This window comes from Oncorhynchus masou, chromosome 3, assembly GCF_036934945.1.
Source record: "Oncorhynchus masou masou isolate Uvic2021 chromosome 3, UVic_Omas_1.1, whole genome shotgun sequence".
Classification (NCBI taxonomy): Eukaryota; Metazoa; Chordata; class Actinopteri; order Salmoniformes; family Salmonidae; genus Oncorhynchus; species Oncorhynchus masou.
Window position 1 is genome coordinate 24,373,137 of NC_088214.1, and position 69,618 is coordinate 24,442,754.

General features: G+C 42.9%; 1 pseudogene; it reads left to right on the forward strand.

Moving 5' to 3' along the window:
* The first annotated feature begins 18,847 nt into the window (after positions 1-18,847).
* On the forward strand, positions 18,848-59,448 carry LOC135513177 (oxysterol-binding protein-related protein 1-like; annotated as a pseudogene).
* Positions 59,449-69,618: the final 10,170 nt, after the last annotated feature.

Below are 69,618 nucleotides of genomic sequence, written 5' to 3' on the forward strand. Positions count from 1 at the left end.
TAGCCATAGTGGAGTTTGGAGTCTGACTGTTTGAAGTTGTGGACAGGTGTCTTTTATACTGATAACAAGTTCAAACAGGTGCCATTAATACAGGTAATGAGTGGAGGACAGAGGAGCATCTTAAAGAAGAAGTTACAGGTCTGTGAGAGCCAGAAATCTTGCTTGTTTGTAGGTGACCAAATACTTATTTTCCACCATAATTTGCAAATAAATTCATAAAAAATCCTACAATGTGATTTTCTGGATTTTCTTTCTCATTTTGTCTGTCATAGTTGAAATGTACCTATGATGAACATTACAGGCCTCTCTCATCTTTTTAAGTGAGAGAACTTGCACAATTGGTGGCTGACTAAATACTTTTTGGCCCCACTGTACTTATAAAGTATGGTTACATTTAATTTGCTCTGTTAAACCTACCCTTTTGAATGACTGATAGAAACAGTGAATATTCTCAGAATTGCACAGTTGTAGTAGTCAGTGACAAATATAAAAGCTAGGCTTAGTTAAACCCCTGAATGGCAAACCTAATGAAATGTTGTAGATCAACTCTCCACTAAGAGGTACTGCCCAGACTATAGATTTTTTCTCCTGATAGTGGATATAACATTGAATGTCTGATGTTATTACAAAGATACTAATTCAACATATTTTTTATACAAAGGTTTATCTATGTTGAAATGGGTTACAATAATGACACAATCCAGTGGTTGAATTTACACCCTCAAAACAAATGTAAGGGTTTTCCTCTGGTGAAGGAGAAGCGGACCAAAATGCAGCGTGGTGGTTATTCATGTTCTTTAATGAAGGAACTCGACATGAAATAACTAACAAAACAATAAATGTGCGAAAACCTAAACAGTCCTATCTGGTGCAAACACAGAGACAGGAACAATCACCCACAAACACACAGTGAAACCCAGGCGACCTAAGTATGGTTCCCAATCAGAGACAATGACTAACACCTGCCTCTGATTGAGAACCATATCAGGCCAGACATAGAAATAGACCAACAAGACATCCAACATAGAATGCCCACTCAGATCACACCCTGACCAACCAAAACATAGAAACATACAAAGCAAACTATGGTCAGGGTGTGACAACAAAACAGTTTATTACTTTTATCAAATCCAATGTATTTTCCACAAAGATTCCATGTCACAATATGTTGACACATTACATTTGAACAATGATGATTCAACCAATTTGTGCCCAAATAGTCACTTCCACAATCAGGAAATTATACAGATGATCCTTCTGTTCCAGAACACAAAATCAATCAATCATTTCCAGCCATTCACGATTTGGACCCTTTTTGCTCAGACAAGGATACATAAATGGCGACAGTCTTCCACACATGATAATGTGTAATTGTCAGATTTAGAGCAGACAGATAATGTAGTTCCACATTATTTCTGTAGTGTAAGCCTATTAGACTCTGTTATACAGCACACACAATGAATCATGACAATTCACACATGCAGGCAATGTATTTCTGATGAGGACCATGGCCTTGAATCGCCTTGAATTCATCAGTCCATGTTTACTGATTATACAGCTTTTGCTTCCTTTGAGCATAAACCCTTGCAAAACCCATTAGACATAGGCTACAGCACATTAATTAAATATACATGCATTTGGCCTCTCTACATTTCCATCAATTGGTAAATAACTTACCCAGTGTGTAGCTGCAATCACCACGACCCTCCAGCCAGCCCAGGATCCAGGACCGCCTGGTGAGGGCACAGTGTTGGTATTTCCCTGCAGGTAGGTTAGAGCTAATTTAGATGCCAAAGGGCATGCCACATGACTACACTTTGAGCAGTTAAATGTTTTATTTAGTTAGGGCTGAATACCAGTATTGCCTGCTGGCTAATCCCATAGCAGTGTAGCAGCACACCCTTAAAGACTGACAACACTCTTTGAGACAAAAATAAAAATCACAAACCAAAAGTAACTGATCAAGAGTTAGTTGAGGATATGATTTCTCTAGCCTATTGTTTGGGCGGTGCTGAATAAAAACATTTGTCCAAGCTACAGAGGGCTATATTGGTCCACTAATACAAGACTAGTAAAGGCCCAGTGCGCTACTTTTGTGAGAATTTGTATTTCATTTTTAATACAGTATATATATATATATATATATATATTTATTTGCTGATTCATCAGGGGGTGCTGCAGCACCCTGAGCACCTCTACTTCCCGCGGCTATGCAGAAGAAGTTAGAAGGATCACGAGGAACTTGTTATCAACTGGCCTACCTGGTTAAATAAAGGTGAAATACAAAAAAAATAACAAATAAAACATTTAGTTTGCCATGAGTACCCCAGTCGGCCTTGAGCTACTCAATGAGAGGGGGCAGAACAGAACTAGCTTGCAACGTCACTTCAAGGAGTACTCACTTGGCAGATGATGTTGCACTTCACAACTACTCACTCAATGAACTTAATTGCTTAGATTGAATCAAGCCAAGTGAAACATACTGTACTGCCAAACACACCCAACCATACATAAAAAATAACATTCCATCTTAACCGAATGAATTTGGCTTCAAAGCGCTATTGAGTCTTCACATAGGAATGAATGGTGTCATGTGATCAATAAACAAAACTAAATGGCCTCTGGCAGGTCATCTGAAGGTTACCTGCATGCATTGGGATTTTCTATGGTAACACTTGACTCCATGTACATAAGGGCATTGTTACTTTTCTTGGAGAGCTCATGGTCACCTTACTGCTTACATTGAATGTTTGTCAACCTCTCCACATACAGCAGTCTACAGAAAAACAAACTCCCTGACTTAACTTCCTGCAAAGAAAATATGTATCCCAGACAACCATGTGACCTTCAAAACCTCTGGTACAACAGCAAAAGTGTAACTTTGTTATTCCAATTCAGACCTGATGTTTTGCACATCCAGCAGTAAGGAGAAACACGTGTCTATCCACTGGGCAAAAACTGGTTGAATCAACTTTTTTTCCACATAATTTCAACTTTAAAAAATTGAATGAGATGTCGAGTCAATGTGGAAAACTGATTGAATTTAAAAAAGGAATCAACGTAATGGAATTTTGTCTTTTTTCATCCAGCTTTTAACCTAATTCCAATGACATGGTGTAATGTTTTGATGACTTTGAATTCACGTAGTTGACAACTCAACCAAAGGAACATCCAAACTAGACATTGAACTGACGTCTGTGCCCAGTGGGTAAGCAGCACGCTGTGATCAAGCCAGGTCCCAGTGATGTGTTCACACAGAGTCAGGTGTGTGTGTGTGTGTGTGTGTGTGTGTGTGTGTGTGTGTGTGTGTGTGTGTGTGTGTGTGTGTGTGTGTGTGTGTGTGTGTGTGTGTGTGTGTGTGTGTGTGTGTGTGTGTGTGTGTGTGTGTGTGTGTGTGTGTGTGTCTTTCCATTACTCTCTGTATGGGTCTGTCACCCCACCCCACCCCATCCTATCCATCTGGTCTGTTTGTCTGCTATATGAGGTTTCACAGGTCTTGTCGATCACATCAGGAAGTAAACAATAGAGGAAGGTGCATTTTTTGAATAATCAAAATACATTAAGCAACTGTATAGAAGATTTGTTCTACTTTATAACAGTTTAGCAGTAACAGTAGTTTGGCAAAATGGTATACAGTAGTTGTTTGCACATCTTGCCCATGGCTGTATCTTTCCTTAGATGTTTGAGTGTCCTGCTTATTAGTACAGACATTTCACAACCCTAGGCTTTGAACTAGTTGCCTTGGGAACACAAAGATTGTTTTAAAGTGACAAAGTCGGGGACTTATTCCCATTGTGGTCCCTATTTTGTACATAAATATACAATTACATAGATAGACATATTACAGAGATAAAGACAAAAAAATGCCCAACCTCCAGATGAGTATGACCTCCAGATGAGTATGACCTCCAGATGAGTGTGATCTCCAGATGAGTATGACCTCCAGATGGGTATGACCTCCAGATGAGTATGACCTCCAGATGAGTGTGACCTCCAGATGAGTATGATCTCCAGATGAGTATGAGAGGGGAGTTTAAGTCCAATTCTTACAAGCTTGTTTGGCAGGTAGCTTATTCTTTAGATGTTTGGGGCTGCTAGTGAACCATGATGTGCAGACATAATCAAAGTGACACTGGACCAGCGCACTTGCCAGTGTCTTTAGTGTGCCTATAGCTAGGTTTACATCCAGTTGGCGACAGATTTTCCTGCAAATATTATAAATCTTCATAAAAACAATATGCCATTTCAGAGTTTCCTTTATGAAAATGTTGTGCCGTATAACATGACAGGGAACATTTTTATTTAGCCAGCGCCATCACTTAACGAGGGATGCTGGCCAAATGAACTACATTTAGTCTTTAAAAATAGCTATAGAAAATTACAAAAATGTTTATTCCGTGTGTTTCGATATGTAGCATATGCATAACTATATAGCCTATTTTTTGGGGGGGCTACTTTCCTAAAATAACGATTGTCCACATCATGGTTCAGCTGTCAGACTTAAGCACTAAATGTATCATGGCATTGCATAGGCCTAGGTGTCCACTATGTGACACACACACACAAACACACACACACACACGCACACACACACGCACACGCACACACACACGCACACACACAGAGTACCTGTCAAGGCATAGGAGAAGACCTAGATGCAGACAGTTTTGAAGTAACAAAAGTGTATTACAAACGACAGGTCAAGGGAATGCAGAGGTCAGTAACCCAGAGCAGTGTCCGAAAGGTACAGAACAGCAGGCAGGCTCAGGGTCAGGGTAGGCAGAGATCAGTAATCCAGGGTGGTGTGCCAAGGTACAGAACGGCAGGCAGGCTCAGGGTCAGGGTAGGCAGAGATCAGTAATCCAGGGTGGTGTGCCAAGGTACAGAACGGCAGGCAGGCTCAGGGTCAGGGTAGGCAGAGATCAGTAATCCAGGGTGGTGTGCCAAGGTACAGAACGGCAGGCAGGCTCAGGGTCAGGGTAGGCAGAGATCAGTAATCCAGTGTGGTGTGCCAAGGTACAGAACGGCAGGCAGGCTCAGGGTCAGGGTAGGCAGAGATCAGTAATCCAGGGTGGTGTGCCAAGGTACAGAACGGCAGGCAGGCTCATGCTCAGGGTAGGCAGGATAGTCAAAACTGGGAAAACTATTAAACATTATCTAGAGAAAGACAGAAGCACGGGGAAAACGCTGGTAGGCTTGACGAAACAAAACAAACTGGCAACAGACAAATAGAGAACACAGGTATAAATACACTCGGGACAAAGGGAAAGATGGGCAACACATGGAGGGGGGTGGAGACAAGCACAGAGAATTGTGAAACAGATCAGGGATAGACAGTACTAGTCAAAGGTTTGAGCACACCAACTCATTCAAGCGTTTTTCTTTATTGTTACTATTTTCTACATTAAACAATACATATGTAATCATGCAGTAAACAAAAACATTAAATTGAAAAATACTTTATATTTGAGATTCTTCAAAGTAACCACCCTTTACCTTGATGACAGTTTTGTACACTGGAATTCTCTCAACCAGCTTCATGAGGAATGCTTTTCCAACAGTTTTGAAGGAGTTCCCACATACAGTTGAAGTTGGAAGTTTACATACACCTTTGCCAAATACATTTAAACTCAGTTTTTCACAATTCCTGACATTTAATCCAAGTAAAAATGCCCTGTTTTAGGTCATTTAGGATCACCACTTTATTTCAAGAATGTGAAATGTCAGAATAATAGTAGAGAGAATGATTTATTTCAGCTTTTATTTCTTTCATCACATTCCCAGTGGGTCAGAAGTTTACATTACACTCAATTAATATGGATGGTGTTCTTCGGCTTGCAAGCCTCCCCCTTTTCCTCTAAACATAACAATGGTCATTATGGCCAAACAGTTCCACTTTTGTTTCATCAGACAAGAAGACATTTCTCCAAAAAGTACGATCCCCATGTGCAGTTGCAAACCGTAGTCTGGCTTTTCTATGGCGGTTTTGGAGCAATGACTTCTTCCTTGCTGAGCGGCCTTTCAGGGTATGTCGGAATAGGACGTGTTTTACTGTGGATATAGATACTTTTGTACCGGTTTCCTCCAGCATCTTCACAAGGTCCTTTGCTGTTGTTCTGGGATTGATTTGCACTTTTCGCATCAAAGTACGTTCATCTCTAGGAGAGAACGCGTCTCCTTCCTGAGCGGTATGACGGCTGCGTGGTCCCATGGTGTTTATTCTTGAATACTATTGTTTGTACAGATGAACGTGGTACCTTCAGGCATTTGGAAATTGCTCCCAAGGATGAACCAGACTTGTGAAGGTCTATCATTTTTCTTCTGCGGTCTTGGCTGATTTCTTTTGACTTTCCCATGATGTCAAGAAAAGAGGCACTGAGTTTGAAGGTAGGTAGCCTATCAGAAGCTTCTAAAGCCATGACAATAATTTTCTGGAATTTTCCAAGGTGTTTAAAGGCACAGTCAACTTAGTGTATGTACACTTCTGATCCACTGGAATTGTGATACAGTGAATTATAAGTGAAATAATCTGTCCGTAAACAATTGTTGGAGAAATTACTAAGTAGATGTCCTAAACGACTTGTCAAAACTATAGTTTGTTAACAAGAAATTTGTGGAGTGGTTGAAAAATGACTTTTAATGACTCCAACCTAAGTGTATGTCAACTTCCGACTTCAACTGTATGCTGAGTGCTTTTCCTTCACTCTGCTGTCTGACTCATCTCAAGCCATCTCAATTGGGTTGAGGTTGGGTGATTGTGGAAGCCAGGTCATCTGATGCAGCACTACCATCACTCTTCTTCTTGGTCAAATAGCCCTTTACACAGTCTGGAGGTGTGTTTTGGGTCAATGTCCTGTTGAAAAACAAATGATAGTCCCACTAAGCCCAAACCAGATGGGATGTCGTATCGCTGCAGAATGCTGTGGTAGCCATGCTGGTTAAGTGTGCCTTGAATTCTAAATAAATCACTGACAGTGTCACCAGCAAAGCACCCCACACCATCACACCTCCATGCTTCACGGTGGGAAGCACACATGCGGAGATCATCTGTTCACCTACTCTGCGTCTCACAAAGAGATCTCAAATTTGGACAGATTTCCACCGGTGTAATGTCCATTGCTCGTGTTTCTTGTCCCAAGCAAGTCTCTTCTTATTAGTGTCCTTTTAGTAGTGGTTTCTTTGCAGCAATTTGACCATGAAGGCCTGATTCACGCAGTCTCCTCTAAATAGTTGATGTTGAGATGTGTCTGTTACTTGAACTCTGTGAAGCATTTATTTGGGCTGCAATCTGATGTGCAGTTAACTCTAATGTCTGCAGCAGAGATAACTCTGGGTCTTCCTTTCCTGTGATGGTCCTCATGAGAGCCAATTTCATCACAGCGCTTGATGGAAATTCATCAAAGGAACTTTTTAACAAGGCACACCTTTTAATTTAAATGCATGCCAGGTGACTACCTCATTAAGCTGGTTGAGAGAATGCCAAGAGAGTGCAAAGCTGTCAAGGCAAAGAGTGGCTACTTTGAGGAATCTCAAATATAATATATATTTTGATTTGTTGAACACTTTTTTGCTTACTACATGATTCCATGTGTTATTTCAGTTTGATGCCATCACTATTAATTCTACAATGTAGAAAATAGTAAAAATAAAGAAAACCCCTTGAATGAGTAGGTGTGTCCAAACATTTAACTGGTACTGTAGATTTATAAACTGGGTGGTTCAAGCCCTGAATGCTGATTGGCTCATAGGCATGGTATATCAGATTGTATACCACAGGTATGACAACACATGTATTTTTACTGCTCTAATTATGTTGGTAACCAGTTTATAATAGCAATAAGGCACCTCAGGGGTTTGTGATATGGCCAATATACCACAGCTATATGTAAACTCAGCAAAAAAAGAAACATCTTCTCACTGTCAACTGCGTTTATTTTCTTAACATGTGTAAATATTTGTATTAACATTACAAGATTCAACAACAGACATAAACTGAACATGTTACACAGACATGTGACTAACAGAAATGGAATAGTGTCCATGAACAAGGGGGGGGGGGGTCAAAATCACAAGTCAGTCAGTATCTGGTGTGGCCACCAGCTGCATTGAGTACTGCAGTGCATCTCCTCCTCATGGACTGCACCAGATTTGCCAGTTCTTGCTGTGAGATGTTACCCCACTCTTCCACCAAGGCCCCTGCAAGTTCCCGGACATTTCTGGGGGGAATGGCCCTCACCCTCACCCTCCGATCCAACAGGTCCCAGACGTGCTCAATGAGATTGGGATCCGGACTCTTCACAGGCCATGGCAGAACACTAACATTCCTGTCTTGCAGGAAATCACGCACAAAACAAGCAGTATGGCTGGTGGCATTGTCATGCTGGAGGGTCCTGTCAGGATGAGCCTGCAGGAAGGGTACCACATGAGGGAGGAGGATGTCTTCTCTGTAACGCACACTGTTGAGATTACCTGCAATGACAACAAGCTCAGTCCGATGATGCTGTGAAACACCACCCCAGACCATGACGGACCCTCCACCTCCAAATCGATCCCACTCCAGAGGACAGGCCTCGGTGTAACGCTCACTCCAACGATAAACACAAATCCGACCATCACCCCTGGTGAGACAAAACCACAACTTGTCAGTGAAGAGCACTTTTTGCCAGTCCTGTCTGGTCCAGCAACGGTGGGTTTGTGCCCATAGGCGACGTTGTTTCCGGTGATGTCTGGTGAGGACCTGCCTTACAAGAAGCCTACAAGCCCCCAGTCCAGCCTCTCAGCCTATTGTGAACAGTCTGAGCACTGATGGAGGGATTGTGTGTTTCTGGTGTAACTCAGGCAGTTGTTGTTGCCATCCTGTATTATCCCACAGGTGTGATGCCCGGATGTAGCAATCCCGTGCAGGTGTTGTTACACGTGGTCTGCCACTGCGAGGACGATCAGCTGTCCGTCCTGTTTCCCTGTAGCGCTGTCTTAGGCGTCTCACACTACGGACATTGCAATTTATTTCCCTGGCCACATCTGCAGTCCTCATGCCTCCTTGCAGCATGCCTAAGGCACGTTTACTCAGATGAGCAGAGATCCTGGGAATCTTTCTTTTGGTGTTTTTCAGAGTCAGTAGAAAGGTCTCGTTAGTGTCCTAAGTTTTCATAACTGTGACCTTAATTGCCTACCGTCTGTAAGCTGTTAGTGTCTTAACGACCATTCCACAGGTGCATGTTCATTAATTGTTTATGGTTCATTGAACAAGCATAGGAAACCCTTTAAAATGAATTATCTGTGAAGTTACTTGGCTATTTACAAATTATCTTTAAAAGACAGGGTCCTGAAAAAGGGACGTTTCTTTTTTTGCTGAGAAAGGTTTATATATATATATATTCACACACACATATACACACAAATAAAGGTAGAGAAATGTAGGCCTAACCCCAGAGAGATATGCCAGTGGCATGCTAGGGCACCAATATGTAGTTCTTTATGTTATATGGCTACTGCATCTGCTATACAGATATAGGATGTACAGAAGGAGGCTAATTCGTTAGCTTTCAATCAGAATATTCTTTATACAGACGAGCATTATTTTGTTAGATTATAGGAGTAACTGTGGTAGGCCTGAAACTCACTTCCTCACCTCATGTTCGCCTGTCAGAGTCAGTTGGAGCGCCGGGGCGCACTGCCTCCATATCATAGGCCGGCAGTAGCTGAAGCTCAAAAATAGCCACACCATACCAAACCTTCACAAACATTTCAAAACTTCATTAGGGTAATATCAAAACTAAGTCAAGCCATTGTTTATAGAGAAAATGTGAGCAGAAGTGTGAATGTAAACCAGGGGGGTGGGGGGCCTTCCCAAACAAATTTAAATCTGTCCCTAAATTAAATATATAATTTAACTTTACAAATATGTTCAAGAGCACACTCGGTCCAGACTGACGTTGAAGAACTATTACAGCTTACAATAATTACAAATCTAATTAGAGGGAACAAACTCAGCATCATTCTCCCTGACCAGGTCTGGTTTGATGAATATGGTTTAATTAATGCATGCGGTGGAGTGGTGTGTTTTTGATACCTTCTCTTTCTCTGAAACAAGTTCAAAGCCATCATCATGGTCTATTAATGACACTTCTAGAATACACTGAGTTTATTTGTCCGGAGTGATTCTAAATGGGGAAAACTGGCATAGAATTCAAATAAACTAAATAATGAACTAATGAAAAGGATTGCATAGGGAGAATGAGTATAAGCAAATGTCCACATAGGTCACCACTATTCAGTCAAAAGCAAAGAAGCTCTCTACCTTCCTCCCTCCCTGAATACTAAGTTACAACTACACTCATCTCTGCCTGTTACGTCATTTCCTAAGTGGCCTCTGGTCACCCCCTTGGAGCGGCCCTTAATGGTGTGCCATGCCCTGCAGTGTGCCCGACTTTCAAAGCCCCAGGAGAGAGTGTGTGGCCCCCTGCGCCAGACAAGAAAATGACCCTCATTAGTTTCAATGGCTGCAGACGGGCTTCCGGGACTCACAGCATCACTACTAACGAGACCGCTCTCTGTCTGTCTGCCTTCTAGGGTCCTCATTTATCAACCTTGCATACATTTCTTACTAAATTCTGGTATACATGTGGAGATTATAGTATTTTCTTGCCAAACAAATTTATCAAACTGTTTCACGCAACATATACACATTTTCATTGATAAAATCAGAGCCACACTATATTTATGCTCTCGTGGACGAGCGCTACAACCCCGGCTGGAAAACGCCCTCCATTCACCTTTTATCATAACAAAAACAACCTAATTTGTTGTATGATTGAGATGTTGGAACTGGATCGTGATAGACTCTAAAAGAAAGCTCAATGGCATTTTGACCACATTTATTTCAGATGTTTTCGGAATGTGGGTAGTGCTGTCCTAGCTTCAGGAGGAAGCAGGTAACAACATTGGCGTGCCAGGACGGAGAAGAGAATTTACTGGGCTGAGCGGAAGCTGTCCTTCCATAGGTGTGGGAGGGCAAAAAGACCAGAGGTGACAGAAGAGAGTGCTACGGTTGGAGTGTAGGGTTTGAGCATAGCCTGAAGGTAGGGAGGGGCAGTTCCTCTTGCTGCTCCATAGGCAATTACCATGGTCTTGTAGTGGATGCGAGCTTCGACTGCAAGCCAGTAAAGTGTGCGATCTTGGGAAGGTTGAACACTAGGCAGGCCGGGCTGCAGCATCGGGGTGAGGGAGGGGTGTGTTTTGGGATTATTCAAGATATTATTGAACAAGTTGGGTTTCAGATGTTTTCAGAAGATGGGGAGGGACTCTGCTGTCCTAGCTTCAGGAGGAAGCATAACCTGAAGGTATGGAGGGGCAGTTCCAATTGCTGCTTCAAGTACCATGGTCTTGTAGTGGATGCGAGCTTCAACTGGAAGCCAGTTTAGTGTGCGGAGGAGTGGGGTGACGTGTGAGAAGTTGGGAAGACTGAACACCAGGTGGGCTGTAGCATCCTTTATGAGTTGCAGGCGTTTGATGGCACAAGCGGCGAGCCCAACCAACAGCGAGTTACAGTAGTCCAGATGAGAGATGACAAGTGCCTGGATTAGGACATGTGCCGCTTCCTGTTTGAGGTAGGGTCATACTCTACGGATGTTGTAGAGCATGAACATGCTGGAGTGAGTCACTGCTTTGATGTTTGCAGAGAATGGATGTTTGCAGAGAACCACAGGGTGTTGTCCAGGGTCACGCCAATGTTCTTTGCGTTCTGGGAGGGGGACAGTGATGGAGAGGTCCTGGAGTGGGCAGCCTTCCACAGGAGGAAGAGCAGCACCGTCTTGTCGAGGTTGAGCTTGAGGTGGTGGGCAGACATCCAAGCTGAGATATCTGCCAGGTACGCAGAGATGTGTGTCACCACCTTGATGTCAGAAAGGGGGGGAAGGAGAAAAATAGTTGAGTGTCATCCACATAGCAATGATAGGAGAGGCCATGTGAGGATATGAAGAAGCCTAGTGACTTAGTGTATAGAGAGAAGATTAAAGGGCCTAGAACCGAGTCCTGGGGGACACCAGTAGTGAGAGTAAGGGGTGCAGACACAGATCCTCTCCATGTCACCTGGTAGGAGCGGCCTGCCAGGTAGGATGCAATCCAAGACAAAGCCTGAGACGCCCAGCCCTGAGAGGGTAGAATGGAAGATCTGATGGTTCACAGTGTCGAAGGCAGCAGATAGATCTAGGAGGATGAGAACAGAGGAGAGAGAGTCAGCTTTGGTAGTGCAGAGAGATTCCGTGACACAGAGAAGAGCAGTCTTGGTTGAGTGACCCATCTTGAATCCTGACGGGTTGGGGTCAAGAAGGTCATTATGAAAGAGATGGCGAGAGAGTTGGTCAGAGACAGCGTACTCAAGTGTTTTGTAAGAAAGGATACCAGTCTGTAGTTTTTGACATCAGAGGAGTTGAGTGTTGGTTTCTTGAGAAAGGGATCAACTCAGCCCAATTTGAAGTCAGATGGGATGCAGCCAGTGGTCAGGGATAAGTTGATGAGGGAAGGGAGAAGGTCTCCAGAGATGGTCTGGAGAAGGGGATGGGGTCGAGCGGGCAGATTGTCGGGCGGCCGGACCTCACAAGTCGCAGGATCTCATCTGGTGAGAGAGGGATGACTTTGTCAACCACTTTAAAAAGAAGGTTGACGACATCCGCTCCTCATTCACTCAGCCTATTGAGTCCACTGGCCCCACTCAGAGAGAACTACCTTGACCGCTTTGGAGAGAGGGAGGGGGTGGTGGATTAAGGGGGGAAGAGAAGGTGGAAAAGAGTTTCCTAGGATTAGAGGCAGAAGCTTCAAATTTTGAGTGAAAGAAAGTGGCTTTAGCAGCAGATACAGAGGAAGAGAAGGTCGAGAGGATGGACAAAGGATGTTAGGTCCTCCTGAAGTTTAATTGGAACTCAATTGTTGCTCAGCTGCCTGCAGTCCCGTTCTGTAAACTCGCAATGAGTCACTCAGTGACAGCGCAGGAGGGGAGGGCCGAGGCAGCCGGGAGGAAAGGGGACAGTGCGAGTTAATGGAAGCGGAAAGGGAGGAGAGTAGGGTCGAAGAGGCAGAATCAGGAGACCGGATGGAGAAGGATTTAGCAGAAGCGAGAGATGATAGAATAGAAGATGAAAGAGTAGTGAGAGAGAGAAAAGATTGGGATGGCGCATGGCCATCTGGATAGGGTGCTGAGTGGGTAGGGTTAGAGGAGAGAGACAGAAAATAAAAAGTAGTGATCAGAGACCTGAAGGGGGGTTGCAGTGAGATTAGTAGCCTAACAGGCTCTAGTAAAGATGGGGTCAAGAGTATTGCCTGTCTTGTGTGTGGGAGGGAACTGGAAAAGGGTGAGGTCAAACAGGCAAGGGAAAGAGTGCAAGAGAAAGAAATTAATCAAAGGCAGATGTCGGGAGGTTGAAGTTGCCAAGAAGAGCGGTGAGCCATCATCAGCAAATTAGCTTATCAAGGTGTCAAACTCAAATTAAAACAAATTTATTTATATAGCCCTTCGAACATCAGCTGATATCTCAAAGTGCTGTACAGAAACCCAGCCTAAAACCCCAAACAGCAAGCAATGCAGGTGTAGAAGCACGGTGGTTAGGAAAAACTCCCTAGAAAGGCCAAAACCAGGCTATGTGGGGTGGCCAGTCCTCTTCTGACTGTGCCGGGTAGAGATTATAACAGAACATGGCAAAGATGTTCAAATGTGTGTCATTGAAGAACTCTCTAAAGGCACCTGGTGGGCAACCTACCACCTGGTGGGCGATGTAACTTTTTGGGCAACAGACCAAATTCACATAGAAATGTGAGTTATAGATCTGTCATTCTCGTTGAAAGCAAATATAAGAAGCGGTAGCTCTGCTCTATGTGCTCTAATTCTATGCTAAGGTCTGTGTTTCATGTAGGCTTACCCTGGCGTGACATTTTGATAACCATGTAAATCTCTATCAGACAAGGCGACTTATCAATATATTTGGCTGTATTTACTCTCAGATTTGAAAATTCTAATTAGCTTCAAAGTAGACATCATGCAAAACTACAAATCCCTGAAAGCTCCTGCACATCATCTCCAGCTGACACCTTTGCTATCAGTTATTGTGTCAATTAAAAAACTTGCACAATACAGTTCACAGAATTGTCCATTTAAAGAAATGTTGCCAATTTATTCATTATTCATTTAGCTAACAGATAGTTAATCCAGAGGGTCTTACCTCAGCAGGCTTGTCATGGCATTTGTAAGTCCTTATGATAACCACATTACCAGCTAATTAGCATTTAATTTGTGTGTGGGGGGGTGTAAATACAGCTGAATATATTGATCAAATGTTCCCTTGTCCTAGAGATTTACAGTTATAAAAACATCATGACATGGTAAGCATACAACACAGACCTAATTTTAAGTGTTTCTAATATCCTCTATGGGAAAAATGAATGGTGGCAAAACAATTGGAACCATTTCCCTGTTTGATGGCTAGGTTTTATGGGTATTATGACTCTGTGGTATTATACTATTAAACACAAAATGAGGGAGTGCCATGTCTGGCTTCCTATTCGGTCTTTGTAAATGCTAACCTTTTTGGGAAATCTTATTGGTGCACACAAGCTTTAGAGAATTGTATGTGCGTAGGCACCTTTGATAAATGAGGCCCCAGAAAAAGTGGGCAAGAGTTGGCATTGCTTTGCTTTTTTTTCCTTCCAGGTAGGCTTGTGTTTTAGTGTGGAGGTAAACATGATAGAATGACCTCACACAAATACTAACTTACAATAAATGTTTACCTTAAAACAATCTAGGGTGCCTGGGGTTGATCTTTCATTGACGAAGTGTACATTTTGTCTGAAGCCTAATGGCCTGAACAATGAAACCACACATAGGGTGGGGTTCATTGCAATAGTTCCATCTAGCGTACTATTGGAGAACAACACTTGCTCAAATGCGTGAGAGCATGTTCTATTAAATCGCTTTTCTTATTTCTCTGTGATTTTGAAATTTAGATCATCTTTGTTAACACATGTTCTAGAAATAAACGTTTCTTACAATGACGATGAAACGCTTATGCGCTGTCAATTGTCAACGCAACCCTTTCTATGGTGGATGTTCTTTACTGCGAAACGAAAGTAAGTTTGAATATATGTCCTGCTCACTATTGAAATTAAGTTAATAACGAACGTTTAGAAGCAAAACAGTCTAGCGTAGCCGACCACACACTCCTCTAAAACGTGACTTTTCTGTGGGCGACTGTTGCAACCACCAAATATTGATTTCCAGCCCCGGAACATAGGCAAATTTCCCGGATATCAAAGCTGATTGATGAATGTTTTTTTAATCACCTGTTGCGCATGGAAACTAACAATAACACTTTGCCCAGGTGAGGTGAGTCGATATGAACCCAGAAGTGTATTTATTTTCATGACTTATGCTAATTAAGTCACAGCACAAATTGTAACGTTGTTGCAGATTTAGTAAGTGTCAGTCTGTAATGTCAGATAGGCTATATCAATTATTGAGCAATTTGTTGTTGTCAGGCTGGATCTGGCCTGCTAATTTGGACACAAAGATGTTGTGGAGGAGTTACTCAAGGTGAGAATACATACTTACTTATCAATTGTTAATGTATTACACATCATTTTACTTATATAGTACTTAGTTGTATTCAAATGAACGTTTAAGCCTTGTGTATGTGTGTTAGGATGGTGCTGATGTGAATTTGCAGAATAACTTGGAAATAAACATTTCATAATTTCATGTGCTTTTTCCAGTACTTTCAAGTGTGTACAATATAATGTGTGTTCAGGTGTGGGGTATGCACAGCTACTTAGTATTGCATTTCTATGGAGAATGTAATCCTGTTTCTTTTACAGGAAGTAGTTATTTTTCTGTTACGATACCTGTGCCACTATCATCTACGGGACAGCCCAGGTCCCTAAATCTGTCTACGAGGATAATGAGACCATCGCCATGCACAAGAGTAAGTTGTGTGATTGATGGTCTCGCTTCATCCCTGCACTAGGTTGTGTTCAGTAGATGAAAACAGTTTGGAAATGGCATGGTATTTTCTGAACTTGTCCAATAAGAACACACATTTTCAGTGGGTCGAGTGAGATTTTAAACTGAATGAGATGGGGAGGTACTTCGTGAACTTGTCCAATAAGTACACATATTTTCCTTTCCGTTGCATAACATTTTACTACTGTTTGCCCGACTGAACACGACCCTGGTTTACAAACCCTATTTCAATTGTGCACAGCTGCAGAGATCAGAGAGGAGAAGAGGAAGAAAGCGAAGCTTCTGGGGGTGGACAGAGAGGGAGACATCTTTAGCCTGTCTCAGCTGGTCAGCATCTGATCATCCCTGGCCCTCCACTGAACCTCTCAACCTCTAGGTGGAGTAGAGTAGAAGCCTGGCTTTCGGCTGACTGCCCAAATGGTCTTCTTGATGAGTAACACTGTGTATCATGTTACATTTCATCTTACATTGTCATCAGCTTGGTTACTGACTTTGCCATTGAAGAGGTCAACCTTGTCCTTCAGGACAGGATGCAAAATTCTGCCACAAAAACTTGTTTGATTTTATACAAATTTAGTTTGCACATTTATCAATTGCTTACATGCAGAGTTAACTTACATGTGTCATGCATGTTAAGTGAATGTATAGACACCATGTGCTTAATTCATTCATTCACTTTTGATGTCTTACCTTTCTCAGCTCTGCAAGATGCAGCCTCCAGACATCCACTGTAGAGACCTGCCTACAGGGGGCAGAAGCAGTGTGTGAGAAAGATGCTCAAGTCTGGAGCCAGTCCCAGCATCAAGAATGAGCAGTATGTAGCAACTGATATGTCCACTGAAGAAATTAAACACATTATTTTTATGACTATGGTATAGCTTTTTAATAAATATTAAATAGGCTTGTGACTTACATGTTTGCATGGATATTACTTTACGAAGAGCCTGGATGCAGTTTCAAATCACTTGCATTTCATAATGTATAGAACAGTCATATAGATTTTGCCTAACATTTACAAAGCAAAATCTACTTAGTTGGTGTCATTGAGTTGGTGTCTATTGTTGAGTCCCAAATGACACCCTATTCCCTACATAGTGCACTGCCTTTTACCAGAGCCCTATTCTCCCTGTTAAAAGGTAGTGCACTAGAATAAGGTTCCATTTGGGGCGCATATGTGTTCTATTCACTGCCTCCCTCCCTGTCAGCTAGCAGGATGTCATTGATACATTACTGATAAATGGCTATGTTCTGTTGCAGACCAAACCATTTTTGACCTGGCCTGCAGTGAGGAGATTAAGCAGATTCTGGTGGGCAGTCATGAGAAGGTGAGATGCGAGAGGAACATTGGAGCAAAAAGCTGCTGATTCTGTGAATCTACTGAAACAAAACAAAAAATTATTCCCCTAGAGGATATGACTTGTGTTGTGCTGAACTTTGAAGGCCTATGGAAAGTATTTGTCTTTTGTATTTATTCTAAGCAAATATTAATATATTTTGAAATATACTGTACAATCTTGAACATAATGGAATTATTTTATAACTACTATAGAATTACTATATTTGGGAACTGATGTTTAGTGTTTCTGAAACTTTTGAAAACTGATATTGTATTGTAGTGATGCTGCATTTGACCCTCAGAGTGCCAGTTTTCTGGGATGGCATTCCTATTGGGTGTTCATTCAAACTGAGTTATATTCTGGTATCCAAGACAGTGAGTCTTTAAGCTACTTCCACCCTTACTCCCCTATCCCTCCCTCCCTATTGGATACATAGCAACCTGCTCCTCTTTTCCCCTGAAGAGCCTGAGGCAGTGCAGGGATATCTTTGTGTGTTTGTTTCCAGAACGGATACAGTGGTTGGCGTCTGGCAAGGCTCTTAAGGCTCTGATGAAAGCTCACTGCAGAGTAGGTAGGCACCAGGGCACTGTGTTCTCCATGCTCTACCACACATTAAGATGTGGACAGCACAACAGACAGTTAGTTAACCTTTCACTGTTATGTACATGCCTACCCTCCTCCATTCTTGCAATGCATATCTGTCACATTATGTTGACATTAGAAAAACCTACTGTCATATCTTTAATGTCTATTGTTTTTGTCTATTTATTGTATGTCATTCATGTTCCTCTCCAGGTTAAAGTGTGGGACTAGTGCCTCTTAAGGCGCCAGTGCTTTGATCTTTGGGCTCCATCACTTTAAGGTGTCATCCAAGATGGATCCAGAGGCTATAAGAAAAGTGACGTTCTCCTAGTATAGATTATGTGGTTTGGAACAACGTACTTCATAGTTTACAACACATAGGCCTAGTTCTGTGGAGTGTTTTTATTTGTGCTTGTATGTACATGTGTACAGAGATGCTTGGATGCCCTGGAGGAGCATGTGGCCAACAGCAGCTGTCACTACCCAGGAGCAGACAGATGAGGAGGGGGATGAAGATAGATCTTGGCGACCTCACAGACTCCCTCCAGGTCAGATGAAGTCAACACCAGCGGATCCCAAATATTTCCATTCTGGAGACCACCAAATCACTATCAAAAGCTCTTGATCTAAAATAAATAAACACTAAAACATTTTGCAGACCATCTGCACAGTGGACCACAGGTTGAAACCACTAGTCTACACAAACACACCCAGACCGGAACTCAAACCAACACAGATTCCAACTTTTTCAGGGCTAGCCAATCACAGTTCCATTGTTACCTTATTTTTAATATTCTACTCCAGAAAAGTGACAGTTGGTTTCAGTTAGCACTGCTTGTGTGAACACAAGCTAAGCTAGCCCAGGCCCATTCAGTCGTATTGATGCTTACACAATTGTTTACAAGTGGGCTATGTTCTTATTGGCTCATGCATTCATGGTGAATGGGTTATAGAAGCCCCTCCCCCTGATGTGACTGGCCAGTAGCTGTGTGACAAGAGAGGGGTAGTAAACTGAGGGGCTGTGTATGTGTAGAAGGGAGGGTTTGTTTGTGTGTGTGCGCACCTGTCCTCGCGGCCGTGCCCTTGGGACATCAGTAGAACAGAGTAGTAATCACTAGCGAGCCTGTTGCAAGGACACAGCCGAGCAAGATCCGCTTTTATGCTGAGCTCTGCACTCTGCTTGCAGATCAGTGCAGGCACACACACACGCTCTTGCTTAAGGGAAACGCTAGGTATTTGGAGACGGAACTGTTGCACGTGCATATTAACACTCAAGCAGAGACACATGCTTTCACACTCGCACACACATACGTACGTTCACAGAGGCAGGCACAATTCTACCACCCAGCAGAGCATCCCGAGGACAGGAGGAGGAAAAGTGACAGCAGCACCCTCTATCCACTCAGGTACAGACGAACATCCTCCCTTTGTTTTTCATTGTCTTCTGAACTACTATGGCTCTATTTGCATTAGGCTGCTCTTTATAAACTGTGCTTGTTTCATTCTGAGGCTAAGTACTTGAAGGTTGTTCAAGTGAGTGTTTCTTAAATGTATTTATTTAACCTTTTATTTAAACAGGGATTCACCATTTATACCAGGGTAGGGTCTCTTTTGCAATGTACGTAGGTCATTAAAAACAGGCATTTTACATTCAGAACAAGTCATTTTGACTGCTCTGATGGTGAAGTGTGCATGAAGAGGGTTTTGCATAGTGTTCAGTGCATTTACAACTTTTATCTGGTAATATGCATTTTATGACATTGGGTTTTATTGCAGTGTACTCTGTCATATTGTTAGAGCATTATAAGAGGTACCTGATGAAGAGCTGAAACTGTTTGTTTTGATAAAAAATTGACAGAGTTGTGAATTTGTAGAGGACTTAGCAATACCTTTTACATACAGTAAGGACAAGCTGTGCTCACAGTGCTGCTGTGTTTAGTGAACTTGGACTTCAACATCTGGTGCTATGACATTTCCAGAGGGAAGGTTGTATGACAATAAAGTCCCTCTGCAATACAGAAAGTGCAAGGCTGAAGTCCTGGTTTGAATGTAGTAAGTCACTGATGATATGACTGCAATAATCAGCCAGTATTTCAGCAGCTTCATGGTAAGAAATATACACTACATGCCACCTTTCCAACAAGTCCATGTTTCACATTAGTGCCCTGCTAGAGCATCCCTGGTCAACTGTAAGTGCTGTTATTGTGAAGTGGAAACATCTAGGAGCAAATATGGCTCAGCCGCGAAGTTGTAGGCCACACAAGCTCACAGAATTGGACCGCCAAGTGCTGAAGCGCATAGTGCGTCTGTCCTCTGTTGCAACACTCACTACCAAACTGCCTCTGGAACAACGTCAGCACAAGACCTATTCGTCGAGAGCTTCATGAAATGGGTTTCTATAGCAGACCAGCCACACACAAGCCTACAATCACCATGCGCAATGCCAAGTGTCGGCTGGAGTGGTGTAAAGCTCGCGGCCATTGGACTCTGGAGCAGTGGAGACATGCTCTCTAGCGGGATGAATCACGCGTCAGCATCTGGCAGTATGACGGACGAATCTGGGTTTGGCGGATTCCAGGAGAACGCTACCTGCCCCAATGCATATTGCCAACTGTAAAGTTTGGTGGATGAGGAATAATGGTCTCTGCTGTTTTTTTATGGTTTGGGCTAAGTCCCTTAGTTCCAGTGAAGGAAAATCTTAGCACTACAGCATACAATAACATTTTAGATGATTCTGTGCTTCCAAGTTTGGGGAAGGCCCTTTCCTGTTTCAGCATGCCAATGTCCCCATGCACAAAGCAAGGTCCATACAGAAATTGTTTGTCAAGATCAGTGTGGAAGACTTTGACTGGCCTGCACAGAGCCCTGATCTCAACCCCCTCAAACACCTTTGGGATGAATTGGAAATCTGGCTGCGTACAGGTCTAATTGGCCAACATTAGTGCCCGACCTCACGAATGGTCTTGTGGCTGAATGGAAGCAAGTACCCGCAGCAATGTTCCAACAGCTCGTGGAAAGCCTTCCCAGAAGAGTGGAGGCGGTGGTATAGTAGCAAAGGGGGGACCAACTCCATATTAATGCCCATGATTTTGGAATGAGCTGTTCGACAAGCATTTGGCCATGTAGTGTATGTCTGGAAAAGGTTTTCTGATTTAAAAATGACCGTTTTGAGCTGGCATTCAAATAACCCCACAGTGGTCAGATACATTGCCTTCTGCTTGCTGGTCCTGGGCTAGTGCTGTCTGATAGCGGTCAGAATATCTAGCAGCGTTCTAGAATATTCCATCCATAGTAAGCGATGCAAAGTGAGTGTCATAAACAAGGCTCACTGGCCAGACATTCGAAACGGGATTGGTTGCTTGGACAACGGATCACCGAGATGTCTGAACAAGCACAACGATGTGTGTCTGCTCCATCTCTGAGTTGGATGTGTGGGATCAGACTAATGGGATTAAGACACCTAGCAGAGTGTCCAGGAGGGAGAGCTGGACAGTATTAACACTAATCCATTTATCTCCAACCCTCTGTTCCTACCACGGCACAGCTCTAACTACCACTGTTTCTACTGTTGCAGCTGCCGCCTAAATAGCCATTCTTTGCCTGTTGATGATGATGATAATAATTTGATTGGAGCTTATATTTGTCCTATTTCACACATCTACAAGTGTGTATTATATGCATGTCTGAATTGGAAATGTGTTTTTTTGCATATCCCAACTCCACCTGAGACCCTCAGAGGGTGATTAATAGTGCCCTAAGTGTTTCCTGACTGTATCTGACCAAGGAAAACTCAGGGCCACAGTCATGTAATACTGGTGGAGCCGGGCGGGTTTCCGGACTGCTTAACTGATCTGGAAAAACTCCTGACCCCATGTCATGTTGAAATGGTATGGCCAGAAGATTTTCCTGACAAAATAAACATTATGATCCAAGATCCAAAGTTAACATTGAGCCACATGTTGTTGGGTTTGTTGTGATTGTTGTTGTGTTATGGGCAGCTTTTAGTTCTCACAGATGTGTGATATGAAGATGTGAGTCATTTGGTGGTTTAGATGCAGTTCCAGAGCGAGAGCGTGTGATTGGCATTTGAATTGTGGATGTCTCGTTTGTCTTTGTTTTTCCTGCTTTGTTTTCCAATATAGACTTGATATCACTGTAGTGACTGTATTGTATGTACTTTTTGCATGACACAAGTATTTTTTTCCAACAATTGTTTACAGACAGATTATTTCACTTATAATTCACTGTATCACAATTCCAGTGGGTCAGAAGGTTAACATACACTAAGTTGACTGTGCCTTTAAACAGCTTGGAAAATTCCAGAAAATTATGTCATGGCTTTAGAAGCTTCTGATAGGCTAATTGACATCATTTGAGTCAATTGGAGGTGTACCTGTGGATGTATTTCAAGGCCTACCTTCAAATTAAGTGCCTCTTTGCTTGACATTATGGGAAAATCAAAAGAAATCAGCCAAGACCTCAGAAAAAAAATGTAAACCTCCACAAGTCTGGTTCATCCTTGGGAGCAATTTCCAAATGTCTTAAGGTACCACGTTCATCTGTACAAACAATATTACGCAAGTATAAACACTGTGGGACCACGCAACCATCATACTGCTCAGGAAGGAGACGCGTTCTGTCATCTAGAGATGAACGTACTTTGGTCCAAAAAGTGCAAATCAATCCCAGAACAACAGCAAAGGACCTTGAAGATGCTGGAGGAAACGGGTACAAAAGTATCTTTTTCCAGAGTAAAACAAGTCCTATATCGACATAACCTGAAAGGCCGCTCAACAAGGAAGAAGCCACTGCTCCAAAAACACCATAGAAAAGCCAGACTGTGCAACTGCACATGCGGACAAAGATTGTACTTTTTGGAGAAATGTCCTCTGAAGTGATGAAACAAAAATAGAACTGTTTGGAAATAATGACCATCATTATGTTTGGAGGAAAAGGGGGACGGTGGCAAGACAAAGGACACCATCCCAACCGTGAAGCATGGGAGTGGCAGCCTCATGTTGTGGGGGTTGCTTTGCTGCAGGAGGGACTGGTGCACTTCACAAAAAAGGTGTCATTATGAGGCAGGAAATTTACGTGGATATATTGAAGCAACACCTCAAGACATCAGTCAGGAAGTTAAAGCTTGGTCGCAAATGGTTCTTCCAAATGGACAATGACCCCAAGCATACTTCCAAAGTTGTGGCGAAATGGCTTAAGGACAACAAAGTCAAGGTAGTGGAGTGGCCATCACAAAGCCCTGATCTCAATCTCATAGAACATTTGTGGGCAGAACTGAAAAAGTGTGTGCGAGCAAGGAGGCCTACAAACCTGACTCCGTTACATCAGCTCTGTCAGGAGGAATGGGCCAAAATTCACCCAACTTATCGTGGGAAGCTTGTGGAGGGCTACCCGAAACGTTTGACCCACGTTCAACCATTGAAGGCAATGCTACCAAATACTAATTGAGTGTATGTAAACTTCTGACCCACTGGGAATGTGATGAAAGAAATAAAAGCTGAAATAAATCACTCTCTCTACTATTATTCTGACATTTCACATTCTTAAAATAAAGTGGTGATCCTAACTGACCTAAGACAGGGAATTTTTATTAGGATTAAATGTCAGGAATTGTGAAACTGAGTTTAAATGTATTTGGCTATGGTGTATGTAAACTTCCGACTTCAACTGTATAATAAATAGAGATGACTTGGTTTAGAATGTTCAGTGACATTGCACTCTACTAAACAGGCCCCAGGACCTTTCGTGGTTGTTTCCATGTTTGTTTAATTCTACTCCATTATGTAAATATGTTTAGTTAAATGCACAATTGGGAGGGTAGTGAAGAGACAAAACCGCTTAGTGCCAAAGAACCCCATGTCAACACTGTACAGTAGTGTATCTAGTATTCAATAGGACCCGTTTGCCCCAGAATCTCTTTCCTCTCTAGCGTGGAAACAAAGTTAAAGCTTGCAGCTTCAGGGTCCTGGGCAGCGACACTGGGAGCTGTGATTCTCTGAGGCTTTCAAAAGAGTACAATACAGCCACAGAGCCTCAGCGGAGCTTAAAATAGCGCTGTGTGTGCTGAGGCGAGAGGCTGGAGGGATGGGATAGGGGGAGGAGAGGAGGGTAAGAGAGAAAGAAAGCACTGGGGCACGTTACACAACAAAGTATTCCCGGATGGTTCTCCAAAGCCAAGCTACCGCTTCAGATGGTCTTGTGAGCCTTGGCTCGGGCTCCTGCTGCAACGTGAGCTCAATTAGTTTCTGTAGCTACATAGATGAGCAAGACTACCCTGTTCTGAGTAGAGTGAATTTAGTGTTTACAAGTGCTTATTTCACAGACAGAGTGAGAATATACTATTTGTAAGGATGTTTCATCTGGTGGAATTAAAAGTCAGCATATGTTATGCTAATCAAAATGGCAGTTTCTCATAATTTATGTCCTAGATTTAAATCTCGAATGTTCTACTGTTGATATTCCTTGATCTAAGTTGAAAATGGAGAGGGGTAGATGTGGGGGATAAATCATCTTTCAGCATTAAACAACTGGCCATGGTCAATAGATTCCTAACTGAAATGTCCTTGTATCTGATATTTTCCATTATTTATGGTATATCTAAGCAAATCCCCTTCCAGAGCATACAGACTGGAACTAACCCTGACAGCATCTGGTTTTGTTCTCCTTCTCGCTACAGTACCAACTCTCCCTAACCTCCATTGAGATCTCTAGAGGATGTCTTTTTAGCTGATGTGAATGTGTTGACAGGCCTACTGCACTGTAACTTGTATGGGCGGGGAGACGAAATGGACTGTTTCTGACACTATGGTGCCAGACAGCAGAATCAAAGGCATCTATTCAGCAGAATGTCAAAGGCATCTATTTATAGGATGGATATAATTCACCCGCATTTCTTAAAAGAAATTGATGTTCCACCCTTCAGAAAGTGAGTCCCAATTCTCCACCCCCAAAGTGTGGACTTACCCACTCCCATTTGGGAGAAGGATGAAAAATCAGGACTCAGCCATTCTACATTCAAACTAGACTTTTTGTAAGTCTTACACAAGGAATGGGTTTGACAAAAATGAATCCTGTTGTGTTGAATTCAGGATTCAATTTTGATGTGGTTTCAGGTATTGTATATAAAACATGTTAACCTGGCCTTTTAACTTGTTTGATGTGTTGTTCCATCAAAGGATGGATGGAAAGTAATGACCCCAACTGTTGTGATAAATTCACCTTTTTTTTGCATCCCACCTGCCATTCTGATCATGTATTGATCACAAATATAGCTCTTTTTGAAGCAGCTCAGCCCAACCTGTATTAGCATATTGATTCACAGGAGTCTTCCTCATCTCTCTGACCTCAGCTGCAGCACTGGAGCAGGCTGGGGTGATTAACATTGGGCTAGACTCCAATTAGAGCTATAGAGAACAGACAGACAATTATAATATACAGACAGTATATTACGATAATTGTCTGATCTATCGTCTGGGTTAGAAGGGATGGAGAATGTTTTTGTATGAATCAGCACCTACTATTGTGAACTTACAAGGCAACTACTTTGAGTTTTCAATTTACCATCTACCTATGTAAGTGTCCTGACATTTTAAGAAACAATCTGAGGACTTCAACATTCTATCAGAGTCAGTGCACTCTCCAGGGGCTCTTCTGGTACTGAAGGGTTTTTGTTTATCGTCCTCTGTATTCTCTCTTGGAATTGCCATCTGGCCTCTGGGTTTAAAGTGGTTATTTTACCTCCTGGTTATGTTCAAGAGCCATGATATATAATATTCACTAATCCTTTTACGTCATCATATAGAATTGATAACAAGTACCCTCTCACTGTTTGTCCCCCTACCTCTCAGGTAGCTATGACCTAGTGGTTATTAAACACCACTGATTACAGTATGAGTTTTACGTTAGTGTTTTGCCGAGGTTGTGGTATTGTTTGTCCACATGCCCTTTTGACTGTGATGACAACAAGCTCAACAATGTGTGCATTGTACCAGAATAAGTCATACAGTAACGCACCAAGGTGAATGTCAGACAGCCACAATAGGTTGTAATAAAGGAAGCATCACCTATTATTAGAAACTGCCCCTCTGTGTGTGTGTACATGATTGTGTGTAGGCTATGTGCACAGTGTAATGTGAAACAGTCCTTCAGGCAGGATAGTTTCTTTTCATAACTTTAATTGAAGATGGTGGCTGCTATCTCAGATTTACAGCCTGGTTTACTGGCTCCAGTTTCTGATGGAGACAGCTGAGGCTGTTTGCCTGTCATCCATTCCCATGGTGACTTTGGCATCTTTTCACTCTGTGGAGACTTGACTCACTTTGTTTTTGTCTTCAGTTACTGTGCTTTTTTTACTCATGGAATTCAATCAACTTCTCCCCTCAGATCAGTAGGGAAAGTATTTTAGATCAAGTATTTATTTATTTACCATAGTACTTATTTTCTCTGGAAATGCATCAAAGGAGAAACTGTAACTCGAAGTAGGTTGACTTTCTTTCCAGCTCTCTTGAGTGGTCAAAGCCCAGGTTCTGACTTATGCTTGGTAAGAGTTTTGTTTTGTCATAGTGCCTTTTACTACTGTCCTGTTAGTGGAGGATCCATAACAGCAGCATCAGACAGGGGGGAATGGCCAGCAACCGAGCTCAGGTTGCCCAGGAAAGACACTTGATCCTGGCCCACATTGCTCTCTGAGATGGGGGTGTTTGGTTCCGAGTGGAGGAAACTGGATCTGTAGGACGTGGTTTATAACAATGACCTGCCTACCCGTCAGGAGCAGCTTCAACTACAAACTCTACAGAGGGAGTGATCAATACCACACAAACACATCTCACTGTTTATCAGATCTATTAAAACAAATGTCAAATTAATGTTGTGTGGGATAGTGTCTGTTATGGCTTTCTGTGCCATGTCTTGTCTAAAGTGCCAACGTGTGTGTGTGTGTGTGTGTGTGTGTGTGTGTGTGTGTGTGTGAAGTTGGAACAGGAAGTAGAGAAGAACAAGCTACTGTCAGAGGCTCTCCAGACGTTAGTTACAGAGCACCAGGAAGTAGACCAGCAGTCCCTTTGTAAAGCCACACTATACACACTCACAGAGGATGACTGCTATGATGCCCTGTCAGGTCAGTCAAATCCAATGGGTCTTCATTAAACACTTGATGCATCCTAAACATCGTCCTATTCCCTATATAGTGCGCTACTTTTGACCAAAGCCTAATGGGTAGAGCACTAGAAGTACACTATATAGGGAATATGGGCAGTATATGTTCTCCAACATCTGATATTTTCATTCAGAGTATTCAGATTTTTAATTGCAGGCTATCCTGTTTTTCTTTGACCTCTAACTGTTGTTGACTCAGATAATTTCTGAAAGACCTCTGTAAACACCTCTATACAAAACGATCTATTAACGCTTCTGGAGTACACAGCCAGTTTATAGTTTCAACGTTTCTTTGCACACGATACAGCAGGTGTAAAACAGTACAGTGAAATGCTTATTTACAAGCTCTTTCCCAACAATGCAGTTCTCAATATTCTATATCAAGGTGAGAGGAAATAATGTAAAGTACGAATATAAAGTAAGAAAACACACGAAGTACGAAAAGAAAAAGTACCAGTACCATAATTACAATGTGCAGGGGGTACTGTATATGTAAATGGATAAAAAGGATGCATATTAATGGTAATATTAATCAATATAGCAGCAGTGTAAGTGGTGAGTGGGTTTGAATAAATAATGGGTTGACTATCGTGGCTCTGCAGCAATTAACTATAAAGCTGAGTTGTCCTTCTGTCTGAATTGTTCATTGAAACTATCTGGTTCCCTAACCATAGCTCGTCCCCACTCTTGTCAGAAGTGAAAAGCACTTCCCCTGTGGAGTTGTTTCTGTGTTGAAGAATAGGCTGGATCCTATATAGACACATTGTTTATTTTTATCAGCAGCACAGACACCTTTAGGCTCCAGCAACACATATTTCTCCTGCAGACAGTCGGCTCTGGGGATGAGGGAGATTTCACTCTTTGTTTTGTCCTTTATACTGTAACTGGTTGGCAGTATTCTTTGGCAGAGAGTTAATAATTGTGTTGTATGATTTTTATGCTGACTGCCATAGCAATGGGTAGCCTATCCTTCAGATGGTTCTCGTAAACACACTTTTTCACCATCTTTGATTATGCAATATCATAAAACCTCAATTGTATATGGATTTCTCATGACCATAGGCAGTTCTATCACATGAGCACATCACACAAAGAGCAAGTTGAAGTTAAGAGCAACTTTAGAGTATGTGTCTCGGAACATAATTCACCTCACATCCTCAAGCGCCCACAGCTTGGTCCATTGCCCCAGAAGGCCCCTAGGGGACCTCAGCCACCCCAGCCTCCCTCCATGTCTTCCTGTCTAATGACCAATCCCAGTGATGCATTACACAGCTGGTTACCCAACCTGCTACACTGGCTAATTGTCTCCATGTTGGGCTCAAATAATTGCCCTTAGAACTAGTGTCACAGAGAAGTAACAACCTCAAAATGGCCTCTGCTAATGAATCCCAAGGCTGAGTCAGCTAGCTGTTGCTTCTTCTTAAGGCTGAAATATTATCCCTTATTGAAAAGACATAGAAGAATTTAACAAGATTCTTATGTTCTACCTGGAACTTGTAAGTAATACATATGGCAACAAATACACATACAAGATTCATAGTAATATGTAATATGACGTAAATGGGTGGATGACATTTAAACATAAATTAAATGTTGCACGTATTGTATAAAAAAACATACAAGAGACATGTAACCTAATCATTCTAAGGTCTCTCATACATGGGACATACACATTTCTAGCAACTTAGATCATAGTAATAGCAAGCTGTTGCAGGAGACATTTAAGCTAAAAGCCCATTTATGCTTATTTCGAAAATGCGATTCCGAGGCTCCGGAGGGTTGCGGAGGTCAAATTGAGCTCCATACCGCATCACCATGCACCTCCCAAGTGTTCTAACAATCTCTGTATGTCCTTGAGTGGCCCAGCCAGAGCACAGACTTGAACACGATCGAACATCTCTGGAGTGACCTGAAAATAGCTGTGCAGCAACACTCCCCATCCAACCTGACAGAGCTTGAGAGGATCTTCAAAGAAGAATGAGAAAAACTACAGCTGTGCCAAGCTTGTAGCGTCATACCTGTGACGACCCTCCCACTGTGACAAATTCTTTTCTTGTTTTCCTTAATGACGTCGGTGGGCGGCGCTGTTAGGGTCATCAGCAATCAGGTGTGTCCCAGGGATTAACACACCTTTCCCCCATACATCAAGGAGACTCTCCACGCAGGCACACTGTTGTTTTTTATTGTGGCATTTTGGGGCTTCTTTGTTTGTTTCTTTGTTTGTTTTTGGCACCACTCAACACCCCTCGTTATCACCATCTATGCACGCATCCACTCACTTACACTACTGACGCCACACACTATTGTGACTTGCATATTGGTTACTTATACATTATTGTTATTTCTTATATATTATATTATTGTTATTTCTTTATATCTGCGTTGTCACCGTCTTTGTTACGGGCTAAGAGCCGGTTCGTAACAAGTGGGGGCTCGTCTGGAATATAAGTTTGGTTCATAGACATTTTGGCAATAAGTATTTTGTTGCATTATGATGGGTTAATGCTAATTTGGTTGGTATTCACTGACTAGTCTTGTTTTTAATTGAACTTTTATTTAAACAGGGAGTCACATTGAGATTTAAAATCTCTTTTACCGGAGCCCTGTACACATTACAAGAAAAACAGAATATTAAAACAATACAACAAGAAAATGAAAAATAATAAATAGACATTTTAATAGAAGCAATCACATTCAACTACACGGAGGTCCTCAATCAATCATTTAAACTGCCTGAGAAGCACCAGCACATCTAACTGCAGCACATCTAACTGCAGTGAACTTTGTTCTGCAAATTAGGGGCATAAAAACAGATTTTCCCAAATCTGTGGAGACTGGAGGGATCTCTAGTGTTATCCATTCCTGTGAACGGGATTGGTAACTGAATTAATGATGTTACATATAGAGGGAGTTTCTGTAAGATTGCTTGATAAATAAATAAAAGAGAATGCAGCTTTCTTCTTACAGACATAGAGGTCCATCCCACATTTTATACAGACTACAATGATGAGTCCTAAAATTGTCCCTGGTGATAAAATGTATTGCTGAATGGTAGACTGCGTGCAAGGGTTTTAAAACAGGTTGCCGCTTTCTTGTCAACAATATCCCCAAAATCCAATACAGGGAGAAGCTTTGTTCAAACAATCTTTCTCCTATTTTTAATACTAAGGCATAATTTTATTTCGATATAACAAAAACAATCTTGGATCTTAGCTTCTTAGTCAGATTTTTTATATGCGTTATGAAGGACAACTTGTAATCAATCCTGACACCGAGGTACTTATACTGAGAAAGAAGCTCAATTTGGGCTCCATTTATAGCACAAATATGCAGGTCGTCAGGGTCAACATTATGTGACCTAGAGAACAGCATCAGCTTGGTTTTACTTGTATTTAACACTAATTTAAGATATGTAAGTGATTTGTGAATTGAATCTGAAGTGTACAGGTGTACAAACCATTAGTGTACAAAATGTACAGGTATTTCTGGACTTCCACCAATCTAACCATGGAGCTTCCCGTACTAATGGTTGATGGTAGTTTTCCATGTAGGGCCGGAACCCTCAGCCCAACCCTAGCCCAAACACACACACCCACCCCCCACCACACACACACACACACACACACACAGACATAAACAAATGTGAGGAATAGCAGAGCCCACCGTAGACCCCGGTGAAGCAGAAACCACCTTAGTCGCCGGCGATGCCACTACAAAGTTGTCCGATACAGAAGTAACCTCCGACGCTCCATGAGAAGATAGAGCTGGGACATCAGGCTCCAGAGCAGCTAAGCTATTCAATGTTGGCAGCTCATTCATGAATCGCTTCACTGCAGAGGGCTCAAAGTGGAGGACACCAACCTCAACTTCCACTATCAGCGGCGACTTGTCTCCCTGTCTGGCCACCCAGGTTCAGGAGAGGATTATCCCGCGATTCAGCAACAAAGGAACAGCCGACTCCATTCAAAATTGCAAGTCTTGGCTTTCTCAGTAGCCTGTGCAAATCAGTATCGACGTCCTCTCTGTAGCCCTCCATGAGCAGGAAATTGTTGCACTGAAAGTCAGGGCATTCGACCCCATCCTGGAACAGGGCAAAGTATATACAATTCCTGCAGCGTTGATCACCCATGAGGTGGTTGTGTGCTGCATTGGAGAGAGGAACATTGGTTAGTTTCCAGGCCCCTGCCCAGGCTGGAAACTACTCGCTGTTGGGACAACGGTGCGAGGAGGTGAGTACAATCTGCTGTGTATTTGCTACTCGGCGCTATAGCCTTTCTTTTCCCCTTTTCGGCTTAACGACATGTTCCACTTTGGACTACATTGGGCAAGGTTACTTTGTTTGCTATTTTTGTGTGGTGTCTGTGGACGGAGCAGTTGTCTCGGGGGGCACATTCGTGGCTGGGGGGAACCGCCAGTGTGCTGGGGGTGGGGGTTTCTGTGCCAGCGGGCTCCTAGTGCGTAATTACCCACCGCAAATCCACACAAAGACTAGGGTGTTGAGTTATTGTAGGATTCGGGGAAGCTTCTTCTCTCATCTCTCTCTCCTGTGGTGCCCAGTGTGATTGGCGCTTCTCTTGTTGTGGTCAGGTCTAGTATGCTCAGCAGAGGGGAAGAGCGAGATTTTATTTTGCAGTTACTTGTGACTATGGCATCTAATGTAGATGAGTTCATTTGCGTTCCATCAAAGGAACTGTTAGAATTATGTAGTAAAGAACAGCTGTTTAAGATCGCTGAACACTACCAGGTTGAAATTGGTGATAAATGTCTAAAAAATATTGAAGGTCAATCTGATGGAGAGGGTTATACGCGTAGTTACCACTGGGACAGCCTCTGCTAAGGACTCACCACCTCCCCAGCTATCTCCCCGTTTAGCCCTAGTCGTCTTTCTTTTGAACCGCAGAAAGAACTGCTTCTGTTAGTTAGAGCATGATTGCATATTGTTTTACGCTAAAGCATGATCGTGTTAAGCATTAAAAGAAAATTGGAATTTAAACAGGAATTGGAGCACGCTAAAATCAAGCTGCAACAAGAAAGAGAGTGGGAGAGTTTGTTTAGGGAAGATGACCCTGATTTACCTAGGGGTCGCTCCTCTCTCGGTCGGGCCCCAGACACATTTGATATTGTTGTAAACTTACGACTGTTGACAAAATTGTATGAGAAAGACCCTGAGACTTTGTTTGAGCACGTTGCTGAAGCTAGGAATTGGCCTGATTCTGATTGCTCTTTAATGTTGCAGTGTGTGTTGACTGGTAAAGCGCAGGAAGCATATTCAGCTCCAACAGTGTCAGTCATGCTAAGGTTAAAATGGCTGTGTTTCAGAATTTACGCATTGGATCCTGAGGCTTACCGCCAACAATTTAAAACTTTAAAAGGGCTGATAAACAGACTCATGTTGAGTTTGTGCGAGAGTTATCTTCACAGTTTAATCGCTGGTGTTCCGCCTCTCATAATCGCACTTTCCAGGGGCTGTGTGATCTGACTATGCTAGCGCAATTTAAGGACCCAATCCCTGAATGGATAGCCACGTACATTAACGATTGAAGACTCTCTGAAGCTGTGGTTTTTGGCAGACGAATATGTTTTGACTCACAAAAGTGGCTTTGCAGAACCCTGTATTTGGACTGAGTGAGGGCGTTTGAAGAGATTTGGGCCTCGCCCATGGAGACACTGGTGTTTCTGCGTTCATCAAAACCTGTCACACCTGTCAATTAATGGGTGAACCTAATCAAGCTATTACGCTGGTACCGCTGTTTCCTATTCCCGTAGTCAGCCTCACTCTAAGAATCACTCTAAGAATGGTAGTAGTTACCTGTTCACTGTGATGTGTCAGACTCAGACCTCTCCGGTCTATCACGACTAAGTCAGTGCTAAAAGCTTTGACTCAGTTTCTCGCTGTTTGGAATCCCTAAGGTTATTCAGAGTGACCAGGGTTCTAATTTCACCTCTAATCGGTTTGGTTCTCTAACAACATTTTAAACACAATTTTGCTAGCACTTATCGTGCACAGAGTCAAGGAGCCCTGAAACGGTTCCATCAATCACTTAAGTCTTTGTTGAGAGCTTATTGTACAGAGATAAGGATTGGGAGGAGGGATTGCCGTGGTTACTGTTAGCCACCAGGTAGGTTTCACAGGAGAGCACAGGTTTCAGTCCAAATTACCTAGTGTTCGGACATAGTGTGCATGGGTTTCTAGCAGTGCTCCAGAATGACTGGAAGTCTCCCAAGCCACCTCAGTCCCTATTATCTTATGTCTGTGATTTCCAGCTACGCCTGTACGGCGCTGGTGAGATGCTGAAGAAAAGCTGTCAACTTCACAGGGGAAAATAAAATAAATATTTTATCGGCGAGCTGAGCCTCGTCACTTTAGTCCAGGTGACCAGGTTCTTGCTCTGCTGCCATTTGTTGGTTCTCCTTTTAATAAAACACAATATTGACGAAGTGGAAGCTGACCCCATTCGTCAGCTGTTCTATAGAGTTTGTTCAGAGAAACTGAGTTGTCTGGATGCTGAGGTCAGGTACATGCTGGAGAGTGATATTTCAGAGCCTTCTTTCTATAGCTGGCCTTTGTGTATCTTGGTCAGTAAACCAGATGGGACAAACAGATTTTGTACGGACTACCGTAAGGTAAACCGTGTCACTAAGCCAGATTAATTTCCTCTTCCTTTGGATGGAGGACTGTGTTGATCAGGTCGGAGCAGTGAAGTTTGTGAGCAAGTTTGAGCTGTTAATGGGCTATTGACAGGTGTCATTGATGCGTGGGGCATGCAAAATATCTGCCTTTATTACACCCTCCACTCTGTACCGGTTATGAGTTTCAGCCTGCTTAACAGCACCTGCCACTTTACAGTGCCTTATGAATAAGGTTGTCTCAGGTCTGGTCGGGGTGTGCTGTTTATCTGGATGACGAAGAGGTTTATGCAGATACTGGTGGACACGTTTTCTCATGTGCATTGTTCCTGAGTGTTGTGACGTATGCATGTCGTTCACGTGACCGGACACTTTTTATTTTGTGTATTGTTGTCCTGTCATCGGTTCCCTGCTGTCCTCATTTTATGTATTTCCTCTTCAAGGTTGCTTCCTGTCAGCAAAGGTTTCTGAGGTCTGGGGAGGACGTGGTTGGTTGGGGCAGTGGGGCAGCTTAAATACAAACATTCTGCCCTGGTGAATATATATATTTTTGGGGGTTTTGTTGGTGTGGTGTTCTGGGGTCCAACAGGACAATGACACCAAGCACACAGCTAAGACAAAGCAGGAGGGGCTTCGGGACAAGTCTCTGAATGTCCTTGAGTGGCCCAGCCAGAGCCCGGACTTGAACCCGATCGAACATCTCTGGAGAGACCTGAAAATAGATGTGCAGCAACGCTCCCCATCCAACCTGACAGAATGGGAAAAAACTCTCAAAATACAGGTGTGCCAAGCATGCAGCGTCATACGTGTGACGACCCTCCCACTCAGTCTGACGAATTCTTTCCCTCTGCTCTTGTTTTCCTTAATAAGATGTCGGTGTTAGGGTCATCAGCAAAATGGGACACACCTGGGCTCGGGTGTCCCGGGGATAAATACCCCTTTCCCCCATACATCAAGGAGACTCTGTCCACACAGACACTGCTTTTTGTTATGGCATTTTGCGGCTTTGTGTTTGTTTGTTTTGGCACCTCTTAACACCCCTCATTATCACCATCTATGCACACATCCACTCACTTACAGTTGTCGTGTCTTTGGCTATGCCGGATTAAGTGATATGACATGCTATTCTATAAAATCCTTTCTCTGTAATTAATATTACCTGATTGAGCTAATCATGTAAATGTAATTAACTAGAAAGTCGGGGCACCACAAAATAATATTTATAGAGCACTTATCTTCCGAATAAACTCTTATAAAGACCTAGTAATTTTTGACATCAATAGCAGTCAATATTAATCATCACCTTATTTCAGTCTCATCTGAAAGTTGTAAATTCTTGGTTATCTTCACGAACCCTCGCTAACAAGTTTAATCAGCAATACAAAATTGGGTTTAATTATTTATTTACTAAATACCTAACTAATCACACAGAATTACAAATACACAGAATGAATCATACCTTGATTACAACTTATGTCATAAAGGAAAACGTCCCTAGCGGACGGAACAGATATTGCGGCTGGTTACATAAAGAAAAGGGGGCTGGGTTTGAGTGAAAGAGCTGGAAGACTGAAGAGCAAACGGAGAAGCGATGTCTCTATCGGGCCATAGGCAGCTACTCTATCGCAAATACAGAATCTTATGCATTCTAAATTACCGCCCATTTGGAAAAGGGAAATGTAATAAATATTTACTCTGAGCTGTGCTTCAATAGGTTGGTGGTAGATGGAAGGCCGTGTTGCCCAACAGAGTCCTTTGTCCTTTGAAGAGTGTCTCTGGTGGTGAACGGTATATGTTGTCGTCGTTATGTGGTAGATGGGATACTCTGTCCGTCATTTCCTAGCCCGGGTTTACAGCGGCCGCTGCTAACTCAACGGCTAGGAGGTATCACTTCTGTAGCGAATAAGAGTTCAAAGTTCATACCATTCGCAACCAAAGCTCACGCTGAGTTTGGCTTCGTTCTGTAGTTATTATCTGAATCCTTCTGACATCGGACTGTCATCCTAATGCACCCTGAACAGAAGGTTACATTTTTGTCAAGGGCTTATATAGTGGATGGAGAAGGGTGTGTTTCATAATTTATAACCCATGTCTCTTCACAGGGGCGGGCCACTGATTGAGCAGAGCCCTAACCTTATGAAAACCCAAATCTCTCATTTGGAAGCTAAAATTACATTTCATCTTTTCACAAATCATTGTATATTTAAACATTTGAATTGCACAACAATTGCATGTGAATCTGATAACTATATATGTGTAGGTCTTCCTGTCATCAGTCATAATGTCTCAGATGACAACCGAACTGACATCATATTCATTTTCTAGAGAAATGTGTGATTGAATACAAATGTTATCAAGGTTTCAAATTGTTTTATTCAGCTATGATCTGTTTGGCTACTTTCGGCCAATTTGCTGTTTACAAATTATTTGTAATTATGTTCCAGGCCCCTGAACAACCACTCAAGAAAAAAATCGTCCCAAGGCTGAATTTAGTTGATCTCTGCCCTAGTGCCTTGCAGTATAGTGGTTGATATTGTATACAGGCTACAATAGGAGTGTGCTGCTGTGCTATATAGTTTGTGCCTTTTAGAGTGATCCCTGTTACTCTAGGATTGTTGCATTATTCATCCATCCACAGTTATCTACTGGTCAGAGCTCTCTCTCTCTCTTCTTATAAATATACCATGCTTACTGCATCTATAATGAGATGATAAAGATTGACCGGCATGTTATGGAGCATTATGAGACCTGTATCTTGTTTGTTTAAATAATAAAGATACATCAACGCATTTTGTCAATTTCTTTGATTGAACTTTAGTTTTGGATTAAGCCACATGACCCACGTTTATAAATAGCATTACTCTATAACGAGAGATTTGAAGCTTTGTTGTTCCCATAACTGATCATGCAAGCTCAATTTTTGAATTTAAATGCTTTATTGGCATGACAAAAAAAATGCATTTGTATTGCCAAGTTCTTGAATATTTAGTTTGTCATGCCAGCTCCCTAACCCCAGTATCTCAGCTCCTCCTCATTGTTTAGAAATTCTGTTTCCCCTCCCCCTTTTACTGGGTGTTAATAGCTGTGTTGTCCCTAGTAGCAGTAGAGTGAAGTCTAGGTTAGAGGCGGAGCCAGAGTACTGTATTAACCACAGCAGACACAGCACCCGGAGGAAGCAGAGCATTTATGTGGCTTCTCATTGGAACACTATCCCACAGGTGGGGTTTCGCAGGCTCCAGGGAGGGAGAGGAGGAGGAAGAGACAGTTCAGTCAGTCACTACTGGGTGGAGGAGTGTGCAGGCAGGTTGCAGGTCTAAGAATAGAGTTTTTGGACTAGGTTTCAGCTAAGCTTACCATGGACTGAGCTCAAAGGTGACATGACCCCCTCTGTCTCTCTGGCCACTGGCATCCCACTCCTGCAGATTACGGGAACAAGCGTTCTCTCTCTCTGAACGACTTCCTGTTTGTGGTCAGACACTCGATTGAAGAGGAGGAAGAGGAAGAGGGGAGAGAGCCTCCTCTGTTCAGCAGCAGCCTCCATTGCCGTACCACCCTCAGGGAACGGCCACCGCCAGCGGAATGTCCGGGGAGGGTAACCATGGTAACCAGAAGGCCCAGTGCAATGGAGTAAAGAAGCACAGGTAGGATCACGCTCTACTTAATGTGATGTAACGGCTTGTTTCCCACGTGGTTTCCAGCTTGGTTTTCTTGTCTCCTTTCTTCTCCAGTGTGTGTAATAGCAAGGATAGTATCCGTGTTTGGCTCAATTCCATTATTTTTAGTTCAAACGTGTGTTTTTATCACGTGTGACATTTTGTAGGAAGTTACTTTGTAGGAAAGACTCACCAGTCACAATGTTGTTACTGCTGATGTCAATAATGGCATTATAATGTATAATATTTGATCACTTAGCAGAAGTCTTTGATGACTGTTGCGGTGCTCAGAATAGACTGTCAGCAGCCAGCAGCTCTATAGTATAGTATGTAATGTGATACCCCAGTCTGTCTGTCTTTCTGTTCCAGTGTTTTTTGTTTGAGCACCCAAGCCCCATAGACAGGTTTCTCTTGTTTTTCCATCCACAGTTATGTCATTCGGATTCAGCAGACTAGTGGCTTATTAGTGCTTCGTACACTGGGTCAGAGCAGGAAGCTTTTCGAATATTGGCCAACCTACTTTCTTTACGTGGATGAGGACGGTGGCATGCCCTTTTTCTTAATCCAACAATTGAACAGTGAATAATTTACTTGCAAGTACTTGCCAGCTTAGAGAAACAAAGACCGTAAGGAAAGGTGTGTGTGTGTGTGTGTGTGTGTGTGTGTGTGTGTGTGTGTGTGTGTGTGTGTGTGTGTGTGTGTGTGTGTGTGTGTGTGTGTGTGTGTGTGTGTGTGTGTGTGTGTGTGTGTGTGTGTGCATGCACCTTTATGTGTATTGAAAGAGATTGATGAGAAGCTTGTTTATACATTATAAATCCTGTCAGACCCTTGTTTGTGTCTCTGGCTGTGTGTGGATACAGTACATTCCGAAAGTATTCTGACCTCTTGACTTTTTCCACATTTTGTAGCATTACAGCCTTATTCAAAAATGAATAAATATTTTTTTCCCTCATCATCCTACTCACAATACTCCATAATGACAGAGTGAAAACTGATTTTTTGCATTTATTGCAAATGTATTAAATAATTTAAAAAATATGACTTATTTACATAGGTATTCAGACCCTTTGCTATGAGACTCGAAATTGAGCTCAGGTGCATCCTGTTTCCATTGATCATCCGTGAGATGTTTCTACAACTTGGTTGGAGATCACCTGTGGTAAATTCAATTGATTGTACATGATTTGGAAAGGCACACACCTGTCTATATAAGGTCCAACAGTTGACTGTGCATGTCAGAGCAAAAACCAAGCCATGCGGTGGAATAAATTGTCCGCAGAGCTCAGAGACAACAGGATTGTGTCGAGGCACTGATCTGGGGAAGGGTACCAAAACATGTCTGCAGCATTGAAGGTCCCAAGAACACAGTGGCCTCCATCATTCTTAAACGGAAGAAGTTTGGAACCACCAAGACTCTACCTAGAGCTGGCCGCCTGGCCAAACTGAGCAATCGGGGGCCTTGGTCAGGGAGATGACCAAGGATCTAATGGTCACGCTGACAGAGCTCCAGAGTTCATCTGTGGAGATGGGAGACCCTTCCAGATGGACAACCATCTCTGCAGCACTCCACCAATCAGGCCTTTATGGTAGAGTGGCCAGACAGAAGCACTTCTCAGTAAAAGGGACATCACAGCCTGCTTGGAGTTTGCCAAAAGGCACCTGAAAGACTCTCAAACCATGAGAAACAAGATTCTCTGGTCTGATGAAACCAAGATTGAACTCTTTGGTCTGAATGCCAAGCATCACGTCTGGAGTAAACCTGGCACCATGCCTACGGTGAAGCATGGTGGTGATATCATCATGCTGTGGGGATGTTGTTAAGTGACGGGGACTGGGAGACTAGTCAGGTTTGAGGGAAAGATGAACGAAGCAAAGTACAGAGAGATCCTTGATGAAACCCTGCTCCAGAGCACTCAGGACCTCAGACTGGGGCGAAGGTTCACCTTCCAACAGGACAACGACCCTAAGCACACAGCCAAGACAATGCAGGACTGGCTTGGGACAAATCTCTGAATGTCCTTGAGTGGCCCAGCCAGAGCACAGACTTGAACCTGATCGAACATCTCTGGTGTGACCTGAAAATAGCTGTGCAGCAACACTCCCCATCCAACCTGACAGAGCTTGAGAGGATCCTCGGAGAATAATTGGAGAAACTCCCCAAATACAGGTGTGCCAAGCTTGTAGCATCATACCTGTGACGACCCTCCCCCTGTGATGAATTATTTTCTTGTTTCCTTAATAAGACGTTGGTGGGCGGAGCTGTTAGGGTCATCAGCAAAATTGGACACACCTGGGCTTGGGTGTGTTCCAGGGATTAACACACCTTTCCCCCATTCATCAAGGAGACTCTCCACGCAGACACACTATCGTTTTTTACTGTGGCATTTTGGGGCTTCTTTCTTTGTTTGTTTCTTTGTTTTTGGCACCACTCAACACCCCTCTTTATCACCATCTATGCACGCATCCACTCACTTACACTACTGACGACACACACTATTGTGACTTGTATATTGGTTACTTTTTTGTTATTTCTTTATATCTGCTTTGTCACCCTCTTTGTTACAGGCTAAGAGCCGGTTCGTAACAAGTGGGGGCTCGTCTGGAATATAAGTTTGGTTCATAGACATTTTGGCAATAAGTATTTTGTTGCATTATGATGGGTTAATGCTAATTGGGATGCGCTTTGCTTGGTATTCACTGACTAGTCTTGTTTTTATTTAACTTTTATTGAAACAGGGAGTCACATTGAGATTAAAATCTCTTTTACCAGCCCTGTACACATTACAAGAAAAACAGAATATTAAAACAAAGTACACGTGTATAAAACAATACAAAATATATATATATATATATTTTATATATTAATAGACATTTAATAAAAGCAATCACATTCAACTACATAGAGGTCCCCAATCAATAATTTAAACGACCTGAGAAACACCAGCACATCTAACTGCACATCTTTGCAGATTGTTCCACAAATTAGGGGAATAAAAGCAAAAAGCAGATTTTCCCAAATCTGTGGAGACTAGAGGGATCTCTAGTGTTATCCATTCCTGTGAACGGGATTGGTAACTGAATTAATGATTTTACATATAGAGGGAGTTTCTGTAAGATTGCTTGATAAATAAATAAAAGAGAATGCAGCTTTCTTCTTACAGACATAGAGGTCCATCCCACATTTTATACAGACTACAATGATGAGTCCTAAAATTGTCCCCGGTGATAAAATTTATTGCTGAATGGTAGACTGCGTGCAAGGGTTTTAAAACAGTTTGCCGCATTCATGTCAACAATATCACCAAAATCCAATACAGGGAGAAGCTTTGTTCGAACAATCTTTCTCCTATTTTTAATACTAAGGCACGATTTTATTTCGATATAAAAAACAATCTTGGATCTTAGCTTCTTCGTCAGATTTTTTTATATGCGTTACAAAGAATAACTTGTCATCAATCCAGACACCCAGGTACTTATACTGAGAAAGAAGCTCAATTTGGGCTCCATTAATAGCACAAATATGCAGGTCCTCAGGGTCAACATTTTGTGACCTAGAGAACAGCATCAGCTTGGTTTTAATTGTATTTAACACTAATTTAAGATCTGTAAGTGATTTCTGAATTGAATCAAAGTCATGCTGAAGTTCACGAATGGCCTGCTGCACTGAGGTGGAACAGGAATACAGAACTGCATAGAGATGAATGTTACATGTATTAACAGTGTTTCCTATGTCATTAATATGCGAAGTAAACAATAATGGACCCAAAATTGAACCCTGAAGAACTCCTTTTTGAATCCCAGCCAGAGCCCGGACATGAACCCGGTCGAACATCTCTGGAGAGACCTAAAAATAGCTGTGCAGTGACGCTCCCAATCCATTCTGACAGAGCTTGAGAGGATCTGCAGAGAAGAATGGGAAAAAAATCCCTAAATACAGGTGTGCCAAGCTTGTGCGTCATACCCATGAAGACTCGAGGCTGTAAGCTCTGCAAAAGGTGCTTCAACAAAGTACTGAGTAAAGGGTCTGAATAATTATTTAAATGGGATATTTATTTATTTATTTATTTTTGCTCAGATCTTCTTTTTTTTAAATAACCGTTTTTTGCGTTATCATTATTGTGTATTTTGAGTAGATGAAGAAAAATGTTCTACCATGCTGTAGTATGTTAAGGAGACCTAGTTTTTAATTTGATACCTCAATTTGTAATCACTTCTGTGATCTTCTGTGGCCCACAAGCGTACGATAAATCTTTGATTATGCGAAAAGGCATATTTAGGCTTGATTTGATTCGACAGGAAATGTAAAACATAGCTGAATATGAAGGGAATGCCGCTTTAGACTGGGTGTACGTAGTTACAGGAGGAGTCAGTTCATTCAGCCTAATATGTTATGCTGTGTTGTGTAGCCGACAGAAGTACTACTCCGCCACGCTCCACTGGCCTGCTCATTCCGCTATTGATAAGAGAGAGTGTTAAGATGTATCCCTATGGCCCTCCTCTTTCCACCTCTCCTCAATCTCCCTCTCTCCTCCTCTCCCTCCTCTCAATTGCCTGTTGCGTCTGTTTAGTTGGAGCGTCAGTATTCATTGTATGTAGCTGCTTCTCTGCTCCTCTCTGAGCAAACACGCAGTCTGAATCATACATACACACACACTAGTGATGCTCGGGTTGACTCATAACCAGCAGCCCGGGGCAGGTGGGTTTAGGTCATGAAATATAGTGTGGATGAAGGGCCGATGTGTGGCGGTCGTGTTGAATAAACAGAAAACAATACATTAAAAAATCCATAAATGTATCATTCTTGTGCATCTATAGGCAACATTGAGGTTTTTCTTTCATTATTTTGAGGCTATCTGGCATACTAATAGCCTACACACCTGTCACGTTCTGACCTTTGTTTTGTATTTATTTAGTATGGTCAGGGTGTGAGTTGGGGTGGACAGTCTGTTTGTTTTTCTATGATTTGGGGATTTGTATGTTTCGGCCTAGTATGGTTCTCAATCAGAGGCGGGTGTCATTAGTTGTCTCTGATTGAGAATCATACTTAGGTAACCTGGGTTTCACTGTTTGTTTGTGGGTGATTGTCTATGTTAGTTGCTTGTGTCAGCACAGGTCTCATTTATAGCTTCACGGTCGTTATTTGTTTATTGTTTTTGTATAGTTTGTATTCAGTGTTCAGTGCTTTATTTTATTAAATACTCATCATGAACACATACCACGCCGCATTTTGGTCCTCCGATCCTTCTCGCCTCTCCTCTTCAGATGAAGAGGAGGACGACCGTGACAGAATCACCCACCAACCAAGGACCAAGCGGCGTGGTAAAAGACAGCGACGACAGCAGCAGCAACAACAGCGGCCGGCATCACAGGACTCCTGGACATGGGAGGAGATACTGAACGGAGAGGGACCCTGGGCACAGGCTGGGGAATATCGCCACCCCAAAGCAGAGCTGGAGGCAGGTACGAGAGGCAACCCCCAAAATTTGGGGGAGGCGCACGAGGTGTGGGGCTAAGCCAGGTAGCAGACCTGAGCTCACTCCTCGTGCTTATTATAAGCAGCGCGTTACTGGTCAGGTACCGTGTTATGCGGTTAAGCGCACGGTGTCACCAGTACGTGCCCATAGCCCGGTGCGCTATAGGGCAGCCCCCCCAAAAGTGCCAAGCGAGTGTGGGCATCGAGCCAGGGCCTATGGTTCCTGCTCAGCGTGTCTGGTCGCCGGTACACAGTTTTGGTCCAGGGTATCCTGCGCCGGCTCTGCGTACTGTGTCTCCGGGGGCTGGGAGGGTGCAGTGCGTCCTATGCCTGCGCTCCGCTCGTGCCGGGCAAATGTGGGAGTGGAGCCTAAGGGAGAGGTGCGCGTAGTAGGCACTAGATCTCCCGTGCTTACCCACAGCCCGGTTCAACCTGTACCTGCACTCTGGAGGGTCCGGGCTAGAGTAGTGATCCAGCCTGGGGGAGTGGTGCCAAGGCTGCGCACCAGAGCTCCAGTGCTCCCCCACAGCCCGGTCCTTCAGGTGCCTCCTCCCAACACCAAGCCTCCTGGAGGTCTCCCCAGCCTGGTGGGTCCTGTGGCAGCCCCACGCACCAGGCTGTCTCTCTGTCTCCTCCCTACAGGTGTTCCTGTCTGTCCGGCGCTGCCGGAGTCTCCTGCCTGTCTGGCACTGTATAGTATAGTTTGTATTCAGTGTTCAGTGCTTTCTTTTATTAAATACTCCTCATGGAGGAGGACGACCGTGACAACACCAAACGCTTTTGGGAACGGCAGTGAAAGTTAACATTGATCGACTGAGGCAAAAAGGACAATGTCGGAATTTAATTCAATAAAATAAAAAGCTGTGAAATGGAGAGTTGAAAATAAAGGATGGCCGGAAAAGTAATGTTTGGGAAAGATTTGGTGGAGTGGTAAAAGAGGATGATAGCAGTGCTGGCTATGTTGTGTGTGTGATGATTATGAGGTGCTAGAACAATTTGACAGCCACACGACGTGGTCTTCAAATAGGCCTATAGCACGTCAAGGAAACTGTAGCATACAGTTCAGATGGGTTAAATGGAAACTGAAATCTGGACACTCACTGTAGGTCTATAACCTCTCACATAGTCTTAATATTATTTCTGCAGAATTAAGCATTTCTTGCAGTAAGATTTTACATCAAATATACATTTTGACTCGGAAAAATGGGATTTCTTTCAGCATCTTGAGAGAATGCGAATGCGCAGTTAGGGATTGTTTGTAGAGGTGCTATTTTTTTTAGTATCATAAAAGCAGATAGTATTTCAGCCTCCTAAAATATGCATCCAAGTTGAACTGAAATCTTATCAGAAAAATGTTGGCTTGTTTTCTAAGCGTTCTTATTTTGCACAGAAAATATACATTTTGGGGGGGAGAGTAATTGCATCTTCTCCCCTGTCCCTAAACGTATTTGCTCTGCGAAAGAAGTGGACATGACAGAAATCTTTACTGATGTCAAATAGATTACATTATTCTCATAAGCAAGGGCTTATTTAGTCTTCTATGGCAACATATAATGACATAAGAGAAGCTGCATGTATCTAATTTTAGACAAGTTGACTAACAAATAGACTACAAATATGTCGGAAATTATTAGCAGAAACATATCTAAATGAGGCAAAAAAGAAATCCTGCACCCCAAGGCCGAGCCATTGCAGATGGGTTATTAGCAATTGCGTGCGGGTGAACAAACAGCTGACCCGTGCACCACTAATTCATACATACACACACAGGAACACACACACACTCTCCCATTTAATCATGGTTATTGCAGGAGGCTTGACCGCAGAAGCTACAGTTAGCTCGTTAGCTGTCGGGTGTCAGGTAACTCTGTTTCCTAATGGCAAGGCAAGACGAGGCAACTCAGTTTCCAAATAGTACGTCAAGCCCTCGCTGATATTCCAGGTAAGGTTAATGTAATACAGCTGTTTGCATAACTAAATGGTGACCAATTTTATTTTAGAAACATGCCAAAAGTCCTGAAGACACAATGTTAAAGACCGTAGTTGTATATACTAAACATGGTTCTCCATGAACAAACTCGAGAACATCACATAAAACCAGGGACACAAGCTTAAATGCAAATACACATACTTAAAAAGTGGAGCCACACCTCACCAACAAGATACTGTACCACTATCTGATAAATGTGATAGCCTGGAGTGTTGCTAAAATGTAGGAGGAAGAGCTTGTGACTTATCTATACAGTAGCTACATCTAGGCCTCGTGGAAGTATGCCACTGTAAGAGACTCTGGCTTAAACCCCTCATCAATTACTCTGTCGCCATCGTCCTTGTTTGTATTCTCCTGACACTGTCTCCTAGCCTGGTCCCAAATCTGTTTGTGCTGTTTGGCGTGACAATGACCATAGGATTTGACTATAGTAAGTAGTTGGTAAGACAGCACAAACAGATCTGGGACCAGGCTAAGACACAGGGTCAGGAGAATACAAACGAGGACTGTGTCTGATCCAGTGAGAGTAGTACATTTAGATTTGACCGTTTCTGTTCTATCCCACAGAACGTCTTTACCAGCGCCCATGTTCTCCAGGAATGATGTCAGCATCTGGAGCATCCTGAAGAAATGCATTGGCATGGTGAGAATTCACACTCATTATTTATTTAAAGAAAAGTACAGTACTGTGTTGGCACACCCCAAAAAGCACCAGAGCTGGATACAAATGTATCAGGCTGGGCAAAGAAATAAAGGGATGTTTGTTCACTGTTTCCTGTTCCCCCCAGAAAAGTTTAAATCAAACAGTGAGCGAACATGCCTTTCTCTCTGCCAAGAATTCAAACACAAACCAACAGGATTTCCAGGACTGAGTTTGAGAAACCCTGCTGTAAAATACTCTGGCCGTCAGTAGTGGTCTGTAGGGATCCTAATACCCTCTCTCCACTTCCTGGATGAAATTGGATTGGATCTACAGTCTACACTTCCTATAAATCCACCAATTAAAAGGGTTGATTCCTACCGAATCCTGGGCTGTGTCCCAAATGGCAACACTATTCCCTATGTAGTGCAATACTTTGACCTATGGGCCCTGGTAAAATGTAATGCACTTCATAGGAAATAGGGTGCCATTTGGGACACAGCTCTGGTGTAGTGGAAGATGCCACCATTGGCAATGGAGAAACTACCTTGACTATGTTTGTCCTATACATGGGGCTTAATGAGTTAGATCCATGGAACTCTATTATTTTAGCCCAGGGTTCCTGCTGAAATGTGGGCCTTTAATGACACTCCAGAGACCAGTCAGCACTGGTGTCAAACAGTGTTCCAGGCTGGGGTCTAGACTACAGCTTTTTGCTGATGTTATTTCACACCTCTCATCGAAACACCATTATGTGTGCTTTACAGGGAATTTCATTCTATTGCCAGTGTAGCTTAGCGGTTAGACCGTTGGGCCAGTAACTGAAGTTTGAATCCCTGAGCCAACTAGGTAAAATGTATCACTCAGCAAGGCACTTAACCCTAATTGCTCCAGAGTCGCCATCAATAATGGCACTTTCCGAGGGTGTCGCACTCCCCCCTTTTGCCTTTAGAATAGCCTCAATTTGTTGGGACATGAACTCTACTGTACAAGGTAGGGGTCAAAAGCATTCCACTGGGATGCTGAGCCATGTTGACTCCAAGGGATCATAGCTTTCACCTGGATTTACCTGGTCAGTCTATGTCATGGAAAGAGCAGGTGTTCCTAAAGTTTTGTACATTCAGTGTATATTTGTCTGTGTGGGCTGTGAATGAACTTCATTGCTTGTGTGTTTCCTTACCCCTGTCTTTGACTCTTCGGCTCCCCTCTTCTGTCCCCAACCAGGAGCTGTCTAAGATAGCAATGCCGGTGATCTTAAACGAGCCCCTTAGTTTCCTGCAGCGGCTCACAGAGTACATGGAGCACACGTACCTCATCCACCGAGCGAACACCACCACAGATTCCATGGAGAGGATGAAGGTAGCGAGCACCCATTATCATCATCCTCTTAGGTAGACACACGAGTCTTCACTCATAATTACAGCCATAGTACCTACTCTTTTTGCTGTGCTCCTCTATAGCCACTAACATTACAAATTTCTGTTAATCTGTGATGGTTTTAGTGTGTTGCAGCGTTTGCTGTGTCTGCTGTAGCTTCACAGTGGGAGAGAACGGGAAAACCCTTCAACCCACTACTGGGAGAAACCTATGAGCTCATCAGGTTTGACCTTAGGTTGACTTTTCTGTATTTGTTGTGAGTTGGTCTGGTACCACTAGTTGTACTAGTTTGTGACTCAAGACGTCTTCAAAATACCTCTCATCAAAATACATCTCAACATGTCGGATGTCTGAAGACATTTGAAGACAGAAGGTGATGGCTAAGTATGTACCATTAACCTCCTCCCTCCTGTCCCTTCAGAGAGGACCTAGGGTTCAGGTGGATGTCAGAGCAAGTTAGCCACCACCCCCCCGTCAGCGCCTTCCATGCTGAGGGCCTGCAGGAGGACTTCCTGTTCCACGGCTCTATTTACCCCAAACTCAAGTTCTGGGGCAAGAGTGTGGAGGCGGAGCCTAAAGGCATCATCAGCCTGGAGCTACCCAAGTGAGTCTGGAGCTGAGATTCCCTCCACAGTGTACATGTAGCGTTCCCTCAATGAGGGTTTGTCTTGGAGTGTTCTCGAATTGGCCTTTATCTCCCAGTAAAGCTAGTAACAAATCTATTCTGGGAGTTTTTTCTGAAGGCTGGATGAAATTAAATAATTGAAGCTTAAAGGACATTTGTAATCTCCCTGGAGTAGTTTGGTATCAGTTGGCATCTCTAAGTGGAAGTGGTTTGGTGAGAGATTATCTGCTGCTATGACATGTTCTCCGTCTCTGCAGATACAACGAAGCGTACACCTGGACAAACCCCACCTGTTGTGTCCACAACATCATCGTGGGCCAGTTGTGGATCGAGCAGTACGGCAATGTGGAGGTGATCAACCACAAGTAAGGGAGACTACCTTGCCGTGTATGTGCAGTAGTGTGGATCCACATTTGTTTCCAGTTGATTGAGCAGTGTAACAGAACTGGGACAGATACTTGCCATTACAAAGGAGATAGACTGAGCAGCTCCATGGTAGTTGTTTGAAAGCATTGTCTCACAGTGGGAAATAGTGAACGAGAATATGAAAACAAAGCCTTGTCTTTCTGTGACAGGACCGGAGAGAGATGCAGCCTGATATTCAAACCATGTGGCCTCTTTGGCAAAGAGCTGCACAAAGTGGAGGGCTACATTCTAGATAAAAGGTATTGTGGCTTTTCTTTTGTTACGAATTGAACGTTTTTTGTATTGCATTGCTGGCCAGGTCTCCCTGGTAAAAAGGTATCCTAACCTCAAATGGGACTCCCTGGTTAAATGAAGGTTAAAGCTGCAATATGTAGCTTTTTGGGTGACCCAACCAAATACACATAGCACTGTCAGTTATAGATATGTCATTCTCATTGAAAGCAAATCTAAGAAGCACTATATCTCTTCTATGTGCTGTATTTCTATACTTTCCATTTTTAAGGTTCATTTTTGCGTCTTTTACTTTCGGTTTTGTACACCAACTTTAGCTGAATTTTAGCAACCAGGAAATGCGATTTCTGCATATTGCACCTTTTTTTTTAAATAAATGTTACAACCTGATTCTTTACGGATTGTGTTCCTCACTGATGGGACATCTAATTACCAAAGAAAAGGCTACAACACATTTTGAGGCCCCGTGTGACGCTTGTGTGTGCAGCAAAAAGAAGCTCTGTGCCATCTACGGTAAATGGACCGAGTGCTTATACACTGTGGACGCTGACACTTTTGATGCTCATAAGAAATCTGACAAGAAGAACTCAGAGGAGAAGAAAAGCAACATGCAGGTACAGTATGATGTGCACTAATCAGAAACGCACCATATCAAAAACAAGGAAGTGCCTCGAGCCCCATTTTGGTGATTATGTAACTATTATAATCTTTGAATTATTTTCCTTATCTGCCACGTGAAATAAGCTATATACTATACCTTATGTCAGTCCAGTGCTGTTCAGTACTATTCATAGATTCCGATGATAAATGGAAATAAATATTACTCAATAAGCCACTAAGGGTGACATTTTCATGGTCCAAACACCATGGTAGCATTCCCCTGCTCAGACATTGCATGCATCAACCAATGGTTGCGTGTCACGTCATCGACTGTGCCATCGGGCACCAGATTGCAATAGAATGTGATTTAGCAGATACTTAAAAATACCTTTCCATAAACCTCCTTGTAATTTGGCAGTGTGATTTCATTTCAAACTTTTATTGAACAATGTGTGTTATAGGCAGGTGAATATTTGATTAGAGTTTAGTAAACTGAGCAATACATAAATAGTACATTCTTAATAGCGCACATTGTTGAAGAAACATTTCAAATTAAATCATGCTGCTAGATTACAATGAGGTTTATGGTAAATTTGGCACTTAACACATTCGTTTCACACCATGAAAATGTTGCCTGAAATGGATCATTTTGCTCCATGCTCATGAATGAGTGGTATTTAAGCAACCTTTAAACTAGTTTTGGAGTGAAAACCCTTGATATGACCCAATAAGTAGCTATTGTAAGCCATACCGGTTTGAAGGTTGCGTGTGTGTCTGTCCCTCCAGACCAGTGTAGACGAGGAGCCAGAGGAGATGCCCCTGCCTGACGGAGACACGGTCCAGGTCATCCCAGGAAGTGAGCTGATCTGGAGGATAGCCCCCCGGCCAGACAACTCTGCAGAGGTGAGAGGGGAGGAGCGGCAGGGGGTGAGAGATAATGGGACAAGAGCAGTTCTGAGGGATAGCCCCCCGGCCAGACAACTCTGCAGAGGTGAGAGGGGAGGAGCGGCAGGGGGTGAGAGATAATGGGACAAGAGCAGTTCTGAGGGATAGCTCCCCGGCCAGACAACTCTGCAGAGGTGAGAGGGGAGGAGCGGCAGGGGGTGAGAGATAATGGGACAAGAGCAGTTCTGAGGGATAGCCCCCCGACCAGACAACTCTGCAGAGGTGAGAGGGGAGGAGCGGCAGGGGGTGAGAGATAATGGGACAAGAGCAGTTCTGGGGGATAGTCCCCGGCCAGACAACTCTGCAGAGGTGAGAGGGGAGGAGCGGCAGGGGGTGAGAGATAATGGGACAAGAGCAGTTCTGGGGGATAGCCCCCCGGCCAGACAACTTTGCAGAGGTGAGAGATAATGGGACAAGAGCAGTTCTGGGGGATAGCCCCCCGGCCAGACAACTGAAGGGATCACAGGCATAATAGAGTACTGTATTAGGAGGATTACTAAGAAGCAGAAATCTGGGATGTACTGATGATATTTTACCCTTCTTGATTGATTCAACTGGTTGTCAGTTTGACTCAGTTATTGATTTGTTGAATCCACTCTCTCTCTCTCTCTCGTAGTTCTATGCTTTCTCCACATTTGCCATGCAGCTGAATGAGCTGGAGGAAGGCATGAAGGGTGTCCTACCCCCCACAGACTGTCGACTCAGGCCTGACATCAGACACATGGAGAAAGGAGACATAGGTATGGTGGTAAAGTTATTTAGGGCATTGTGTTGTTGTGAATGATCAAAGCATTGTGTCCACATCTGGTGTTCAGTCATTTATATTTTGATATGTTAAAATATTTCTCAGACTCTGCGAATGCAGAGAAGAAGAGGGTAGAGGAGAAACAAAGACTGTCCCGGAAAAATCGCTCCAAATCAACCGAGGAATGGAAAACAAGGTGAGTGATTGAGTCCTCTTCACCTCCTGGAACCTTTGCTTCTGCTGTGCAAAAGTCTCATTGGATGTATGTTAACACTATGCTAGGCCTGCTTTGCTAATTATCCCACATTTGTGTCATAATGTGCTGTGTGTTTTGCTCTCCCCCGTGTTGTCATTGTGAAGGAACCCAGCTCTTGGCCCCAGGTTTGGCTCTGCTTGTCTGCTGTGTCTTTTGGTTGTTGTTGTGGTTCACTGTTTGAATGCTGCACTACACTGCCTCCCTCAGGACAGCTTTAGAATGGCAGCAAATGCATTGATTGAAATAGTGATCATGCATCTGCACAACCTGAATGTAGTTGACTCCTGAAAGGTACGGTGCCTTCAGAATGTATTCACACACCCCTTGACTTTTTCCACATTTTGTTGTTACAGCCTGAATTTAAAATACAATACCCCATAATGTCATTGGAATTACGTTTTTAGAATTTTGTACAAATTAAAAATGAAAAGCTGAAATGTCTTCAGTCCAAAAATATTCAACCCCTTTGTTATTGCAAGCCTAAATAAGTTCAGGAGTAAAGAATTGCTTAACAAGTCACATAAGTTGCATGGACTCACTTTGTGTGCAATAATAGTGTTTAACATGATTTTTGAACGACTACTTCATCCCCACACACAATTATTTTTAAGGTCCCTCAGTCGAGCAGTGAATTTCAAACCCAGATTCAACCAGAAATACCAGGGAGGTTTTCCAATGCCTTGCAAAGGGTTAAAAAAAAGACATTGACTATCCCTTTGAGAATGTTGAAGTTATTAATTACACTTTAGATGGTGTATCAATGAACACAGTCACTGTCCTTCCTAACTCAGTTGCCGGAAATGAAGGAAACCCCTAGGGGATTTCACCATGAGACCAATAAAATAGTTAAGAGTTTAATGGATGTGATAGGAGAAAACAGAGGATAGATCAACAACAATACTAAGTGAAATGACAGAGTTAAATGTAGAAAACCTGTACAGAATAAAAAATATTCCAAATATACCAAAACATGCATCCTGTTTGCATAAAGTCACTAAAGTAAAACTGCAAAAAATGTGACAAAGTAATTAAATTTATGTCCTGAATACAAAGCATTATGTTTGGGGAAAATCCAACACACCACTGATTACTGTCATGTTATGGGTATGCTTGTCATCGGAAAGGACTAGGGAGATTTGTAGGATAAAAAATAATGGAATATAGCTAGGCACGGAGAAGAATGGAATAGAGCTAAGCACGGGCAAAAACCCAGAGGAAAACCTGCTTCAGTCCTGCTATCCAACAGACACTGGGAGATAAATTCACCTTTCAGCAGGACTATAACCTAAAAGACAAGGCCAAATATACACTGAGTATATCAAACATTAGGAAAACCTTCCTATTGAGTTGTATCTTTCACCTGGATTCACCTGTTCAGTCTGTCATGGAAAGAGCAGGTGTTCTTAATGTTCTGTATACTCAGTGTACACTGGAGTCACTTACCATAACATTGAATGTTCCTGAGTGGCCTAGTTACAATTTTGAATTAAGTTGGCTTAAATCTGTTGCAAGACTGAAAAATGGCTGTCTAGCAATGTTCAACAACCAACTTGACAGAACTTTTTTTAAATTTCAAGAATAATGTGCAAATATTGTACAATCCAGGTGTGCAAAGCTCTTAGAGACTTACCCCGAAAGACTCACAGCTGTAATCGCTGCCAAAGGTGATTTATTGACTATGGGCAGTGTTGTAGCACTTGACCGACCACTTATTGAATGTCTCGGTATTGGATACATTTGTACTCGGTCTCGGACAGTGAGGACTATTAATTTCTTCCCGAGACCAGCGGAGTAAAAAACTCATAATTATATCAGCTTCCATTCATTCAGCCCATTAAACCGCTTCACCAGGCCAGATATATACACTCCTTTCTTGAAACATTATCTTAACAGCCTTTATACTTTATCTATTACAGACAGGTTAGTACAGTGGCGAACCTATAGGTCTTCAGTGTAACAGGTTAGTACAGTGGTGAACCTATAGATCTTCAGTGTGTGACAGGTTAGTACAGTGGTGAACCTATAGGCCTTCAGTGTGTGACAGGTTAGTACAGTGGTGAACCTATAGGCCTTCAGTGTGTGACAGGTTAGTACAGTGGTGAACCTATAGGTCTTCAGTGTGTGACAGGTTAGTACTGTGGTGAACCTATAGGCCTTCAGTGTGACAGGTTAGTACAGTGGTGAACCTATAGGTCTTCAGTGTGACAGGTTAGTACTGTGGTGAACCTATAGGCCTTCAGTGTGTGACAGGTTAGTACAGTGGTGAACCTATAGGTCTTCAGTGTGTGACAGGTTAGTACAGTGGTGAACCTATAGGCCTTCAGTGTGTGACAGGTTAGTACAGTGGTGAACCTATAGATCTTCAGTGTGTGACAGATTAGTACAGTGGTGAACCTATAGGCCTTCAGTGTGTGACAGGTTAGTACAGTGGTGAACCTATAGGCCTTCAGTGTGTGACAGGTTAGTACAGTGGTGAACCTATAGGTCTTCAGTGTGTGACAGGTTAGTACAGTGATGAACCTATAGGCCTTCAGTGTGTGACAGGTTAGTACAGTGGTGAACCTATAGGTCTTCAGTGTGACAGGTTAGTACAGTGGTGAACCTATAGATATTCAGTGTGTGACAGGTTAGTACAGTGGTGAACCTATAGGCCTTCAGTGTGACAGGTTAGTACAGTGGTGAACCTATAGGTCTTCAGTGTGTGACAGGTTAGTACAGTGGTGAACCTATAGGTCTTCAGTGTGTGACAGGTTAGTACAGTGGTGAACCTATAGGTCTTCAGTGTGTGACAGGTTAGTACAGTGGTGAACCTATAGGTCTTCAGTGTGTGACAGGTTAGTACAGTGGTGAATCCATAGGTCTTCAGTGTGTGACAGGTTAGTACAGTGGTGAACCTATAGGTCTTCAGTGTGTGACAGGTTAGTACTGTGGTGAACCTATAGGCCTTCAGTGTGTGACAGGTTAGTACAGTGGTGAACCTATAGGCCTTCAGTGTGTGACAGGTTAGTACAGTGGTGAACCTATAGGTCTTCAGTGTGTGACAGGTTAGTACAGTGGTGAACCTATAGATCTTCAGTGTGTGACAGGTTAGTACTGTGGTGAACCTATAGGTCTTCAGTGTGTGACAGGTTTGTAGTTCTGAAAGGACAGCAACCGTAATACCAGCGCACTCCTGTAGGGGAGTGCACTATTTGTAGAACACAAAGGGCCAGTGGTGTCGTGGTGCCTTAGTATACGTAATATCCAAACATTTTAATAATGTATGAAAACATGACCATATCTAAGTGGTCATTTGTCCTTGGGGTGTATGTGAACAGATTTGAATTAGATTTCATGTTGCTAAAATGCTGTCAATTCCACTTTAAATGCAACAACGTTTCACACACAAGCTATTTTGGAAGAGATGGCTAACAACAGCAAGTGCGCTGTTATAAAAAAAAAATGTTCCACTCATCAGATGATGATCATTTGAAACTTAACTTCTTGTTGAAAGTTATTCTTGAAAAGGGAGAAGCTAACAAATTAGCAACATCCTCTTTGATAACACCTGCTACAGCCGCTGCAAACTAGGCAACAACAATAACTAGCTACAGTAGCTAGACCGTAGGAAAACTACTGCGCGCTGTTGCACAGTGACCTATTGGCCTTCAAGAAGGCAGATGTTTCCATACATTTCTGTAAGAACAATCCCATCCATTAAGTCAAAATGTGATTCCACTATCACTCCAAAATGTTGCCCTTATACAATTGAATGGCAGATGCCTTTATCTAGCTTTTAGTGGCCTAGCCAATGGCTGATTTTAGCTGTCAGTTTAGCGTGTCGGTTCACCTAGGGGTCATGAAAAGGGTTGTACCAAAATGTTTGATGCATTAGAAAAATTGATTATGCTTATGTTTTATTAATAGAAGGGGAGGGGTTATAAGACCCCCCTTTTAGACTACTGATTAACAATATATACATATATTCATTGTAGAAGTTTAGTATTGTTCTACATTTGTATTTTAGTTTTCTCTCTCTCATTTTCTGCCTCATTATGAAGAGGCCCTTCTTTGAAATGTGTGACTTAGACAGAACTCTGCAGGGGAGTGAAGGAGATAAGACTAGGTGAACATTCCACAATAAATCAACTTTGGGGGAAGGGGACATTTACTGTTAAGTGTTTAGCTAACAATAAAGGCCCTGTTTATACAGCTTTGTAGGCATGGTTTAGGTCCCAGGAGTAGAGGATGATGGCGTAGGCAGTGACATCATCAGGGTGCGACTTAGGGTTTAATAAAACCACTGGAGACCTTTTGGTGGGGGCAGAACTTACTCAGAAACATTTAAACCTTTCCAACAAAAACTGAAGAGATTAAATCAGAACATAATTGAAAATAATATAATTATTATAATTATTATTTTATAAATGCTTCTCTGAAGGCATAGAAGGCCCATTGTTCCCCACTGTGTTTGGTTAGTAATAATTTGTAGTGGCTCTATTTTCCTGCAGCATGCATTTTTTTTCACTATTCTTAATGTCTTAAGAATCAATGTGTTGTTCTGAAATATGAACACAGAAATACTGGACATTGTGAAATCTTATGGTGGTGATTTGACAAAATTACAATCATGGTCTGGAATTGCGCTTGCATTTTTTTGGTCTCGGTCTTGAGGTCTTGACTCTGTCTCTGACCCCTTCTCCCCCTCCCGGTCCTCGGTCTTGACTCGGTCTCACCTGGAAAAAAAACTCTAGACCACCTTTATTCCACACACAGCAATGCATACAAAGCTCTCCCTCGCCCTCCATTTGGCGAATCTGACCATACTTCTATCCTCCTGATTCCTGCTTACAAGCAAAAACTAAAGCAGGAAGTACCAGTGACTCGCTCAATACAGAAGTGGTCAGATGACGCAGATGCTATGCTACAAGACTGTTTTGCTAGCACTGACTGGAATATGTTCCGGGATTCATCCAATGGCATTGAGGAGTATACCACCTGTCACCGGCTTCATCAATAAGTGCATCGATGACGTCACCCCCACAGTGACCATACATACATACATACATACATATCCCAACCAGAAGCCATGGATTACAGGCAACATCCACACTGAGCTAAGGGTTAGAGCTACCGCTTTCAAGGAGCGGGACACTAATCTGGACGCTTACAAGAAATCCCACTATGCCCTCCAATGAACCATCAAACAGGCAAAGCGTCAATACAGAACTAAGATTGAATCCTACTACACTGGCACTGATGCTCGTCGGTTGTGGCAGAGCTTGAAAACTATTACGGACTACAAAGGGAAACCCAGTCGCGAGCTGCCCAGTGACGCGAGCCTACCAGACCAGCTAAATGCCTTTTACGCTCGTTTCGAGGCAAGCAACACTGAGAGCCCCAGCTGTTTCATACGACCGTGTGATCACGCTCTCTGTAGCCGATGTGAGCAAGACCATTAAACAGGTCAACATTCACAAAGCCGTGGGGCCAGACGGATTACCAGGACGTATACTTCAAGCATGTCTTCACTGACATTTTCAACTTCTCCCTGCCAGAGTCTGTAATACCTACATGTTTCAAACAGACCACCATAGTCCCTGTGCACAAAAAGCAAAGGTAACCTGCCTAAATAATTACCACCCCATAGCACACATGTCAGTAGCCATGAAGTGCTTTGAAAGGCTGGTCATGGCTCACATCAACACCATCATGCCGGAAACCCTAGACCCACTCCAATTCGCATACTGCCCCAACAAATCCATAGATGACTCAATCGCACTGCCCTTTCCAACCTGGACAAAACGAACACCTATGTGAGAATGCTGTTCATTGACTACAGCTCAGTGTTCAACACCATAATACCCACAAAGCTCATCACTAAGCTAAGGACCCTGGGACTAAACACCTACCTCTGCAGCTGGATCCTGGAGTTCCTGACGGGCCGCCCGAGGTAGTAAGGGTAGGCAACAACACATCTACCACACTGATCCTCAACACTAGGACCCCTCAGGTGTGCATGCCTAGTTCCCTGCTGTACTGCCTGTTCATCCACGACTGCGTGGCCAAGCACGACTCCAACACCATCATTAAGTTTTCTGACAACACAACAGTGATAGGCCTAATCACAGACAGTGATGAGACAGCCTATAGGGAGGAGGTCAGACACCTGGCAGTGTGGTGCCAGGACAACAACCTCTCATTCAATATTGAGAAAGACAACAGAGCTGATCGTGGACTATAGGAAAAACAAAGCTGAAAAGGCCCCCATTAAAATAGAAGGGGCTGAAGTGGAGTGGGTTGAGAGATTCAAGTCCCTTGGTGTCCATATCACCAACGAACTATCATGGTCCAAACACACCAAGACAGTTGTGAAAAGGGCACGATAACACCTTTCCCCCTCAGGAGACATGAAAAGATGAGGCAATGGTACCCAGATCCTCAAAAGGTTCTACAGCTGCACCATCGAGAGCATCCTGACCGGTTGCATCACCACCTGGTATAATAACTGCTCGGCATCTCACCGTAAGGCGCAACAGAGGGATGTGTGTGTATAGCCCAGTAGATCATTGGGGCAAAGCTTCCTGACATCCAGGACCTATATACTAGGTGGTATGAGGAAGGCCCAAAACATTTTCAAAGACTACAGTCACCCCAGTCATAGACTGTTCTCTCTGCTACCTCACTGCAAGCGTTACCGGAGTGCCAAGTCTAGGAACGAAAGGCTCCTTCACAGCTTTTACCCCCAAGCCATAGGACGGCTGAACAATTAATCAAATTGGCCACCCGGACAATTTACATTGACCCCCAACCCCCCTCGTTTTTACACTGCTGCTACTCGCTGTTTATTATCTATGCATAGTCACTTTACAAATTACCTCAGCTAACCTGTATCCCCGCACATTGACACAGTACCGGTACCCCCAGTATATAGCCTCATTATTGTTATGTAATTTTCTTGTTACAATTTTTTTAACCTTTAGTTTATTTAGGAAATATTTTCTTAACTCTATTTCTTGAACTGCATTGTTGGTTAAGGACTTGTAAGTAAGCGTTTCACGGTAAGGTCTATTGTATTCGGCGCATGTGACAAATACAATTTGATTTGGTTTAAATCCCACCATCAGGAGTTGACTACTGCATATTACGAAGTTTGTTGGTGTGGGTTTGTATTTATCACAATCATCATGTAAAACACTCATGCCTGTGCCTGGACACTCTGTTGTAGTTTGTCTGACTTGGTTCCTCTTGTTGCTCCCATTTAGGTGGTTCCACCAGGGCACCAACCCCCACAACAAAGCTCAGGACTGGCTCTACTCCAACAGCTACTGGGAAAGGAACTACTCCCTGCTGCCTGACATTTACTGACCTACAGGACACACACCACACACACATCTCTATCTGTACACACCTCGTCTTAACTCTCTCTGCAATTTTTTATATTCTGACACTGGAGCTTTGGCATTTTTCTCAGTGGGTTCATTGAAGGGGGAGAAAGTTAATCCTAGTCAGGTCATGCGGTCAGGAAAAATGTGTTATGATATAGATGATGTCAACATAGGCAAAGTCAAGGGAGAGTTCTGGCTTTAATAATTTCAAAGCCTGCTCTGAACCTGCTATAGTCCTTTGCATGGGTAAGGATGATGCTGGGAATTGAATGACCGTAAAGGCAACAACCATTCAGTAGTCCCTAAACATATCTCCTATGTCTCACTCAAAGCACAATTGTGAAGCCCTCATGAGTCAATAAGCGATGGTCATCGACCAGTGTGTATAGAATTATTATAAAACTATAGGGTTTAACCTGCCAGTCATTTTAACAATGGGAGTGTTTTGAATGGAGTGGATTGAATGTGACACACCTCTTGATGTGTCTCTAGTATCTCTCACCAAAACACTTGTGAGAATTATGTCCATTTGAATGTGTTGTGCTCAGTTCTGTTACTTACAAATGTGTGTAGCTACAGTATCAATTTAAGGAAAATAGAGTTTTCAAATAGTGTGTGAAATAGACTTGTTCCAAGTTCCTGCAGTCCTTGCTATATGCTAACAAACTAAACTGTCATTATAACACACTGTATCACAGCTGCTCAGACCTCAGCAACTATGGCTGAGGACATAAATGTCTGTACATATTATTTGATAGAGCTCTTCTATTCTTCTGAGCTGTAATACAATGTAGTACTTGAGGAATTTAGGATACTATGAATAGAGGGGAATAGCTGTACTGTACTTAGAATTATGGCTCTTGCTTCCATAACACTTGAGAACTTAGTTTGACCACTTGGCTCTATATGAATATATTTTTAGGTGTGCAAAAGTTTCCTCTAAAGTAAAAATGTAAATCTGAGAGGTACATGTAACTGTTTTAACTACCCCTAACACACTGAATGCAAATACAGTACAAGCACAACTTTGACTATGCAAGCATTAGCTGCACTACACCCATAGACACACAGTAAGCCTATGTCCCAAATGGCAAACTATTTCCTACATAGCGCACTAATTTTGACCTGAGCCCTATTGGGGAATAGGGCGCAATTTGGGATACACACAGCCACTGTTCAACTCATTCATCCACTGCATAACATTCCTCTCCTTGGTTGTGAATAGCTGCTGTTGTAACCTCGGTAAAGCGGTAGTTTTAGGTTTGATTATCAGTACAGTAGACTGGACCTAGCACACCCTGTGAATGCAGTTTTAGCTAGAGGCTACTCTCACTTTGTGTTTAGCACATTACAGAATCAAGATTGTTTCTATTGTTGCTAAATAAAAGCTTCATGTTACCTTAGTTTGTGTCCTGTTTCTCTTATTTCCACCATCCTATCTGTATTTCCCTGAAGCATAACGTAAATTGTGGATTGAATTCCCCGCATAATACTAACATTCCTCCGGGCACACACTGGTTGAATCAACGTTGTTTCCACGTCAGTTCATTGACCAACATGGAATAGATGTTGAATTGATATCTGTGACCAGGGGGATGGTTGAAGTTAGGCCTTGTTGAGCTTGTGAATTTCCTTGCTTTTTCAGCTTAGCAACTCTCACTTAAAACGTGTTTATTTAATGAAGAGGGAGAACGTTTTAAATGATATGCACACGTTTATTGATGCTAGACAACAGTCCCCTACCAATTAAATGGGGCACTAGTTGGCCACCTCCCGGATTCTTCCTGGTCCTCTTTCTCTGTGGGTTCAGAGGTGACAATGTGTATGAGAGCGGGGGAGTAAACAGTGTTTCCTTCATCACTGATGACCTGCAGGAACTGGGCCGGACCGTCCCGACCGGAACCTCCGCTCACCATCTCCATTGGAACGGAGAAGGACAGGTACCCTGGGGGGTCGTCCGTCCTGACCACAGCAGATCTCGACCTGGAAAACATTGCGGCCGGAACACTACGAGCGCTCTGGCTCAGGGACACCTGGTTGCCATCAAGGAACAGGAAGTAGTTGGGGATGCTGATCTCCAGGTTGAGGAAAGTCGGATGTTGGGGTGGAGGGCGGCGGGTTGAGCTCTGTGACCTGGGTGTGAAGGCCCTTCTTGGGTACGTTGGGAAAGGTGGTGGCTGGGGCTGTTGTCTGGGTTCGCCACACCAGGACTGGGAGTCAGACTGCTGAGGGGAAGGGGATCTCTCTGCCAGTAACACATGTCCAGACCCAAAGTTGCAAATGAAAGCACTTCCATTGAACGGAGGCTGGGAGATAGTGTTAGTGGACAGTGTGCCCTCCTCCGTCTCATTGTCCAAGTGGTATAGTGTCCAGACCTGATTGGTAAAATTCTCGAAGGCAGGCTGAGTATCAGGAGTGACACGTCCAGCTCCAATAGGAACGCTATGTGAGGGCGGGCCATGATAATCTAAAATGACAATAGAATGCAACAAAGTTCAAAATGTCAAAATCCACACATACAAAGAATTCAGAAAGTATTAATACCCCTTGATTTATTTCAAAAAAAATGTGTTACAGCCTGAATGCAAAATTGATTAAATATGATTTTTTTTCTCACCCATCAACACACAATACCACATAATGACAAAGTGAAAACATGTTTTCAGACATTTTTGCAAATGTATTGAAAATCAAATACAGAAATATATGTTACAATCACTTTTGGCAGCAATTACATTTGTGAGTCTTTCTGGGTATGTCTCTAAGAGCTTTGCACACCTGGATTGTTCAATATTTGCACATTTAAAAAAAATATTCTTCAAGCTCTGTGTCAAGTTGGTTGTTGATCATTGCTAGACAGCCATTTTCAAGTCTTGCCATAGATTTTCAAGATGATTTAAGTCAAAACTGTAACTAGGACACTCAGGAACATTCAATGTCATATTGGTAAGTAACTCCAGTGTATAGTTGGCCTTGTCTTTTAGGTTACTGTCCTGCTGAAAAATGGAATTGTCTCCCAGTGTCTGTTGGAACGAAGAATCATGTTTTCCTCTAGGTTAGCTCTATTCCATTTCTTTTTATTAAAAAAAAAGACCCTAGTCCTTGCCGATGACAAGCATACCCATAACATGATGCAGCCACCATGGTTGAAAATATGAAGAGTGACACTCAGTGATGTGTTGATTTGTCCCAAACATAATGCTTTGTATTGAGGGCATAAAGTTAATTTCTTAGCCAATTCTTTGCAGTTTTACTTTAGTGCATAATTGCAAACAGGATGCATGTTTTGGAATATTTGTATTCTGTACAAGTTTCCTTCTTTTCACTGTCATTTAGGTTAGTAATGTGGAGTAACTACAATGTTGTTGATTAATCCTCAGTTTTCTCCTATCACAGCCATTAAACTCAGTAACTGTTTCCTTCCTCTCCGGCAATGGAGTAGGAAGAACCCCTGTATGTGTTGATACACCATCCAAAGTGTAATTAATAACCTCACCATGCTCAAAGTGATATTCAATGTCTGCTTTGTTTTTTTTTTACCCCTCTACCAATAGGTTCCCTTCTTTGCAAGGCGTTGGAAAGCCTCCTTGGTCTTTATGCTTGAATCTGTGTTTGAAATTCACTGCTCGACTGAGGGTCTTACAGATAATTGTATGTGTCGGGTACAGAGATGAGGTAGTCATTCAAAAATCATGTTAAACACTATTATTGCACACACAGTCCATGCAACTTATTATATGACTTGTTAAGCACACTTTTACTCCTGAACTTGTTTAGGCTTGACAAAACAAAGGGGATGAATGCTTATTGACTTAAGACATTTTAGCTTTTCATTTTGAATTAATTTGTGAAAATGTGTAAAAACATAATTCCACTTTGACATTACGGGGTATTGTGTGTAGGCCAGTGACAAACAAAGCTGTAACACAACAAAATGTGGAAAATGTTGAGGGGTGTGAATACCTTGGAATGGGCGGGGCAATCCCTAAATGTCTTCAAAACAATTATTAAAGTTGAATTCTGAGGGAAAATGTACCTGGTCCAGTCTGTACACTCTGTGACTGTGTGTTTTGAGGCCCAACCACATTGGCTAGAGAAACGCCTAGAGAAACTCCAAGTTGCAGGGTCCCCTGCTGCACTTCGGTTGGGTGGGCAGTCACCTCTTCATGAAGGCGAACTGAAGTTCCAGAAACTTGTGTACTGTTGTCCAATAATCCTATGAGATTGGGAAGATAAATCTTCAGAAAATATTTTTGTTTTCGTTGCTAATATTTCAGTAATGTATTCATCTTGATACTTGCCTGATGCAAAATATGTTTGTGTTTCTGCTGCTCTTCTTGCACTCTCCTTTCTACTGGGTATCCTGACTGTATCCTGAGCTGTTTCCATTGCTGCAGTGTGAGAGGGAGCTATGGCACTCATTGGTGTTTTCACCTGGTCAGACTCCATGTCCAAGACCTCAAGACAAAGGCCTTCAGCAATGGATGGTCTGTACAAAACTGCCACATCAGAAAGGACTCTTGTCTCAGATGTTGCCAAAGGAGCTCTGAAAGACACTTGCTGAGTTGTGTGACTCTCTGTTGTTTCTGCTGTTCTCTCCACACTCTCTTCTCTGTATACTGCTTTAATTGTTGCTTTTTCAGAGGAAACACTTTCTAACAAACTACTTCTTGAAGATCTTGAAACTGCAGGTGAAATTCTATCAACAGAAGCAGTTAGACACATCAGTAGCTCCTCTATTGATGCTGCAGATGGAATCCCGGGCAGACTGGGTTGTGGTGCAATGTCTGTACCAGACAGAGATTCACCAACTTGAGCTGTGGATGAAGACACACATAATAAAATGTCATTTAGCAGACGCTTTTATCCAAAGAGACTTACAGTCATGCGTGCATACATTTGTCACATATTGTAAACATTTCAGCCAAACAATGTGTAGACAATTCTACAAATTGTACCTGATAGAAGAGATGTTTGTGGAGAAAATCTTGGAGAAACTCTTGCAGAAGTTATAGGAGAAACTCTGGGAGATGTGTGTCTCTCTGGTTTCTCTGGTGTTCTCCCCACACTCTCCTCTCTACTGGGTATCCTGACTGAGGACACTCTCTGTGCAGCATCAACTAGTTCTGTTTCAGAGAAAGCTCTTCCTGATAAATCACTTTCAAAATATCGTATGACTGTTTCAGAAGTAGCTGTTTCTGAACATGTTCTTGAAACTGCTGGTGAAATTATACCAACAGAAGCAGATGGAGACAACAGTAGCTCCTCCATTGACGGTGCAGAGGGATGCCTGGCTGGACTGAATTGTGAAGAAACTCTTTGAGAAACTTTGGGAAATGTGTGTCTGTCTATTGATGGTTCAGAGGGAATCCTAGGCAGACTGGATTGTGGAGAAATGTCTGTACCAGACAGAGATTCACCAATGTGAGCTGTGGATGCAGATACAAAACCAGGCACATACTGTAAAATTGTTTCCTTACAATGCCTTACAATTCCTCAAAATGTCTTATTAGTAGCTTATTAGTAGAGCATTCCTCAGAAATATGGATGACAATTGTACCCGATGTACGAGAGGTTTGTGGAAAAACTCTCGGAGAAGCTCTTGGTGATACTCTGGGAGATGTGTGTCTCTCTGGTGTCTCTGCTGTTCTCCCCACACTCTCCTCTCTACTGGGTATCCTGACGGAGGAGGCCGAACCCTGATTCTCTAAAATGACAATATAATGCAACAATCAAAGTTGAAACTTTTCATTTTCAAAAATATTTTGAAAAAAATGAATATATAGAAATGGATTTAACACAATAAATCAAGACATTGGCACAATGTAACATGTATTCAATTAATAAAACAGAATTCCTGTTATCTAATGGAATATTTACCTGGTGTTTTAGTTGGCATAATCTGTGACACATCTTTGAAACACACTGGCACAACCACATTAGCTGCAGAAATTCCTAGAGACATTACTAGAGAAACTCCACTCCTGGCAGGAGATACTCTGCCAACAGCAGCAGCAGATTGAGACACAAGTGGCTCCTCCATTGATGGTGCAGATTGAATCCTGGCCAGACTGGATTGTGGAGAAACTCTGGGAGAAATTCTAGGAGAAACTCTGGGAGATGTGCATGTCTCTGGTGTTCTCCCCACACTCTCCTCTCTACTGGGTATCCTGACTGGGGACACTCTCTGTGCTGCATCGACTAGTTCTGTTTTAGAGAGAGCTCTTCCTGATACAATGCTTTCAGAATACCCTATGACTGTTTCAGAAGGAGCTCTTTCTAACAAACTACTTCTTGAAGATCTTGGAACTGCTGGTGAAATTCTACCAACAGAAGCAGATGGACACACCAGTAGCTCCTCCATTGATGGTGAAGGGGGAATCCTGGCCAGACTGGATTGTGGAGAAACTCTTTGAGAAACTCTGGGAGATGTGTATCTGTCTATTGATGGTGCAGAGGGAATCCTAGGCAGACTGGATTGTTGAGAAATGTCTGTACCAGACAGAGATTCACCAACATGAGCTGTGGATGCAGATACAAAACCAGGCATGTAGTGTATACATTTTATATTACAAGTTTAGCTCCTTTTACCTAAGAAATGCTGTATTAGTAGCTTATTATTGGAGCATTCTTTAGTGTATGGATGACAATTGTACCTGATACAAGAGAGGTTTGTGGAGAAACTCTTGGAGAAGCTCCAGGAGATGTGTGTCTCTCTGGTGTCTCTGCTGTTCTCCCCACACGCTCCTCTCTACTGGGTATCCTGACTGAGGACACTCTTTCAGAACCGGCTGGTGACATTGCCCACTGAGAGTACAATGGAGAGGCCAGTAGCTCCTCCATTGACAGTGTTTTGTCTATCTGAGCTGGTACTTTTGCACCATCACTGAGAGACACAGAGGGAACCCTGGCCAAACTGGACTTAGATGCCAAGCCTGTAGCTGTTGGAGTAACATCAACATGGATTTTGAAAAGACAGACCATATTCAGATTACATTATATGAGTATGCTGTGGTATTTTAAAATTAATTTCAGCTAGACTACTAACATGACAACTAACCTTATATTTCATTCAAGATATTTGAAAACTGTACCTGAGCTCCAGGATGTTTGTGGAGGAACTTTAGGAGGTACTCTGGAAGATGTGTGACTGCCTACTGCTGTTTCTGAGGGAGCTTTTTCTGCCATGTCAATTTGTGAACATCTATCAGACACTGCTGGTGAATTGCCCCCAACAGCAGCTGGAGACCCTGGTAGGTCTGCCATTGATGGTGGTTTATATGTCTCATCCATATACAACAGTTCTCTGGAAGCTGATTCTGCTGCTCTTTCACCAGTAGAGGCAGAAATGCCATCCCCAGCAGGAGTTGTTGGAACAATCTCCCCCATAGATGGTGTTGTATAAGTCTCCTCCATATTAAAGATGACTTCCAAAGATCCTGACTCTGTTAGAGAATCACTCAGAGGGGGCTCTGGCTTAGATGACAAGCCTGTAGCTGTTGGAGCAACGTCAGCATGAGTTGAGGAAATACTGTTTTTTACTTGTATGTTGTGATGCTATCCTGACATTTTCTTAAACATTTTACCCAAATTAGTGACATGGACCTTATTAGTAGTATATCGCAGAGTTGGATGAATACTGTACCTGACTCTGAAAATGTCTGTGGAGAAACTCTGGGAGATGTGTGTCTCTCTGGTGTCTCTGCTGTTCTCCCCACACTCTCCTCTCTACTGGGTATCCTGACTGAGGACACACTTTGTGCTGCATCAACTAGTTCTGTATCAGAGAAAGCGCTCCCTGATAAACCACTTTCAGAATATCTTACCCCCTCCACTGCTGTTTCTGAGGGAGATCTTTTTGACAAAGTACCTCTTGAAGATCTTGCAGACACTGCTGGTGAAAACCCATCAACAGAAGTTGGTAAAACCAGTAACTCATCCATTGATGGTGTAGAGTGGATCACTCTGGGCGCTGAGTCCATTACTGCTGTTTCAGAGGAAGCTCTTCCTGGCAAGTCACTAGCAGGACATGTTGCAGACACTGCTGGTGACACACCTTCACTGATATACCCAGAGGGAATCCTGGCCAGGCTGGATTGAGGCGACAAGTTTGTAGCATTCATCAATTCATCAGAATAAGCTGTGGAGACACAATAAAACAAACCTAAATAAAGTAGTGTACTGTTCCTTTTACATCAATATCATCAAGTAGCATGTGCTTGTACTGTACACAGTAAGTAAACCTTTAGATAAGAAGTGACTCATACCTGACACAAATGATGTTTGTGGAGGTACTTTTGGAGTTGTGTGTCTCTCTAGTAGCTCTGCTCCCACTCCTGCAGTTTCAGAGGGAGCTCTTTCTAATACATCATTGGCAGACACTGCTGGTGAAGCCTCACCCACAAAGGCAAGTGCAGTTGGTGACTCTGATAGCTCCTCCAATGATGGTACTGCTGCTCCCAAAACTACTTTTTCAAAGGGAACTCTTTCTGATACATTACTGGCAGAACATCTTGCAGACACTGCTGGTGTAACAGAGATTGCTTCTCCCTCTACTGCTGTTTCAGAGGGAGCTCTTTCAGAGATGTCACCTTCTGAGCGTCTTGCTGAGGCAGTAGAGAATTCCTCCAAAGCTGAAACCGAGTGAGAGAGATCCTTATAAGAGAGAGTGTTAAGAGACTGAGACACAACCACAGGGTTGGATGAGGCCAATTCAGATATTTCTATCCCTAAGCATTGTAATTTTTGGTTCACTATCTCGAAAGCCTTGAGGGCTACTTCATCCACGTCAGATGCTGATGTCTGCAGAAGCTCATCCCAGGCCAGGTCTATGCTGGGTGAAGTAGTAGGAGAGATATCTTCTGAGTGGGCCAATTTGACTGCTTTCTTCACTGAAGCAGAGTGAGTGGTGATTACACAACAGTCATCTTCTTCAAACATCACTGGAGAGTCTATAAAACACAGATATTACTTTGCAAATCAACAGAGAATACAGAACATCTATAATGCATTTTGTTTTTTTTCCTTTTTCAAAACTGTGATATAGACATGTTCGTTACCTGACACAAAATATGCTTCTGAAGATACACCAGAGAGATGCACATCTCCCAGAGTATCTGGTGTTCTCCTCACACTCTCCTGTCTACTGGTTATCCTGACTAAGGACCCTCTGTGTGCTGCACCAAATATTTCTGGTTCAGAGAAAGCTCTTCCTGATAAAACACTTTTGGAAAATATTGCAGACACCTCTGGTGAAATTCTACCAACTGAAGCAGTTGAAGACACCAGTAGGTCCTCTGTTGATGGTGATGTGTAAGTCTCTTCCACATTAGAGAAGACTTCTTTGCAGGCTGGTTCTGCTGCTCTCTCACCAGTAGAGACAGAGGAAACCCTGGCCAGACTGGATTTAGGTGAAATAGTTGCTGCTGCCTCTCTCCCACCACAAGGTGCAGAGGAAACCCTGGCAAGGCTGGGAGTGGATGGCTTGTATGTAGCCTTCAGATATTCAGCAGAATGAGCTGTGAGAATAAAGAGAATGCAATTGCAAAGGATTTAAACTTTACTATACATCTTGTAATACATTGTCCCTAAACAGTTTGTACCAAACTGTCAATTCATTTTTGAGTATAGATTGATATTATACCTGACAGAAGAGATATTTGTGGAGATGTGTATCTCTTTAGTGTCTCTGTTGTTCTCCCCACACTCTCCTCTCTACTGGGTATCCTGACTGAGGACACTCTCCGTGCTGCGCCGATTCCCACTATCTCCGAGGAGGATACTTTCTCTGTGTTTGCCTGCTGCAAAGCTGCAGCTGAAGCCACCATCTTAATGGACGGCGAGCCAGACACCACATTCTCCAGTAAGAATTCTCTGCTTCTGATCAACTGATCCACTGTTTCCTCAGCAGCTAAAGAGGTATTACTCAAGGCAGATGGCGTGCAGGGCAGGTTCTCCACTGAGGGCACTTGGTGGAACACCACCACATCGGACATCACCTCGGTTGTGTCATTCACCCCGATCTTAACAACCTCACCAACCGAAGGAATCCTAGTCAAACTACCTCGGGGAGATACACCTGAATATGGACAACTGTTGCTTCGGAAGACAATGGTCTCCTGAAGGTTCGCAGAGTGGGCGATGATGACGTCATCGGTTGGAGCGCTGATCAAGACTTGAGAGTGGCTGGCCTCGAGTAGACTGTCCAATGATGGAGCTCTCTGGAACACGACTGACTGCACAGCAGAGCCTGGCCGGGCCTGGGCCTCCTCTTCCACAGCTGGGCTGGGTTGACCTCCAAGGTCGGTTGGGCTGGACTGAGGTCCATCTCCAGGGTGGGTTCTATGGTGGGTTTCTCCAGGGAGACTGCTCAGAGTCTGAACCTGCTTATCTGGCTCACCCATGGGCTTGCTGGAGGGGACCTTGAACGACCTTGGATTGGTCCTCTGGCTGACTGACAGGGTCTCCTCAGTCAGGCAGCAGTCTATGGCAGCTTGTGGCACTGGGCATACTATCCAGTCTTTGACGTAATTTGCCTCTATTGAAAGAATAATAATTCCGTAAATTGTGAGCGATGTCTGTGAAACATTCAACTGTATTTATTTGAAAGCATTTTATATGCAGTTTGATTTTAAATATGGGGTTTTAATGAAATTGTTAAATGCAATGAATGTGCAATGATAATGCTAAAAATAACATTGCGCACTATGACTGGCTGAATATTCCTTACCCCGTATCTCCTGGTACAGATGTGTAACATCCTTGGTATCCATCAAAGGATTGCCTGAAGCAAAAGAAAATAGAGTTAATTGCCTGTTCCACTTTAAAGAGATAGCCTTTAACATGTTAGAATGAGCTTGGAGACTATAGGCCTAGCCTACATGAATTCAAATGTAGCTAGAATACGCAGTTGAAACAATAACAAAGTGGTTGCCCTGCCTCTGTTTTGCTAAAAGGCTGAAGGATGGACCTGGAAAAAATATAACCACTCTCAAAAATTCATAGACAGGGCTATGGATGCAAGGTCGGACCATCCATGATATTACAATGATAGTTTTAAGCATGTTTTGAGGCTATCCAGTGTTTGTTCACATTTACACTGTGTACAAACATTGGAGTAAAACACGCTTATATTTGGGGTTCTGATGGGGTATGACAGTTTAACTAAGCTCATGAGGCATTTATGGTCTTCAAAAATCAATGGGTAGACCTATATATCATTAATTTAGAAATGCAAAAATGATGGTGCACCTAAGGATTCTAGCTTTAAATGTTATTAGGGTCTACTAAAAAAACGCCTCGGCTACATCCAATCATTTGTGTGTTGGTAAACATCAACTACTTTGGGTTTTTTGCTAACACTGTATATGACTGCATCTACATCAGTCCACACCACTCACGTTCTCTAAATTCCAGCAGCTCAACGCAATAGGCGGCAATAAATTCCGGTATCTGCCTTGGTCCCTCAATGAATATGGCTCTGCAAAGACATTCTAGCCAACTCTTCAGCCCGTATGGGATGATGATGGTCAACGGGGGCTTGAAGTGTGGCGTACTCCTGGAAGCCA